At 47.2% G+C, this 70,215-nt stretch overlaps 4 protein-coding genes across 5 annotated transcripts in view; 2 read left to right on the top strand and 2 right to left on the bottom strand.

The window, feature by feature from the left end:
- Positions 1–23,802: 23,802 nt before the first annotated feature.
- On the top strand, positions 23,803–34,096 carry NELFCD (negative elongation factor complex member C/D). The gene is made up of 15 exons (XM_068987714.1): positions 23,803–23,889; positions 26,578–26,690; positions 26,912–27,021; positions 28,332–28,441; positions 28,820–28,927; positions 29,420–29,572; positions 29,776–29,906; positions 30,536–30,701; positions 30,986–31,120; positions 31,530–31,669; positions 32,373–32,487; positions 32,816–32,911; positions 32,985–33,125; positions 33,382–33,511; positions 33,600–34,096. The coding sequence occupies exons 1-15, from the start codon at positions 23,803–23,805 to the stop codon at positions 33,632–33,634; spliced, it is 1,770 nt and encodes a 589-aa protein (XP_068843815.1). The 3' UTR covers positions 33,635–34,096.
- Positions 34,097–34,115: 19 nt separating this feature from the next.
- Positions 34,116–43,526, bottom strand: CTSZ (cathepsin Z). The gene is made up of 6 exons (XM_068987715.1): positions 43,361–43,526; positions 42,745–42,908; positions 38,511–38,690; positions 36,619–36,769; positions 35,862–36,024; positions 34,116–34,667 (listed from the first exon to the last, which is right to left on the bottom strand). The coding sequence occupies exons 1-6, from the start codon at positions 43,504–43,506 to the stop codon at positions 34,557–34,559; spliced, it is 915 nt and encodes a 304-aa protein (XP_068843816.1). The 5' UTR covers positions 43,507–43,526; the 3' UTR covers positions 34,116–34,556.
- A 10,619-nt stretch (positions 43,527–54,145) lies between these two features.
- Positions 54,146–59,116, top strand: TUBB1 (tubulin beta 1 class VI). Its single transcript, XM_068987216.1, has 4 exons — positions 54,146–54,202; positions 57,000–57,108; positions 57,784–57,894; positions 58,038–59,116. The coding sequence occupies exons 1-4, from the start codon at positions 54,146–54,148 to the stop codon at positions 59,114–59,116; spliced, it is 1,356 nt and encodes a 451-aa protein (XP_068843317.1).
- An 8,601-nt stretch (positions 59,117–67,717) lies between these two features.
- Positions 67,718–70,215, bottom strand: part of PRELID3B (PRELI domain containing 3B) — a 9,350-nt gene continuing 6,852 nt past the window's right edge. For both annotated transcript variants that reach the window (XM_068987195.1, XM_068987196.1), the window contains one exon: positions 67,718–69,641. In XM_068987195.1, coding sequence (XP_068843296.1) covers positions 69,522–69,641 — 120 coding nt within the window. In that variant the 3' untranslated portion in view covers positions 67,718–69,521. The remainder of the gene's footprint in view (positions 69,642–70,215) is intronic.

Genomic DNA, 70,215 nt, shown 5'->3' with positions numbered 1-70,215 from the left:
AATGTTCTTACCAGCATTACTGATATTAGCCCCAAAGTGGAAACAAATAACCATCACCTAGTGAATAAACAAAATGTGGTCTATTCATATGATGAAATATCTTTTAATCATGAAAAAGGAAATGAAGTACTGATATACAATTCAACATGGTTGAACCTTGAAAATATCACGGCAACTGAAACAAGCCAGTCATGAGGCCACATACTACATGATTCCGTCTACAGGAAAAGTTCATAAAAGGAAAATCCATAGAGAAAGTAAGTTAGTGGTTGTTGGAGGCTGGGAAGTGGGAAGACAAGGAAGTGGCTGCTAATGGTAACAGGGTTTCTTCTTGGGGTCTGAGAATGTTCTGGAACTAAACAGCGGTGATGGTGGTACAACATTGTGAATATACCAAAAACCACTGAATCATACACTTTGAAAAGGTGAATCATATGGTGTGAGCATTATTTCCCCATAAAATAAGGCAGCATCCTATACACACACCCTTTTCCCTTAACAGTATCCAGTGCGACCCCGTGGACTACACAGTCCGTGGGATTCTCCAGGCCAGAATGCTGGAGTGGGTAGCCGTTCCCTTCTCCAGGGGATCTTCCCAAACCAGGGATCGAACCCTGGTCTCCCGCAGTGCAGGCAGATTCTTCGCCAGTTGAGCCACCAGGGAAGCCCAACAGTGTCCAGAGGCCAATTTAAAGGGGGTGAGAAATGCAGAAGCTGGGAAATAGAGTGGCTGCCTCTCTTGGCATCAGCAAACTTTAAATTACCAGTAGCCCGAATCTTGAGGAAGGGAATAGAATCCCAGAGCCTCTCTACTATGTTCAAAGACCTTTGAACTGACTATAAGAAGGCCCAACACCACTGAAAACCAAACCATCACAGATGGATCCTGTGGCTTGCAGAGTATACTCTGTCGACTTCACTGTCTACAGTACATTTAACTGAAAGTTCTAGCAGTAGTTGAGGAAGGCCAACAAACTGAAAATGAAATTAAAACATGCAGGAATAGTCTGTGATTCCCTGAGACCCCATAACCCTGAAACACCCCTCACTATTTAGGGTCTTCTCCCTAAGACCTTCCCCTTCCCAGGAAAGACACCATCCCCCATCCTCCTCTCTCCAAGGTTTGCTTGGCTGGGAAACAGCATCCAAATCCAGTGTGGCATGGGAGTGAAATGCAGAACAAGAAAAATGCATTACACTGTGGAAGAGGGGCAGGAACTGGCTAGCACATAGAGGTACACACCTTGGAGGTGCCGGTGAGAATGGACTTGGGGTGCATGGAGAAGGAAGGTGGGGTTCTCTTTTCCATTGGAATGAGGTTAGGGGTTTGAGTGCATTCTTTAGGAAGGCGTGACAGCTGCTTCTGCAGTGTGCTGTTTTAGCTAATGTTCTGAACACTCCTCCGTGCAAAGTGACACGGGGAGGCCAGTAACACTTTGGCATCAGATAGAGAAAAGGATTCAAAGACTTCAGGAGAGAGGAATGCTGAAACTTGAATGAACTCCCCCAGTGCCCCCATCTCCCACCCCCTCTCCGTCCCCCATTAGACCTGGAAAGACCATGTGTTCCTTCACCTTGAGGAATGGTCTGGGGAGAAAGATGTTAGTCTTTTAAAATGGGCTTTAATTGACTGTTTTCCTAACTAGGGAAGGCTGCTGGTGGTGGGGACTGCAATGGGCCTTCCTGATCAATTGCAGCAGGGATGGGTGGAACCAAGGGTGGCTGATCCAGGTGTTACCTGCCAGAAGTAAAGAGGACCTAGTTATCGTAACTGGCAACAGAACAGGTATGTTTATTTAACTTTACGAACCTGTGTGGTGCCCAGCAATCTTAGCTGTGATTAATTCATTATAAAGCTCTCAGGAATTAAAGTGACAGATGACTCATTTTTTCCCCCATAAAATAAGTCCAGCTCTAATGGGACTATGCCCAACTTAAGAAAACCAACAAATTATACGTAATTCTTAATGCTGCGTCCTTTCACTCATTCAATCTCCATCTATACTCAAGTAGATGTCAGGTAGCCTTGAGACCTACCGAAGCATCATAGCAAATTATAAGTCTGCTTCCTCGTGTTCCCTGAAGAGAAATGTGCCCCAGAGGAATGAACATACTCAAATCTTTGGTCTGCTGGATACTTTTTCCAAGTTAATGCTAATTATTGGGATCCTATAAACCTTGAGCAGCACTATTGTCTGCCTTCCGGAGTGAGGGCTATGTGGATCTAGAGATAAATGGACCAGGTGTGCCTATGGCAAGTTCGTTGCTGTTTAGTCGCTAAGTCATGTCCGACTCTTTGCAACTCCATGGACTGTAGCCCACCAGGCCCCTCTGCCCATGGGATTTCCCAGGCAAGATTACTGGAGTGGGTTGCCATTTCCTTCTCCAGGAGATTTTCCTAACCGAGGGATCAAACCCAGTCTCCTGCATTATGGCAAGCTCATCCAAAGGCTATTTTCTGTTCAAACAGAAACAGCTGAGATGGATTGTCAGCTTCAGGGAGAAAGCCTGGACTGGCTTCCTAAGGCATGGAGTGTCTCCATGGTATACAGGGTCAAGAAGAAAACACCGGAACTCCTTCCTTTCAAAATAGCAGTCAAAAAGCAGTATCACCTCTTGAATAAAAAATGTGGATTGTTATAACCATCAAATATTTAAAAGGGGTATGTTTAGTATTTAAAAGGGGCATGTTTGGTGGTTCTCATTGACAACCCCACTGAATCCACACAGCCCATCGCATAAGATGTCAGTGAATTAACACAAACTTCAAGTGGATTCTCCTTACCCGACAAAAACAACAATGTTGTCTGGAAACTGGTGCTGTACTTTGATTTAGCAAATGTTTTCTTAATTCCTCTACAGTCCTTCCTCAAAGCCCTCTCTCACTCTAGGGCTTAAATTGGTCCCATTAAATAAACACCTTACACTAGCTGGTCAGTTACACTGAAAGCATCATTTTTTGGTTTGTTTTGACTGTGCCATGTGACTTGCAGGTCTCATTTCCCTGCCCAGGGATTGAACCCTCACCCTCAGCAGTGAAAATTCCCCTGGACTGCCAAGGAATTCCCAAAAGCCTCGTGTCTGATAAACAATGAAGGTAAGAAGTAACAGCTGCCATGAAAATTTCTTTAGAGTTTTTCTGCACCAAGAGATCCTTGCAGGGGCAGGAGTATCTTCATTCGTCACGTAGTACCTTGGTTTCTTCAGCAGGATGATTATTATTCAGACAGGATCAAATCAGTCAGTCCTAAAGGAACCAATCCTGAATATTCATTGGAAGGACTGATGCTGAAGCTGAAGCTCCAATACTTTGGCCATCTGATTCGAACAGCCGACTCACTGGGGAAAAAAAAACTCTGATGTTGGGAAAGATTGAGGGTAGGAGGAGAAGGGGGCAACAGAGGATGAAATGGTTGGATGGCATTGCCGACTCAATGGACATGAATTTGAGCAAACTCCAGGAGACAGCGAAGGACAGAGAAGCCTGGTGTGCTGCAGTCCATGGAGTTGCAAAGAGTCAGACATGACTCAGTAACTGAACAACAACAACAAAAAGCCATGTGTGTATCTCACCCAGAGAACCCAGGCTTGCAGCTGTGTTTTAATTGGCTATGACTTTGCGTTATCTTCATTTGGAAAGTAAGCAAGATTCTGGAATTATCTAGGAGATGGACATGGAGGAATTTTAAACCTTATACGGGATTATGAGCAAGTGTCTATGCAAACACACATGTGTACATGCACACATGAAAACTAAGAGGTGGAAGCAGTCAGCAATGACTGGTTTGGCCAGGTACCCTGATGCCTTTAGGGAAGTTATCTTCAGCTCCATCCAGTGGTATGAAACAGGTGCCAATCAGAGGACCTCATTCTGTGTTCTAACCAGGCCTGGAAAGTGATTCAGGCCAACCATAATTCTGTATTGGTAGGAACACTGTAAGTGTCAATACACAGAAAACCCAACTAACATGCTTTTGAAAGGAGAAAAACTAAGGGGTGTTGATAGAACACTCTACACAGCAAGAGCAGAACACGTTTATTTCAAGGACACGTGGAACACTCACCAAGCTAGACCATATCGTGGGAAATAAAGCAAATCTCAACAAATTTGGAAGAGCTGGAATCATACAAAGTATATTCTCTGGCCACAAAGGAATTAAACTAGAAACCAAGAGCAAAAAGTATTAATACCCTCAAATATTTGGAAATTAAATAATACACTTCTAAATAACCCACAAGTCAAGGAAAAGTCTCAAGGCAATGGAAAATATTTTTTTAATTCAATGAGAATGAACGCACAACTAATCAAAAGTAAAATGAAGCTAGATAGTGCCTCGAGAAAAAAATGATAGCATTAAATACTTATATCAGGAAAAAGGAGTCAGTGATCTATCACCTTAAGAAGCAATAAAAAGAGTAACTTTAAACACACAGTAAGCAGAAAGAAGCAAATAAGACAGATAAAAGTAGAAACCAATGAAATTGAAAACAGAAAAATTATAAAGTCAATTAAACCAGAAAGTAGTTCTTTAGATCAGTATAATTTATAAACCTCTAGCCTAACTAAGGAAAATAAAAAGGCAGAGAGAAGATATAAATTACCAACATAATAAAGAACGAAAAAATTAAAAGAATGAAAGATCTTACACTATAGAGCTTAGGCATTAAAAGGATAAGGAAGTATTTTAAACATCATGCCTACAAATTTGATAATTAGATAAAATGGACAGATTCTCTGAAAGATATAAACTTCCTCAGCTCACTAAAGAGGAAACGGGTGATCTAGATGGTCCCCTATATAATCTATAAATTGCATTGTAGTTTAAAACCTTCCCCTCAAAACCCTACATCAAACCAAACCAGAAGTCCAGGCCTAAATGTGTTCAGAGGTGAATTCTACCAAACATTTAAGAGAGAAGTAATATACGTTCTCACAAAATCTCTCAGAAAATGGAAGAGAAGCAATTGCTTTCTAACTCATTTCTGAGGGCCCTACTTACTGTCAAAACCTGAGATAAATATTACAAGAAAAAATAACCTTCAGACCATATCGCTCATGAACACGGATACAAAAATTGTAAACAAAACATCACCAAATTGAATCCATCAATAGATAAAAGGAATAATGTATCCTGAAAAAGAAAAGGAGATTAGATTACCCAGGGAATGCAAAATTGGTTCCATACTCAAAGATGGATTAATTTAATATGGAATTCAATAAAGCAAGGAAGAAAATCCATATGAACATCTCAATGCAAGTGAAAAACAAGTTTTTTAAGCATTTAACAGAATTCAACATTAATTTGTCATAAAAAAAATCTTTCCACAAACTAGGAATACAATGAATTTCCTTAAACCACTGAAAGCAATTACAGAAAACCAACAGGTAATGTTACATTTAACTGTGAAAGACTTACGCTTTTCTCCTAAAAACAAGAACAATGCAAAAATGTTCACTCTCATCACTTCTATTCAACATCATTTTGGAGGCTACAGCCAGCAGAAATAAAGGTCATGTAGGTTGGTGATAAAAAATAAAACTGAGTTACAGATTACATGATTGTCTATGTGGAAAATATAAAGATTCTGTTTTTAAAAACCTTCTAGAATAAATGCATTTAGCAAGGTCACAATATTACAAGGTCAATTTAATCAATTAAATTTCTAGACACTAGCGATGAGCAATTACAAAATGGATATTTTTAAAGTACCATTTACAAGGACACACAAAAAATCATGAAATATACAGGCTAAAATCTAACAAAATATGTGTTAGACCTGCATGCTGAAAAGTACCAAACCCTGATGAAAGAAATAAGACCTAAGTAAACAAAGAGATACTTTTTGCCTTCATGGGTTGGAAGACTCAATATTATTAAGATGTAATTCCACCAAAATTGATCTATAAATTCTTTAAAACACCAAGCAAAATCCTAGAATGATTTTTGTAGGAATATACATGCTGACTCTAAAATTTTATTGGTAAAGGCAAAGGAACTATAAGTGCCAAAATAATTTTTTGAAGAAAAAATATGGGACTCCTGGTTTCCTGTCTGGCACGTAAGAAGCTTAGAAGTCACCACTCCATCCTGAACAAGTAAAAAACTGAACAAACTGAAAAATCAACCAGTCTTGGTTCCCAGATTAGAAAGACACACAGGCTGACAGAATCAGAACTTACTTGAGCAGAAACCTCCACAGAAACCAGCCCCTAGGCAAGTAAAGTCGAGTTCGGAAAATCTCATCTTTTTTGGACAAATTGCTGGAGTCTCAGTATAGACAGTTCTGAGTTAAAGACTTCAGGGGGACCCAGTGATATGAGAACACCCAAGCTTTCGTGGTTCTGCCTCCAGGAGCTTCACACTGCGGTCCTCACAGTGACCACCAGAGAAAAGCTCCCTCCGCCTTCTACTCGGAGGCGAGGAGCCAGGTTTGAATATTCCAGAGCATCCGGTATTTAACAAGGCATGCCCTCAGGAGAAACTACTTTCAGTTCAGTTCAGTCGCTCAGTCGTGTCCGACTCTTTGCAACCCCATGAATCGCAGCACGCCAGGCCTCCCTGTCCATCACCAACTCCCAGAGTTCACTCAGACTCACGTCCATCGAGTCAGTGATGCCATCCAGCCATCTCATCCTCTGTCGTCCCCTTCTTCTCCTGCCCCCAATCCCTCCCAGCATCAGAGCCTTTTCCAATGAGTCAACTCTTCGCATCAGGTGGCCTAAGTACTGGAGTTTCAGCTCTAGCATCATTCTTTCCAAAGAACACCCAGGACTGATCTTCAGAATGGACTGGTTGGATCTCCTTGCAGTCCAAGGGACTCTCAAGAGTCTTCTCCAACACCGCAGTTCAAAAGCATCAGTTCTTCGGCACTCAGCCTTCTTCACAGTCCAACTCTCACATCCATACATGACCACTGGGAAAAGCATAGCCTTAACTAGACGGACCTTAGTCGGCAAAGTAACTTCTCTGCTTTTGAATATGCTAGCTAGGTTGTTCATAACTTTGCTTCCAAGGAGTAAGCGTCTTTTAATTTCATGGCTGCAGTTACCATCTGCAGTGATTTTGGAGCCCCAAAAAATAAAGTCTGACACTGTTTCCACTGTTTCTCCATCTATTTCCCATGAAGTGATGGGACCGGATGCCAAGAAGCTACTTTAGCAGAGCCCAACTTACTAGGCTTTTACCAGGCGTAGGCTGCAGGGGGCGTGAGGTGGAAATACACAACTCCAGCCCTCTCCAGCCCTCCCAGCCCACCTAAGAGCCGGCGGAGGTGGGGAGCGGTGCTGGAGGCAGTGGTAGAGCTCTTAAGCCAGGGACAGAGGCTCACCAAAGACCAAGACCAGACCTAGGACTGGAGAACCCTTCCTTTACCCCCACGTCATACCTCAGCATTACTGAAGGACGTGCAAGTCCCTTACCCAGGACAGCAAATTGAAAGTTGACTTGCTTTTTTTTAGCCACACCAGGCAGCATGGGATCTTAGCTCAAGAACCAGGGATCAAACCCACAGACCAGGCATCAAACACCCACACACACCCCCAACGCATTGAAAGTGTAGAGTCTTAACCATTGAACCATAGGGAAGTTCCCGGAGAGCTGGCTTTCAACAAAGAATGAAAAGGTAAAAAATGCAATTTTAAGGAAACAGCGTAGACATCAGAACCAGAGAGATGGCAGGGAGGTTGGAATTATCATATCAGGAGGTTTTTTTTCTTTCTTTTTTTTTTTTTAATCTGCTAAAGGCTTTCATAAAAAAAGAACGAAATAATGTTATTTGCAGCAACATGGATGCACCTAGAGATTATTGTACTAAGCCAGAAGGACGAATACAAATACCATATGATATTACTTACATGTGGAATCTAAAATATGACAGAGATGAACCTATCTATGGATTAGAATCATGGACCTAGAGAACAGATTTGTGGTTGCCAAGGGGGAGGGGGTTGGGGGAGGATTGGGATTAGCAGATATAAACTATTATATGTGGACTAGATAAACAACAGGGCAGTACTATATAGCATAGTAGGGTCCTACTATATAGTATCTATATCTGTAGTACCTATAGTAGTATATATACCTACATGGGTATATATATGTATAGTACCTATAGTAGGGTGCTACTATATAGGTATTCTTGGAGAACCCTACTATATAGGTATACCTGGAGAAACCCATAGACAGAGGACCCTGGGGGGCTACAGTCCATGGGGTTGCAAAGAGTCAGAGACGACTGAGGGACTAACACACACTATATAGCATAGAGATCTATATCCAATATCCTATGAGAAACCATAAAGAAAAAGGATATTTAAAAACATGTATATATGTACAACGGAATCATTTTGCTGTACCGTAGAAATGAACAACATTGTAAATGAACTATATTTCAATTTTTAAAAATATTAAAAATTTAAAAATAGGCTAAAGGCTTTAATGAAAAAAGTAGACAGCATGCAAGAATATAAGAATAGCATAAGCAGAGAGATGGACACTCAAAGAGTAAAAGAGAAATGATGGAAATTATTAAAAAAAAAAAACCCACAACAGAAAGGAAGAATGCTTTTGATGGAATCATTAGTACACTGGACTAGCTGAGGAGAGACTCTCTGAACCTGGGGTTATGACAATAGAAACTTCCAAAACTGAAAAGCAAAGAAAAAACACTGAAAAAAAAAAAAAAAGAACAGAGTATCTATGAACTGTGAGACACCTATGAAAGGTATAACATAGTCATTAATGGGAAAGCCAGGAGAGGAAAGAAACAGAAGAGATACTTTAAAGAATGACGACAATTTCCCCAAGTTAGACAAAAAAGCACAGATCCAGGAAGCTCTGTTGCTGCTGCTGCTAAGTCGCTTCATTCGTGTCCGACTCTGTGTGACCCCATAGACGGCAGCCCACCAGGCTCCCCCATCCCTGGGATTCTCCAGGCAAGAACACTGGAGTGGGTTACCATTTCCTTCTCCAATGCACGAAAGTGAAAAGTGAAAGTGAAGTCCCTCAGTCGTGTCCGACTCTTAGCGACCCCATGGACTGCAGCCTTCCAGGCTCCTCCATCCATGGGATTCTCCAGGCAAGAGTACTGGAGTGGGGTGCCATTGCCTTCTCTGTCCAGGAAGCTCAGAGACCACCACACACAATAAAAACAACATGACTACCCTAGGTATATCATACTGAAACTTAAGAAAATAAAAATAAAGAAAGAGGGAATTCCCTGTGGTCCAGCGGTTAGGACTTGGCGCTTTCACTCCTGGGACCAGGCTTCAGTCTCTGGTTGGGGAAATAAGACCCCACAAGCTGAGGGCAAAAAAAATTTTCTTAAAAAAAGTTGGAAAGAAGCCAAAGGAATGAAACCACATTATCTGTAGAAGATCAAAGATTTCCATTCACCTTCTTCTCAGAAACCATGCAAGCAAGAAGAGAGTAGAATAAAATATGTGTGTTTAGAGAAAAAGAAACACAAACCTAGAATTCTGTACCCTCAGAAATGATCCTTCAGAAGTGAAGGAAAAATGAAGACTTTCTCAGAAAAACAAAAATTGAAGATATTTGTAGAACCAGTAGACCTGCCTCATAAGAAATGTTAAAAGTTCTTTAGAGAGAAGAAAAGTAATATAGAAACTTGGACACACATACAGAAAGGAACAGCACTGGAGAATAAATAAGTAAAGGTGAAAAATCCAAACTTTTATTTTTCATATTTTTTATTGATCTAATGAATCCAAATGATTAACCCAATTGACCTTAATTAATCCAACAATATCAATAGTCACATTAAATAGCAATGGTCTAAATATGCCAATTAAAAGAACTAGTCACAGTGGATTAAAAACATTACTTATCTTTATGTTGTCTGCAAGAAACCCATTTTAAACATAAAGACATATAGATTAAAAGTAAGTAGTTAGAGGGACTTCTCTGATGGTTCAGTGGTTAAGACTCCATGTTCCTAATGCAGGGGGCCTGGGTTTGATCCCTAATCAGGGAACTAGATCCTGCATGCTCTAAGATCTAACATGGCCAAGTAAATATTTTTTAAAAAGTAGATCGATAGAGAAAGCTATAGCCTGCTAATGCTAATTTACAAAATGAGGGCAGCTATATTAATTTCAGACAAGGCAGACTTCAGAGTAAGGAAGGTTACCACAGATAAAGAGAACGTTAGTGCTAGTGCTAAGTCGCTTCAGTCATGTTCAACTATTTGGCATCCTATGGACCATAGCCCACCAGGCTCCTCTGTCCCTGGGATTTCCCAGGCAAGAATACTAGAATGGATTGCCATTGCCTCCTCCAGGTGATCTTCCCAACCCTGGTAGTTCAGATGGTAAATAACACTAGGACCTAAGAAAAAAATCTTAAAAGAAAAAATTTTAATTTTGGCCTAAATGAAATACAACTTTTCAAAATTTGTGGGATGAAATGAATGCAGAGCTTAGAGAAAAACTTACAGCATTGACTAGATATATTTGAAGAGAAGAAAGATCTAAAATCAATCATCTAGGGACTTCCCTGGTGGCCCAATGATTAAGACTCTATGCTTCCACTTCAGGGAACATGAGTTCCATCCCTGTTCAGGAACAAAGACCCCACATGCCACATGGCCAAAAGAATAAAAAGAGAACTACAGATCTATATCTCCCATAAATATAGATGCAAAATCACCAACAGAACATGAAGACATCAAACCTAACAATGTATAAAAAGAATTCTGAATCATGACCATGTGAGATTATGCCAAGTCTGAAAATTTTGGTTCAACATTCAAAAATGAATGTACTCAATTGTATCAGTGGTGAAGGACAGGGAAGCCTAGTGTGCTGCAGCCCATGGGGGTCAAAAAGGGTCGGACTGAAAAAACAACATCATCAACAAGCTAAAAAAGAAAAATCATGTGACTATATCAACAGACGCAGAGAGAGCAGGTGATAAAATCCAAAACCAATTCATGATAAAAACTTTCAATAAATTAAGAATAGAAACTGAGCTTACTCAATTTGGCAAAGAATATCTACCAAAAAAAAACACCAAAACCCTCTACAGCTAATATCATACTTAACGGTGAGAAATTTGAAACTTTCTCGCTAAGATCAGGGCTAACCAGGTGGCACAGTGGTAAAGAAAGAATCTGCCAGCAAATGCAGGAGACACAAGAGATGTGGGTTTGATCTCTGTGGGGAAGATCCCCAGGAGTAGGAAATGACAACCTACTCCAGTATTCTTGCCTGGAAAACTCCATGGACAGAGGAGCCTGGTGGGCTGTAGTCCAGTCACAAAGAGTTGGACATGACTGAGAAATTGAGCACAGCACAGCACTAAGATCAGATTCTAGGCAAAGATAACTCCTCTGATTTTCAACATCCGCAACTCCTAGCTAAGGTTATCACACACAAATATAAAATATAAAGGTATACAGATTGTGAAGGAAAAAATAAAACTGTCACTATTTGCAGATGGCATGATTGTCTATAAAAGAATCGACAAAACTCCCGAAACTATTAATAAAAGTGATTATAGCAATATTGCAGAATTCAATGTTCAAAAAGCAATTGCATTCCTATATACCAGCAATGAATGAGTGGATTTCGAAATTAAAAACACAATACCATTTGCAGTAAGACCAAAAAAGGAGATGAGCTTTGGTATAAAACAAACCAAAAAAAAAAATATGTACAAGGTCTATATAAGGAAAACTAACGACTATGATGATCCAAATCAAAGAATTAAATATGGAGAGATATTCCATGTTTATGGATTGGAAGATTGAATAAGGTCAAGATATCAATTCTCTCCAACTTGTTTGAAAGATTCAGTGCGATTTTGACCAAAATCCCAATAATTCAATTTGTAGATATTGACAAACTGACTCCAGAGTTCATGTAAAGAAAGAAAAGACCCAGAAGAGGCAGCTCAATATTGAGGGAGATAAATAAGTCAGAAGACTGACATTAGCCAACTTTAAGACTTACAATAACGCTATGACAATCATGCAGTGTGATATTGGCAAAAGAATAGACAAGCAAGGTGATGGAAATGAATAGACAGAGCAGAAATATACCCACATAAATGTGTCACTTGATTTTTAACAAAGGACGAAGAGCAATATAATGGAGAAAAGAGAATGCTTGTAACAAGTGGTTGGTACATGCAAAAAAAAAACCCAACAACAATCTAGACACAGCCTTTATACCCTTCACAAAAATTAACCCAAAATGGGTCATAGAGTTTGATGTAAAACACAAAACTATAAAATTCCTAGAAGATAACATAAGAGAAAGTCCAGAGATTTCCTCGTGCGTCCAGTGGTTAGGATTTCATGCTCTCAATGCAGGGTATACAAATTCAGTCCTTTGTCTGGGAACTAAGATCCCACATACTGCACGGTGTGGCAAAGAAAAAAAAAATCCAAATGATATTGAGTTCAGTGATGTGAAAGAAATAATTGATAAGCTGGACTTTATTAAAATGAAGATTTCTGCTCTGCAATAGAAGGTGTCAAGAGAATAAAAAGACATGCCACAGACCAGTAGAAAATCTTTGTAAAAGACATATCTGATAAGGACTTCCAAAATATGGAAGAAACTCTTAAAACTCAACAATAAGAAAACAAACAAACAAAAAGCCCAGTTATAAGTTGGGACAATGACTTTAACAAACTTCCCACTAAAGGAAATGTAGAGATGGCAAATCAGCATATGAAAGATGGTCCAGGTCGTTATGCCATTAGAGAAATGTAAACTAAGACAACAAGGCGGTACCACTACACGCCTGTTAGAAAGGGCACAGTTCCACACACTGGCAATGACAACTATCGGTGAGGATGTGGAGCAACAGAAACTGTCATTAACTGCTGCATGCGGAGTTGCTAAGTCCTGTCTGATTCTTTGTGACCCCACAGACTGTAGCCCGTCAAGCTCCTCTGTCCGTGGGATTTCCCAGGCAGGAATACTGGAGCGGGTTGCCATTTCCTTCTCCAGAGGATCTTCCCGACCCAGAGATTGAACCCTCATCTCCTGCATTAGCAGGCAGATTCTTTACCACTGAGCCACATGGGAAGCCCCATTAACTGCTGAGGGGGATATTAAATGATACCGCTTCTTTGGAAGACAGTTTGGTGGTTTCTTACAAAACTAAACATACACTTACCATACATTTCGGCAATCAAGTGTTATTGTTACTGAGTTGTGTCCAACTCTTTTCGACCCCATGGACTGAAATATGCCAGGCTCCTCCGTCCATGGGTTTTTCCAGGAAAGAATACTGGAATGGGTTGCCATTTCCAGGGTCAGCAATCAAACTACTTATTATTTACTCAAAGAAGTTGAAAACTTATGTATACACAAAAACCTGCATACAGTTGTTTAAGCAGCCTTATCAATAATTGCCAAAACTTGGAAGCAAACAAGATGTCCTTCAGTAGACACATGGATAAATAATCTGGAGTACATTTCAACAACAGAATGTATTCAGTACTAAAAAGAAATGAGCTATCTAGCCATGAAAAAACATGGAGGAGATTTAAATGCATATGACTAAGTATAAGATGCCAGTCTGAAAAGGCTACCTATTGTATGATTCCAAATACATGACATTCTGGAAAAGGATAAGACTGTGGAAACACTAAGAGGAGGGCATGGCAACCCACTCCAGTATTCTTGCCTGGAGAATCCCATGGACAGAGAAGCCTGGTGGGCTACAGTCCATAGGGTCACAAAGAGTTGGTCACGACTGAAGTGACTTAGCACGCACAAACCCGTGGAGACAGTATAAAGGTCAGAAGCTATCAGGGCTAAAGGGAGATGAAGAGAAAAGTAAGTAAAGCACAAATGACTTTTAGGGCAGTGAAACTACCGTGCATGATACTGAAAAGGTGGATATGTAATTATAAATTTGTTCAAACCAATAGAGTATACAACAGCAAGTGTCAACCTATAATGTGTCAGCAAGTGTCAACCTTTGGATGATGAGGATGTGTCAGGGTGAATCATCAATTTTAATAAAGTGCCACTTTAATGGAGGATATTGATATTGGGGGAGTCTACACACAGGTGAAGGCAGGAGAAATGGGAAATCTCTGTACCTCCCATTCAATTTTTTAAAAATGAATGAATGAATGAATGAATCTTTGGCTGCTCATGGGCTTTCTCTAGTTGCAGCGAGAGGGGCTCCTCTTTAGTTGTGGTGCGTGGGCTTCTCTTGTTGCAGAGCATGGGCTCTAGGCCACTCAGGCCTCAGTAGTTGCAGCTCCCAGGCTTTACACTACAGACTCAATAGTTGCGGTACACAAGCTTAGTTGTTCCACACCGCAGATCTTATCCTCAGAACATTAAAAAATGGCTGGTGGATGTTGTATTAGTTTCCTATGACTTCTGTAACAAACAACCACAACCTGGGGACTTAAGAGAAATCTGTCCTCTCATAGTTCTAAAGGGCAAAAGTGCAAAATCAAGGTAGGGGCAGTCCTATGCCTCCTTTGAAGACTCTAGGGGATTTTTTTTGGCCCCTTCCATCTTTGCCTGGTTCCAGTATTCCTCGGCTGTGTCTACCAACAAATCTCTCCATCTCTGTTTCTGTCTTCACCCAGCCTTCTTCTCTGTGGATAAGGAAACTTGTCATTGGATTTACGGCCCATCCAGCTAATCCAGGATGATCTCCTGGATTAAGTTAAGATCCTTAACTTAGTTGTGTCTTCAAGACCTCTTTTGCAAATAAGGTCACATTCACAGATTCTGGGGATTACAACATGGACCTAGGGTTTTGGGGGCCACCACTCAACCTACAGCGATGTTAAGCTATATAACACACATCTGTAGAGTTGCTGTGTTAGTTAAGGCTCCTTAAGTGGCATATGAAATCTACTCTGGCTGAACAAAGCCAAGAAAGGGAGTAGGAAAAAGAGGGTTATTGGAATACTGCTGAAGTCACAAAGTTGACAAGAAGTAGACAAGCTGGCTTTAGAGAGGTCCATCCAGAGCAGCTCTAAAGACCTCATCAGTGAGAATTCATGAATTATGCTTTAGATCAGGATTGTCAAGTATTCTCTATCAATGACCATTGTATATATTTTCAGCTTTGTGGGCTACGCAGTGTCTGTTGCAATTATTCAACTTTGCGGTTGTTTGTGAAAGCAGCCATAGACAAGATGTAAATTAATAAGTATGGCTGTTTTCCAATATTTATTGCATGTTTATTAATAAAACTTTCCAACTTTATTTTCTAAAACAGGAAAGGATTTGATTCAGTTCAGTTCAGTCACTCAGTCGTGTCTGACTCTGAAACCCCATGGACTGCAGCACACCAGGCTTCCCTGTCCATCACCAACTCCTGGAGTTTGCTCAAACTCATGCCCTTTGAGTCGGTGATGCCATCCAACCATCTCATCCTCTGTTATCCCCTTCTCCTCCTGCCCCCAATCTTTCCCAGCATCAGGGTCTTTTCCAATGAGTCAGTTCTTTGCATCATGTGGGCAACGTATTGGAGCCTCAGCTTCAGCATCAGTCTTTCCAATGAATGTTCAGGACTGATTTCCTTTAGGATGGACTGGTTGGATCTCCTTGCAGTCCAAGGGACACTCAGAAGTCTTCTCCAACACCACAGTTCAAAAGCTTAAATTCTTTGGCATTCAGGTTTCTTTAGGGTCCAATTCTCATATCCATACATGACTACTGAAAAAAACCATAGCTTTGACTAGACAGACCTTTGTCATCTATTTGTCAATTACTTTAGCTATCTCCTATAAGTGGAATTATTGTTTGTCTTTTTGTGACTGGCTTAGTTCATGTAAGTGCTTCGCTGGTAGCTCAGATGGTAAAGAATCTGCCATAATGTCCTCAAGTTTCATCTATGTTATAGCAGGTGATCAGACCTCCTTCCTTGTAAAGGCTGAGTAATATCCCGTTGTTGTGTAGACCACATTTTGCTTATTCAGTCATCCATCAGTGGACACTTGGGCTGCATCCACTTCTATTCTTCACTATTGTGAATCATGTTGCTACAAACATGAGTGTACAAATATATCTTTCAGTTCTTTGTGATATATACTCAGAAGTGGAATTTCTGGATCATATGGTGAAAGTGAAAGTGAAGTTGCTCAGTTGTGTCCGACTCTTTGTGACCCCATGGACTGTAGCCTATCAGACTTCTCAGTCCATGGGATTTTCCAGGCAAGATTACTGGAGTGGGTTGTCATTTCCTTCTCCAGGGGATCTTCCCGACCCAGGGATCAAACCCGGGTCTCCCACATTGTAGGCAGACCCTTTACCCTCTGAGCCACCAGGTTAGATCATATGGTAATTCTATTTTTAATTCTTTGAGGAACTGCCATACTGTTTTCCATAGATGTTGCTGCACTTTACAATGCTACACTTGCTGACTTTTTTTTTTTTTTTTGGTCCACTTGTCCACCAATTGTCAAGAGTGAGGTACTGAATTTTCCAGTGATTGTTGTTGAATTTTCTATTTTTCCTTTCAATTCAGTCAGTCTTTCCTTCATTTACTTTGGGTTAACCAATAGAAGTTGACACATACATATATATTTATAATGGTTACAGCTAACTCTTGTATTGGCTCATTTATCATTATGATTTATCTGTAAGACTTAAAGTCTCTTCATCTGATACTGATAAAGAAACTCCAGCTTTCTTTGGTTACTGTTTGCATGGTATCCTTTTTCTATCCTTTTACTTTCAACCTATTTGTGTCTTTGAATCAGAGTGTTTCTGTTAAAAACAGCACATGGTACAGTCTTGCTTTTTCATTCAGTCTGACAGTCTCTATCTTTAGAGGTTTTCAGTCCTTGCATATTTAATGGCATTCCTGATATGACTGGATTTATGCCTATTATTTTGCTATTTGTTTTCTATTTGTCTTATGTCTCTTTTCGTCTCCTTTACTGCCTTATTTTACATTAAATGTGTTTTCATGAACTACTTTAATTTATCACTTCATTCTTTTCTACTTTTTAAAAGTTATTTTTTTAGTGATTGCTCTGAGGGATTATAACCTGCATCTTAATTTAGCACAATCTGCTTCAAAATAATATTAACTTCATTTCAGCAAAATCTGGAAACTTTGCTTCAATATGTCTCAACCTCCCTCTTTTGTGCTATTGTAAACCCAGCCATACAGTGTTATAAATATTGCTTTGTCCAATCATATATTTTTTAAAAGGCAAGAGAAGAAATGGAATCTATTTAAAGAACCCTTTATATTTGCCATTCCTGGTTTTCTTCCATTCTTCTTGTGCATTCAAGTTATGGTCTAGCATCAATTTCAGCTTGAAGAACTTCCTATAGTATTTCTTATAAGGTAGGTCTGCTAGAAACAAATTCTCTCAGTCTTTATCTGAGAATGTATTCATTTTACCTTCATGCTTTATATTTGCTAAAGAGAGAATTCTTGTTTGATAATGTGTTTTATTTCAGCATTTCGAGTATGTCATTCTGGTGCCTTTCGTCTCCATTGTTTCTGATGAGAAGTTAATCATGAACCGTATTCCCCTTGTTGCTTTCGGGCATAGAAGTCTTCTCAGGCAGAAAATATATATATATCTGATTTTCATACTGTTCTTACCTGAACTTTGGTGTGTGTGTGTGTTAGTTGCTTAGTTGTGTCTGATTCTTTGCGACCCCATGGACAGGCTCCTTTGTTCATAGGATTCTCCAGGCAAGAAAGAATACTGGAGAGGTTTGCCATTTCCTCCTCCAGAGGATCTTCCTGACCCAAGGATTGAACCCAGGTCTCCTGCATTGCAGGTGGATTCTTTATTGTCTGAGTCATCATGGAAGCCTTAAATCAACTATATTCCAATACAAAATGAAAAAAAATTTTAATAAAAAAAAAGAAATATGAGCATAGAAAAAAATAAATAAAATCTTCCTGTTTTGAATTTCAAGAGAACTTTATCAGCACTTCTGTCACAGAAAATGTCAGTTTCATCTTCATATTTAAATAATCTCTCTCCTTAGTGGATTTTCAGCTTCTTGATGGCGTGCGTCATAGTCACCTTGGTCACCTTGCTTCCTCTGTGGTGTGTAACCTTGCATCCAGAAGTTCAGTAAGTATTTGTTCATTTTGGTTGCATCATAGGGTACAAGTTATAAGAAAAAATGAACATCTTGCAATCTTTGGATTCTTTTCTTTATGGTAAAGTGATTCAGCAAAGTTAAAAAGAAGAAACATTGTGGATGTTTGGAGAATAGACTAAGTGAGGCTCCTGTAGTATCTAGGTGAAAGTGGAAACCTGGACAGTGGGTGGCAGCGGAGGTGGACAGAAGTGAGAGATGTGAAGTGTATTTTTCAAGTGGGAATGAGGGACTTTCCCTGGCAGTGCAGTGGTTAAGCATCCTCCTGCCAATGCAGGGGAGACGGGTTTGATCCCTGGTCTGCCAAGATCCCACGAGCCGCGGAGCAACTAAGCCCTTGCTCCATAACTACTGGGCCTGCCTATGTGCTACCACTACTGAAGCCCACTTGTCTAGAGCCCATGCTCTGCAACAAGAGAACCCACCTCAAGGAGAAGCCCACACACTGCAATGAAAAGTAGCCCCTGCTTGCTGAAACCAAAGAAAGCCCTTACAGCAACAAAGACCCAGCACAGCCAAACATAAATAAACGAGCAAATAAAAAGTAATAAAGTGGGACTGATAGAGGATTTGCCTTTGGATTGGATGGGGGAGGGGAAAGAAGTTAAGGATGACTTGTAGGTGTTTGGGGTTGGTAACTGGAGCCAATGGCCCCATTTCTCGAGAGGGGATGGAGGCAAAAGCACCAGGTTTGGGGTGCTCATGGAGATGCTGAGGGACCCATGGGGAAGCCTAATGGTGAAGTCAGGGGGCAGTTGGGTGGGTAGATACATGAGTCTGGAGATGAGAGAAGACACAAGGGCTGCAGGTACAAATTTGAGAGCACAGATGGCTTCAAAGATTGAGGGTGGAAAAGATCCCCTTGGGGAAAGTGGGGAAGGAAAGAGTCCAGGCCTGGGTCCTGAGGCTCCATGGTGCCTAGAGAACTAGTAGAGGGACCACAGGGGAGGAAGTCTGAGACAGAGCAGCTGAGGAGGAGGAGGAAAACCAGGAAAGCAAGGGGCCGCCGGAGCCGAGGAAGCACAGCATTTCAAGGTCAGAGCTGCCCCTGCCAATTACTGTCAACAGATCAAACAAATAAAGTCGCAGAAGTGTGCTTTGGGTGGGAAAGGAGGGTTGCCATTGGCAGGTGTAGTTCAGCGGCATGAAGAAGATGGGAAGACAGAGAGGGGACTTCCCTGGTGGTCCAGTGGTTAAGAACCTGCCTCACAACGCAGGGGATGAGAGTTTGATCCCTAGTTGGACAACTAAGATCCCACAGGCCCAACTAGGCCTGGGCACCACCATTAGAGACTGTGGACCACAGCAAAAGGTCCTGCGTGTCCCAAGGAACATCTAGCATACCACACCTAAGAACTGACACGGCCAAATTAATGGACTTAAACCTCACATTAAAAAAAGAAGACAGAGGAGAGGGCTGAAGCATGGCTAGAAGATAAAAAATTTAAATCTTGGGGTGTTTAATATACACTCACTGGATAAGACCGTTCACTCTCTACCTGTCCAGCTTCCTAAGCCTTTCCCAAGTGTACTTACTTCATCCCCATGCCCGCCTCACTCTCAGTTACCATCAAGCCTCACCTGGACATTTAATCCACAACATCCTAACTGATACCCAGCCTCTACTTTGCTTCCTTTAAGCCCTTTCTCTATGGGGCTAGAAGAACCTTCTGAAGACCCTACCTTTGATCATGCCACTCTTGTGTTTAACACTTTTGATGGCTACCCATGACCCGGGGATAAAGTCCAAACCACTTGTAAGTTTTTAGGTCATCTGGCTCCTGCCTAGATCTCAGTATCTCTCAGTATTTCTCTGGCTGTCTCTCTTCGCACTTCATCTCTGCTCTTCGATCATTTTCTTTTACTGTCATCTTGTATTTTCTCTACTGTGCCCTACTCTCTTTGTCCTCCAGGTTCAAGTCTGAAGTCTCAGATTAGACGTCATTGCCCTAGAAGGGCTTCCCTTGACCTCTACGAGGTTAGACCCTCTCCTCTCCACACTTCTTCTATTGTCACAAATGACATTTCTTTTCTCTTTTCCACCATTAGCGTTAGATAAACTGTTTCCACAATTTATAGCTACATCACAGTCCATGAAACTGAGTAGGCACTCAGTAAATATTTCTTTAATAGATTAAGTGAAACCACATTCTCATTTCTAAGGAAATTCTCCACCAGGATTTTTCTGAAATAGGAAAATCTCTTAAAAGACTTTAGAGCCCTTATTTTCAGTAATGTAAGCTAATTTGAACATTTTAGATGAGGCTTTTCAAAAACAACGGGTCAACAATATCTTAGGAGGTAAGACCTACAGACTCAATTTTTCTAACTCATCACTACTTATACACTGAATGTAATGCTTTCATTACGGGTTGTTTGTTAATCTGCTTAATAGTAAGTAGCCTTTTGGTTGAGAGAGAGGTAAGTTAAATAATCCCTGATTCTATAGAAGTAATTAGTTATACATACATTAATTTGCCTGCTTTCAACTCAGGTACTATTGAAAAAAAATACAACAGGAGAAGTAGTGGGAGTTTAACAGCCATCTATTCTTTGTGACATTTTCAGAAAGCAAATGAAAATAATCCCTGAAACAAGCCAACCGCAGGGACACTTGTTAACTTGATATGCTTTAATCTTGTGAACAGAAGCTGGATCCGAGTCACTGAATCAAGAACTGCACACTCCCAGATCTGGATGCCTGCAAGACACCCGGGCATGAGTTATTTTCTGACTGCATTTCCAATCAGCACGACACAATCTGAACTCAGTACTGGATTCGTGAAGGTTCCCTGCAAAACCTGGCCAAACCCTGGACTCCCTACCTCTGTGGTGCTCCATGCCTGGCACAAGGCTGCAGGTCTCAGCAGCATCTTCCTGGGCAGGCTCCTTGGCCATTCCCAAAGCTGCCGCATCCTCAGGACTTAACCCTGTGCTATATAGTAGGTCCTTGTCGTTTATCTATTTTATATATTGTTGTTGTTTGGCCACTAAGTCACGTCCGACTCTTTGTGACCTCGTAGACTGCAGCATTCCAGGCTTCCCTGTCCATCACCAACTCCTGGAGCTTGCTCAAACTCATGTCCATCGAGTTGGTGATGCCATCCAACATCTCATCCTCTGCCACCCCCTTCTCCTTTTTGCCTCAATCTTTCCCAGCATCAGGGTCTTTTCTAATGAGTCAGTTCTTTGCATCAGGTGGCCAAAGTATTGGACTTCATATTGGAGCTATATATTTTATATATAGTAATATGTAATGTGTAATTTGAATACAGAATTCCAAAGAATAGCAAGGAGAGATAAGAAAGCCTTCCTCAGTGATCAGTGCAAAGAAATAGAAGAAAACAATAGAATGGAAAAGACTAGAGATCTCTTCAAGAAAATTAGAGATACCAAGGGAACACTTCATGCAAAGATGGGCTCAATAAAGGACAGAAATGGTATGGACTTAACAGAAGCAGAAGATATTAAGAAGAAGTGGCAAGAATACACAGAAGAACTGTGCAAAAAAGGTCTTCATGACCCAGATAATCACAATGGTGTGATCATTCACCTAGAGCCAGACATCATGCAATGTGAAGTCAAGTGGGCCTTAGAAAGCATCACTACAAACAAAGCTAGTGGAGGTGATGGAATTCCAGTTGAGCTATTTCAAATCCTAAAAGATGATGCTGTGAAAGTCCTGCACTTAATACGCTAGCAAATTTGGAAGACTCAGCAGTGGCCACAGGACTGGAAAAGGTCAGTTTTCATTCCAATCCCTAAGAAAGGCAATGCCAAAGAATGTTCAAACTACCACACAATTTCACTCATCTCACATGCTAGTAAAGTAATGCTCAAAATTCTCCAAGCCAGGCTTCAACAATATGTGAACTGTGAACTTCCTGATGTTCAAGCTGGTTTTAGAAAAGGCAGAGGAACCAGAGATCAAATTGCCAACATCTGCTGGATCATCAAAAAAGCAAGAGAGTTCCAGAAAAACATCTATTTCTGCTTTGTTGACTATGCCAAAGCCTTTGACTGTGTGGATCACAATAAACTGTGGAAAATTCTGAAAGAGATGGCAATATCAGACCATCTGACCTGCCTCTTGAGAAATCTGTATGCAGGTCAGGAAGTAACAGAACTGGACATGGAACAACAGACTGGTTTCAAATAGGAGAAGGAGTACGTCAAGGCTGTATATTGTCACTCTGCTTATTTAACTTATATGCAGAGTACATCATGAGAAACGCTGGGCTGGAGGAAGCACAAGCTGAAATCAAGATTACTGGAAGAAACATCAATAACCTCAGATATGCAGATGACACCAGCCTTATGGCAGAAAGCGAAGAACTAATGAGCCTCTTGATGAAAGTGAAAGAGGAGAGTGAAAAACTTGGCTTAAAGCTCAACATTCAGAAAATGAAGATCATGGCATCCGGTCCCATCACTTCATGGCAAATAGATGGGGAAACAATGGAAACAGTGTCAGACTTTATTTTGGGGGGCTCCAAAATCACTGCAGATGGTGATTGCAGCCATGAAATTAAAAGACGCTTTCTCCTTGAAAGAAAAGCTATGACCAACCTAGACGGTATATTAAAAAGCAGAGACATTACTTTGGTGACAAAGGTCCATCTAGTCAAGGCTATGGTTTTTCCAGTGGTCATGTATGGATGTGAGAGTCGGACTATAAAGAAAGCTGAGCGCCAAAGAAGTGATGCCTTTGAACTGTGGTGTTGGAGAAGACTCTTGAGAGTTCCTTGGACTACAAGGAGATCCAGCCAGTCCATCCTAAAGATCAGTCCTGGGTGTTCATTGGAAGGACTGATGTTGAAGCTGAACCTCCAATTCTTTGGCCATCTCATGTGAAGAGGTGACTCATTGGAAAAGACCCTGACACCCATCACTCTGCTGTGGGCATGTGACTTGCAGCAGACTAATCAGATCATTTTCCAAAGGTGCTTCCGCTTCACTCATTGGAAAAGACCCTGATGCTGGGAAAGATTGAAAGCGGGAGGAGAAGGGGATGACGGAGGATGAGATGGTTGGATGGCATCACTGACTTGATGGACATGAGTTTGAGCAAGCTCCGGGAGTTGGTGATGGACAGGGAAGCCTGATGTACTGCAGTCCATGGGGTTGCAGAGTCGGACATGACTGAGCGACTGAACTGAACTGAATTGAACCGAATTTGTATGTTAATCCCAAACTCCTAATTTGTTCCCTCCCTTTCCCCATGTTTGTTTTTTATGTCTGTGAGTCTATTTCTGCCTTGTAAGTAAGTCCATTTGTATCATTATTTTAGATTCCACATATAAGTGATATCATAAACCATTGTTGCCCTTCTCTTGAGCCCAGGGGTCACGTGAGGAAAGTGATGCTCAGAGGACCAAAAGTCCTGGTGAGAAAGACATGGGACCAGAAACGAGGCCCTGTATGAGTCTAGTTTGAAACTTTTACCTATCTGGAGCCAACATCCCTGGAGCCCAGCCAGGTTGCCTTGGGGGATCAACTCCAGCGGTTCCCTCTGCAGCGTATAGGCCGCCCTCTGCGCCCCGCCCCTTCGCTCCGACCACGCCCCTCCACCTGGCCCCGCCTCTCCTCCGGGACCCTGCGCTTCCCGCCTGGGGATGAGGCGCGCGTCCGTAGGGGGCGGGGCCTCGGGGCCGCGCGTGCGCTCGCCGGTCCACTGTGCGCATGCTCAGTGTTTTCGCGCGCGCTCGCGAGAGAGGATGGCGGGGGCCACGCCGGGCGCCATCATGGACGAGGACTACTTCGGGAACGCGGCCGAGTGGGGCGACGAGGCGGAAGGCGGCCAGGTGAGGGGGGCACCGGGCGCCCCCGACGAGGAATGTTGGTCACCGACGCCGGCTGGCCGCCCCTGCCCCCGCCGCGTGATCCAAGCACAGCCCGCCCCGCCCCCTCCCGCCGCGCGCTTCGCCCCTGCCTCGAGCCCGCCCCTCTTGTTGCCGCCGCCGGGACCCACCGCGCGGCCTCTGGGGGGCGGGGGCGCGGGGCGATGACCTGGTCCCCGCAGGGACAGGCACGGGCGCCGCCCCCCAGTCGTCACCCGAGCTGACCCTCGGACCACCGTGGGGTGGCCTCGGAGGCGGGTCCTGGGAATTCTTAGCCCCCGGGGCGGGGCGGACACAAGCTCCAAAGTGAAGGATGGGGCTCAGACAGTTTAAAAAGTAGTCATACTTGAAAAAAAAAAAAACCCAACTCAGCGTCAGAAGTGGGGAAAAGTGCAACTTTGGACTTTCTCACACGTGCTTTACTGTTTGAAAACCACACTCGGCGGTTCTGGCTGATTCAGACAGTCCTTGGCCTAAGGAACGACAAAAGGATTGTCTATCCTTGACCTTCAAAAGTTTGCTGTGGATGGTGAGGGGGTGGTCACAAGCTTCTCTTCTGAAGTCAGGGTTGCAGGTCCCAAACTGGGCGCTCTCGCTCGGCCAGGGGACCCTGACCTGATTCTGATCCGAAGACCCTCCCGAAGTGATGTTTGAATCCCAGCTTCTCAGGCTCCTCCCTTGGGCACTGGAAAGCGGTTTAGAGGGCAGGAAGCGAGGAACCTGCCTTTTATCTATCTGTTTATTTAATCTTTATTGGAGTATAGTTGCTTCCATGGTGGGTCAACGGTAAAGAATCTGCCTGCAATGCAGGAGATGCAGATTGGATCCCTGGGTCTAGAGTGAAGTGACTTTTAATGCGGCGGGAGGGGTGTCTAGTTTTTTTTTTACAGTGTTGTGCTAGTTTCTAGGGTGGAACCTACCTTTGAACAGGAGTCAAGGTTAGGTGTGTGGGGGACAATCGAAGTTATGTTTTGAAGGAAAAAAGCCTGCAGCGGCATGTTCTCCCTTGAAAGAGGCAGGTGGGGCATGGGAAGACATCGAAGGCAGGGTGCAGGGGTGCAAAGGTGGGCACTGTTTTCCGGGACCTGAAAGGAGGCCTGTGTGCTTAGTTGTCTGGTGGAAGCAGTGGGTTCTAAAGGGCCTTTGAGAGCTGCTGAAAAGCATGACTTGTTCAAGAGTTGGAGCAGGGAGTGACACTCCAGGATTCGAGTGTTGGCTCACTCCATGGTGTTGGAGGCTTAGAGTGGAAGGATAGAGTCAGATTTAGCTAACCGAAAATCTGGGCTGGTCAGATGCTTTCATGCATTATCTCATTCCGCAGACAAGATACTGAGTTGGGTATTACTCTGCTCATTTTGTAAATGAAGTGAGACAGGAGGACCTGGTCCTGCCCATAGTCAGGAAAGTAATACATGAAGGAAGGGGATCCCACCTACATCCTTTGTCTCCATCACCACTGTAGCGGATGCTGGACCACCAAGGAGATCCAGAAGAGAGACACGTAGGGTATCAGTCAGTTCAGTGGTGGGTGGTTCAAGCATTCGTTCAAAATGCCCTAGTATTTGTCACATTAAGCCTTCCAGTCATAGTGATACACCTGGGACATGTCTGGGGGCTGTCCCATCAGTGCCCTCATTTTGTAAATTGAGGGTTTATGCTGTTTTGAATAGCAGAGCCAAGCCTAGACCCCACAGACAGGGGAGGCGACTCTTTGGAAACTTGAAGCACAATCCTGATCTGGCCCCGCTAGGCTCCCACGATGGAGGGGTGGACTAGATGTTCATTTCACGTTCACTCTAACCATGACTTTGTGGAGTAGGGAGAGAAAGTCAGCCAGTTTGCTGATCCCTGGCCCATCTCTTACCGCAGTGCGTAAGGGTCAGTTGCACTGAGGTTGGTCTCTCCTACTAGTTTGTAAACTCCTTCAGCAGAAAAAAACTGTCCGTTGTCTTTCATTTTCTTAATTTTCCTAGTGACAAGTACAGTGCTCAGTACAGAGTGAATGTTCAAAGAGCATCTGCTTGTTGGTATGACAGTGTTAAAGCTGGACAGACCTTGGAGTCATTGAGTCCATCGCCTCCACATCCTCATCCTGCTTTGCCCTTAGATTCAGTGACTGGCCTAAGGTAACTTCTGTGCAGAACGGGGACTAGAGTCCAAACAGCAAATGGATGGCTTGTGTCTTCAAGAACCGCTTCATCAGTCTTTGTTGTGAAGCTTTCCGTGGCACATAAGAGAGAGTAATAGTGAAGACAGTAATCGTAGCTGAAATATGCTGAACTCTTACTAAATGTCAGGTACTAGGCATGGCTTTTCCAGAAATCAGGTCGTGGGATCTCACAGCAGCCCATTGGTAAGGGCACTGCTCTTACCTTTGTTCAGGAAAAGAGAAACAGGTGCTGGATGAGGTGTCCTCTATGAGATGCAGTAACTTCTGTGACCACCATACACGTTACGCAAGCGTGGAGTCATGCTGCAGGCCCACTTGGTTATGATTCTCAATTCCGTTCTCTTGGTCACTTGTTACTCAAAAGTCAAATGAAATGATAAAAGTGGAATGCTTGACGTGGACAGCGTTACATGGTCTTAAGGTGAAATTTCAGGGTGTCTGTGGTAATGAAAAAATAACCTGGCTGTTTCTGCCAACCACAGGAGGATGACTATGGAGAGGGAGAAGACGACGCTGAGGTCCAGCAGGAGTGCCTACATAAATTTTCTACCCGGGATTATATAATGGAGCCCTCCATCTTTAACACTTTGAAGAGGTACGTGAGAAAGTCTGGCTGCGTTGGGAAGAGAAAGCTGCATAACAGACCCAAAGATGACATGTAAAGTCAGAGGGACATGATGCATGAGTGGAAGGCTTCCAGGGGCCCCCACTTTAAAAGCATGAACAACCCGTCTTCCTCCTCCCTCTGCGGTCGCTGTCTGTCCGCATGCCCTCTGCGTCCATTCAAGTGCCACAGCTTGTCTGTCACTTTTCTAGGTATTTTCAGGCAGGAGGATCTCCAGAAAACGTTATCCAGCTCTTGTCAGAGAACTACACGGCTGTGGCGCAGACTGTCAACCTCCTGGCTGAGTGGCTCATCCAGACAGGTGCTTTGTGGGGGGCCTAGGGCCTGCCTGTTCCCTGCCCCCATCTTTCCAACTGGATGTTCTGTTGTTTTCAGGTGTACAGCAGATTCAGTTATACCTATACATGTATCTTTTTCAAAATTTTTCCCATTTAGGTTGTTACATAGTATTGAACAGAGTTCCCTGTGCTGTACAGTAGGTCCTTGTTGGTTATCCATTTTAAATATAACAGTGTGTACATGTTGATCCCAAACTCCCTAACTGTCCCTTCTCCCACCCTTCCCATTCTCTCAAGTCTGTGAGTCTGCTTTGTAAATAAGTTCATTTGTATCATTTATTTTTCATATGATACTTGTCTTTCTCTGACTTAGTTCCCTCAGTAGACAAGTCTCTGGGTCCATCCATGTTGCTGCAAATATGGATCATTTTAATGCTGATAAATTGGAAAGCTTTTGTTTATTTTTCTGGTTTTAAGACTTCTATAAGTAAGACGGACTTCCCTCGTGGTCCAGTGGGTAAGATTCCATGCTCCCAGTGCAGAGGACCTGGGTTCAATTCTTGGTCCAGGAACTAGATCCACATGCCTCAACAAAACATGTCATGTGTTATAACTAAGACTCAGTGCAACAAATAAATAAATTTAAATAAATAAAGACTTCTCTAAGTAAGAATTGAACTTCTTACCCATTTTCATCTGCTTGATTCAATAATTGAGGTTTACAGAGAGCTTGCGAATGTAATTCTCATTGAACTGTTTCCTGCCATGTTGTAGAATTAAAGGGTGTATGTTCAATGTGTCATTTTTAAGAAGTCTATTATAGCGAGCAGTGGATGATGGGTAATTGAGGACCAGGTATGATTATGGCTTTTAGCTAATACGATCAAAGTAGGGCCTTACTGGAAATCGGATCCTTTGAGTAGGGATGACATGGTGGGGTAAGTGCTGCCCAGAAGCAAGTCGACTTGCTCCTGTCATGGTGACCACACAGGAGTGCCTCTTGGCCGGCATCTGTTCTGCTGTGGGGGCTGTTCTGTCATCCTCCCTGTCTATTTTGGCAGTCTGTCCTTGTTCCCTGCAAGCCTCAGAAGACGTCACCGTGCTTTACACATAAACAAGCATCCATGTCTGTTTCGCCCTGGTCTCCTTTTGGGGTCTTACCAATATGTTAAATATGTGTAATATTAATTTTAATAAGAAATTCCAAATCCTAAGTGGTTAGAAGCAGTTTTGTAATACATAATTTGCACATGGACTTTTGATCTACTTTCTCTGAAGTAACACGAACTGAGAAGTAGCCATTTTCTATCTCGTTGCTTTCATTCTCTTCCAGGTGTTGAGCCAGTGCAGGTTCAGGAAACTGTGGAAAATCACCTGAAGAGTTTACTGATCAAACATTTCGACCCCCGCAAAGCAGACTCTATCTTTACTGAAGAAGGAGAGGTGAGGAACGTCCCCCCCTCTACCCCAGCTCCTGGCGCACGTTGCTGGCTCCACATGCCCACCGGCACCTGGCGTGCCAGTCATGAGAGAGCTGGGGGCTGAAGTCAGGCTGGGAGGCCCAGCTTTTGAATTGCCTGCTAAATGCCCCTGCTTGGGGTGCAAGAGGCTGGAGCGTCTAAAAATTGGGGTGGGGGAGGGGAGGGCATCCCCTGGCTCTGCCACTCGGCCCCATATGACCTCACCAGCCCTGGGCCTGCTTCCTCCTGCACAGGACACCGCAGCGGAAGCCAGGAGCCCAGGGACTCCTCTGTGATTGTTGGCACAATGTAATCTTAAGCTAGAGCCAGGCCTCTTACCTTGCTGTTTGTTTGTTGTCAGACCCCTGCTTGGCTTGAACAAATGATTGCACACACCACCTGGAGAGACCTTTTTTACAAGCTGGCTGAAGCCCACCCAGACTGTTTGATGCTTAACTTCACTGTTAAGGTAGGAAGGATCCTGGAGTCAGAGAAAAGATAAAACTACTTATGAATGAGGGTTACTTTGAGTTGGTTGGTTGGTGGTCTGTTCCCTCTGAAAAGGTCCTATGTGCTTTTTTGGTAAAGGTCTTCATTGCTTCACTTTAGTAAGTCTTGTTAAATGTTGAGAAAGAAAAGCACAGAATATGTGTTTTGGGGTTGACGTGGACTGTGTTTTAGAGTTTGGCAGGAACGTGTTAGAGAACCCAATGTGTTCTGAGAGGAGCCTTTACGAATGTCTGGTCAGTCTCCTCTGTCTCACGGATTAAGTGTCACGGGTTAGGGGTGGGGAGTTGGCTGGGGCCACCAGCCTAGTTAGTGGTGAAATGGGCACCCGAGTAAAAGTTTGAGACCCAAAACCAGTGCATGTCCCTTCTCACCCCAGACCCCGCCGTCAGCCACCTTCCTGTGGACCTGTGAGCATGGCTCGTGTGTTTGGCTTCTTATTTCCGTGTTGTAGCTTATTTCTGACGCAGGATACCAAGGGGAGATCACCAGTGTGTCCACAGCCTGCCAGCAGCTGGAGGTGTTTTCTAGAGTGCTCCGTACTTCTCTAGCTACAATTTTGGATGGAGGAGAAGAAAACCTTGAAAAAAATCTCCCTGAGTTTGCAGTAAGTTCTTTATGTGGCTCAGATTAGAAGTGGGCCATTTGAGGTCATGTGTTTTCAAAAGCAAAATGCTCTTTACTCTGGAGAATGTCTGGATCAGAGGTCACCTCCCCAGAAGGTGCTGAACTTTTGGCATCTGACTGCCATCTGCCTTTGCTGTTGATGTGGTCACAAAGCCCAAACACGCTCTTCTCTCCATTCTGTAGAAGATGGTGTGCCACGGGGAGCACACGTACCTGTTCGCACAGGCCCTGATGTCTGTGCTGGCCCAGGAGGAGCAGGGGGGCTCGGCTGTGCGCAGGATTGCACAAGAGGTTCAGCGCTTTGCCCAGGAGAGGTGAGAGGCACTGTCTCTGCTCTCTCACCCCACACCATTGCCCAGTGTCCACAACTGAAGACCCTAGGTCCTCCTGTTTTGATATAACTTCCTCTTATCCGTAGAGCTGGGAAAGAGAGCTTGCGTTCTGAAGTTTTGCTTTGATGAATGTTTTGTAAAGGATTTGCTTACAGTTTAATTCACTGTATTTATGAGTTTATTTATTCCCAATATATTGGGATTCATCAGTAGCAAATGACAGTAGTCTTGAAACAATTCTTCAGTAGTCCGATTGTTAGATTGTGGTCCGTCTTTTACGGAACAGAATTATTAGCTTTATTAACTAATAAAAGCTTATTTTTACTAATTAGCTTTATTTTCTACTCATGGAGTCTTAAGATACTGAAAAGTGCATGGTTCCTTTTAGGAAGCTCGTAAGCTGCACTGGATCCTTCTTTCCCAGTTAGCTCCAAATGTTTTCATGGGTCAGTAGGTAAAAAAATACCAGTGGATGAGAGAAATATGAAAAAACAAAGAGACTCCAACAATTCAAAGCATAAATGTGAAAGGCGGGAGGGAGAGAAGGCAGGAGAGGGCTGGGCAGGAAGCCACCTTATCGATGATGGGATATGTGATATTGTTTCATCAAGAGGCCACGACGCCAGTCAAATCACACTGGCACTGGGCACAGCTGCCTCCTACCCCCGGGCGTGCCAGGCCCTTGGGGCCATGCTGTCCAAGGGAGCCCTGAACCCGGCCGACATCACAGTCCTGTTCAAGATGTTTACAAGCATGGACCCGCCCCCTGTTGAACTCGTGAGTGGCCTTTCATTTTAACCATAAGGTGAGACACCCTCAATGCCAACTGGAAGTATATTCTTTTGGAACGTGGGTGCTTCTCTAAGTTCTTTCAAGTTAGGGAGCGCACATGCCTGTTGAAATGTTACTGTCCTCTACCTGGTCCTTCCTTATCACGTCCTCGGTCCTCAAGCCCCCTGGAGCACTCTCAGCGAAGGACCTGAGCTGGCACTCCTGCGTGGGCGTGTGTGGACTCACCCCCTTCTCGTTCCTGCTCTCATTTCACTGAGTTGTGTTTTCAGATCCGGGTACCCGCCTTCCTGGACCTGTTTATGCAGTCACTCTTTAAACCCGGGGCCAGGATCAACCAGGACCACAAGCACAAGTATATCCACATTTTGGCCTATGCAGCAAGCGTGGTGGAGACCTGGAAGAAGGTAGTGTCTATGCTGAGAGCACACGGGCTTTAGGGAGACATAAACCACCTCTGTTTGGTGTTATGTGTGAATTTTGGCTGTAGAGAGTCACAGGCCCAACTAGTGTCTGAAATGTCTTTTCTGGTGTTTCTGCATAAAACAGCCAAAGTGCTCAATGTCTTAAGGAAATGTGTATCGCATCTATGATACTAATTCAAACTGTAATCTGAAGTGTGACTAAAGAAATGAAACTGATTCCCTAAGACACTGACAGACACAGGTGCCCCTGGTCTGCAGTGTGTGTTCGCTGTGTGACAGGGACCCTTGACTTCAGAGACAGGGGTTTGCAGAGGGAAGGGTGGAGTCTTGGGTTACCCCAACTTCAAGGACACGGATGCCATCAGGATTTACCAACTTGCTGTGTTTTCAGAACAAGCGTGTCAGCATCAATAAAGACGAGCTGAAGTCCACGTCAAAAGCTGTTGAGACTGTTCACAACCTGTGTTGCAATGAGAACAAGGGGGCGTCGGAGCTCGTGGCTGAGCTGAGCACCCTCTATCAGTGTATCCGGTGAGCAGATGAAGGTTCTAGATGTAATTATTTGGGGAGGAGCTGGTTTGAATTTTCATATTAACAGCTCAGAATATATCACAAAAGATTCAGAGGTACTTAACTCATTTAATTTGTTTTCTTTTCTGTAAATATATAGAGAGAACTTTGTTTTAGCAGCATGAGTAATTTTCAGATATTTACCTGCCAGAAATCTGTTCACAAATTAGACTAAGAAGAAGGAAGACCAACCAGAATTACAAAAATTGATTTGAAGAAGAGGGTCTATTGAAAGTAAAAGTTAATTAAAAAAAAAAATTAATAAATAGGAAAGTAAAAGTTAGACCAACAGAGTTTTGCCTGGACAGATGTGTGTTATGCCAGTTCTATGAGCACTCACTAGGAAAGCTTACACACAGCTCTCCTTTTAGGCATGTGAATTTTCGTCTGTTAATTTGTACTAGAGACTGAGAGCTTGCTTCATCCCAGTCCACAAAGCTCTCAGAGTGCTGCAATAATGGCTTTCTTCTAAACCAGCGAAGTTAGTCTAAAGTCAGTAGAGCATGGGTTTCGGGTTCTGGCACCTGAGTCTGAGAGGGTGCCGCTCGCATCAGACTCTTTGCACTTATGGCGTCTCCCTGGCAGAGCATGTCGAAGAGTGAAGTGATAGGCTGGACTGAGGTGTTTGGTTTTGGTGTTTGCATTCTGCCTTGTTTCCCGGTAGGTTTCCAGTGGTGGCCATGGGGGTGCTGAAGTGGGTGGACTGGACTGTGTCGGAGCCGAGGTACTTCCAGCTGCAGACCGACCACACCCCGGTGCACCTGGCACTGCTGGATGAGGTAGGGGCTGCGAGGTGCTCGGAACAGCTCTGCGTCCTCACCTCCCACGTGTCTGTTCCGTGCCTTCAGAAGACAGTCTTTTCAAAGCTAGTTATTTCTACTCCAAATGAGGAGTTTCCTTTTAAGAAACTAGTTTCGTTGACTCTGTAGACTTTGCAGTTTCTATCAAGTGTTCTTGAGAGGATGAGGAATGGGACAGAAGTTGACTGGCCCCGGGAACCACTGTCTTCCGCCACGAGCCGTGTTTGGAGGCGCTCCCCTGAGGCCTATGGGGAGCCCAGAGCCGCGGCCATGTGGCTCAGGGTGGCTCCCTCTGGCCTCTCTGTAGATTAGCACCTGCCATCAGCTCCTGCATCCCCAGGTCCTGCAGCTGCTGGTGAAGCTCTTCGAGACAGAGCACTCGCAGCTGGACGTGATGGAGCAGGTGAGTGGTGGCCTGGGGTGAGCTGGGCAGCAGGGAGATGGCCCTTCTCAAACTTGTCACCCCACACCCGCAGCTTGAGTTGAAGAAGACACTCCTGGACAGGATGGTGCACCTGCTGAGCCGGGGCTATGTGCTTCCCGTGGTCAGTTACATCCGCAAGTGTCTGGAGAAGCTGGACACTGACATTTCCCTCATTCGCCACTTTGTGACCGAGGTCAGTGTCCTGGCAGCGCTCTCTGGGCTTGATGTTGTCACCTTGCACCCAGTAGTCATGGTGACGACAGTGATTTGGATACTGGTCTATCAGGCACCTCCTATCTGCAGGAGCTGTTATACCTTTATGACCCCTGACCATCTTCATGTTGGAGTTTGGGATGGTCTCCAGAAGAAGAGGGTGGGAGTGGGGACAGGGGTGAGGGTCCCTCCACACTGCTGCCATCTGACCAGCTCACAGGGTGTGCTCCTTACAGGTGCTGGATGTCATTGCGCCCCCCTACACCTCTGACTTTGTGCAGCTTTTCCTCCCCATCCTGGAGAACGATAGCATTGCTGGCACCATTAAAACCGAAGGTGAACATGACCCCGTGACAGAGTTCATAGGTAAGGCTGGCGTGAGCATCTCTGGGCTGCAGTTTTGATGTCATCGTTTCCCTCTTGTTTCTAACCCAGGTCCCTTCTGTTGTTACAGCTCACTGCAAGTCTAACTTCATCCTGGTGAACTGATTCAGAGCATCCCCAGAGTGGAGCCGGGCCCTCCGGGAGACCTCTGTGGAATAACCCTTTGCAGAAGCCGTTGTTGAAGAGGCCCCGTCAGCGCCTTGGAAATGGGCTCTGATGGGAGGAGGTGAAGGACTTCTGTGTAAAGGAAAATGTTAGCAGTATAAGGGGAAAGCTTGGGAATGGGCCCTCTCCGTGTAAGTCCAGGACTGCCCCCTGGATCCCATCTAGCGTCACTTCCCCTGGTAGTGGACTGGGCTCCCAAGACCCCTTAGGATGTAGCCAGCCGTCAGCCCTGGGGTGGTAGAATTCAGAGACCGAGACACTCAGATGAACTGTTTTCAAAGTTGATTTTTGTTTTTGCACAAGATCTGATTGGTTCATATTATTGTGATTACTTTTATTTTCCAAGAAATATAAAAGCTTTTCTGTGGTGGGAAGGTGTGGATTCTGATGTCATGTCGTTCTTATGTGTAAATAAAGCATTCAGATTTAGTTCTGGTGTGAAGTGTGCATTTTATTCATCACTTGGGCAACTCGAAATTGCCATCTCCCCCGTGCGCCCCATTGGTTTCAAGGTGACAAAGGAACTGGTGGTGAGTGTGAGCTGTTTCTCCTCCCAGACCACAGCTGCCAAGTCATCTGTTATGGAGGTCACATTGTTCACTGCCCCTCGGATCCTGCTTCTCCAGGCTCTGGCGGCAGGAAGCCATCCAGTGCAGGCGCGGAGCAGGCCGCTCCCCAGCTTGCCCCTCTGTCATTTCCGCTGTGCCTGTCCTCGGTGCTCAGGGCCATCACTGGCTGTCACATCATGTGAACGTCAACCCCCAGTTCCTTCAAACCACGGCAGCGCCACCCCGGTGCCTGTGACAATGGGATCCCCTCTGGTTCCGGCTCCCGCGATCCTTTCTGTAAGAGCTGCTCTGCCTTAAACGATGGGGTCCCCAAATGTGCAGCTCTCCTCGATGGCCAGGTTGTAATGGGCGCCCTCCCCACCTTTGTAGGTGCTGGTCACAATCCGCATCCAGCCGTGCTCGCCCTGTGAGGAGTGGGACTGTGCGTGAGGACGGGACCCCGCCACACCTTGCATCTCCTACCTAGTAGACAGACCCTTTCCTCCCTCTTCAATCCACCTTGCGCTCAGGGAACCTGCAGTGTCCAAGGCACTCGCTTAGCTGCCCCTCCCCTTTCCTAGGACCCGCATTCAGGTAGCACTTTCGTGAAATATTTAAACTTGGTTAATCCTTAACACAAAGGGTACGTGGGTCTGTATACCAACAGCTAATTAATGTAGCTAAAATGTTGACTCTTGTGAGCCAGATGTCTGGACTACCTATTAACAGCCCCCTTTATAGTCACTGAATAAAAAGTACTGACGTTTCATCACTGACATAAATCATCTTCCCTGGATTTCATCAAAATGAATTAGTGTCTGAAGCTGTAATCAACATGAGATCTCAGAAATGAAAATTCTGGCAGTTGCTGTAACTCCCTGAGTTTTTTAACCCAACTCAAATAAGTGTTTTGAACTTCCCTGGTGGTAGAGCAGATCCCCTGCCAATGAAGGGGATGCAGGTTCGATTCCTGGTCTGGGAAGATTGCATACGCTGAAAAGCAACTAGGCCTGTGTGCCAGAACTACTGAGTCAGCTCTAGAGCCTGGGAGCTACAACTACGGAGCCCACGCGCCACAACTACGGTGAAGCCCGAGTGCCTAGAACCCGGGTTCCAAAAGAAAAGTCACTGCAATGAAGAGTACCCCCTGCTCACTGCAACTAGAGAAAGCCCGTGCAGTAACAGAGACCCAGCACAGCCAAAATTAATTAAAAAAAAAAGTATTTTTGAGGAAACCGTGGTTATTACTTAGGAGACCAGAAAATATAACAAAAGAAAGCATGAGATGGTTGTAAAGGAATAAAGCAAGCTAAATGGAAACGTTTAAAGTAGGGCTCCTCAGCCAGGGTCTTCCCCACCCCCATGAGATGTGTGGGGATGCTGTGGTGGTCACAGCTGGGAAAAGGAGAAGGAGCATCTGGCATCAAATGAGTAAGGGCCAAAGAGGCTGCTGAACACACTGAGATGCCCAGGACAAGCCCCCTGCCCCCACCATGCAGTACAGAATCCCCCCAGCCCCACATCTGGAGCCTGAAGCCCCACTGCTCAGGGCTGCAGTTCTCAGCTACAAACCCCCCAAAACCATCCAGGTGAGAGCAGTCCCAGTAGATTTGTCTTACCCATGGTTCTCCCCACGAGTTCCGGACAATCCAGTACTCCATGCCATCGCTGACACCCCACCCGGCCACAGAGACGATGTGGTTTATGTAGGCCTGGTCGTTGTATTCGGAGTAGATGCCGCCAGTGTAGCTAGACATCTTTTCAGTTGCCATTATGCCACAGCTGAGAGCAAGCAGGGAGAGAATGTGTACTTTTGGCAGCCACTGTTCACCACGGTTAGGAACAAATCACAATTCACACCTGATGGTTCTGTCCAAACTTCTGTTGTTACTCACCTGGCGTCCCCCCTATGGTTGCTCTACTGGCAGCCCCACAGCATGGGCCGTGCCCTGGGACCTTCCCACACACGTGTGCCTCCTTCCCAATAATCCTACCAGGGGCACACAGATTGCTGAGCTTTACTTTTGATTAGCTGCTAAGTTGTGTCAGGCTCTTTTGTGACCCCATGGACTGTAGCCCGCCAGGCTCCTCTGTCCATGGGATTTTCCAGGTAAGAACACTGGAATGGGTTGCCATTTCCTTCTCCAGGGGATCCCCCCAGCCCAAGGATCAAACCCGTGTCTCCTGCATTGGCAGGCAGGTTCGTTACCACTGAGCCACTGGGAGAGCCCTGAGCTTAATTTTGAGAAAACTCCCATGGCAGCTGTTTCTAGCCTTGTGGGTCAAGTTGGCCAGAAGAAAAGGGGTGAAAATGACTTGGGTCCCCTCAACCTGAAGCCTGCACGCCCAACTAGGGCAGGGGTCTCAGCTCCATACCTGATGGGGCCATTAGCGTAGATTTCCGCCATCATCTTCTCCCTCCCCGAAAGGGAGCCATAGTCACCGACCTTCCAGAGGGTGTAGTTCTGGATGACGTGGCACTCTTTGAATTCAGTGCACGTCCCACACTGGTTAAACTTGTCACACTCTGGGGACCGCATGGAGAGGCAGCGTGAGACCTTTTCCTCGTTAACACGCAAACAAAGCAGTGCGCCCAGACCCCAGTCTTCACTTTTCTAGCTGAGTGCTCCATCCACTAGCTAATAACATAAATCACCTTATGCTCAGGTGTTTAATTACCCTCTTCCTTCAGCTACAGGAGTAAGGATAACCATTCCTTCCCCAGCTCTCAGCAAAAAGACAACACTAATTAGCACAAAGTAGGCGCTCAAAAGCTCGACTTTTCCTGAAAGCGAGGAGAAAGGCCTTTGCATAATACCCTATAGCTGAGAACAGAGGGTAATTAAATTCTTAATTTTTAATAATTTTTAGTAATTTCCTTTGATTTCCAAGGGGAGCAGCCTTTTAATGAGATTATATTGTTGGCTAGTGAATAGGTCAACACATCTAGGGGGAAAGTAAGCATTTTCTTCATTTGAGGAGGCATCAAGAATTAGGGTTCAAAACAAAGTGCAGCTGTTAGATCTGGAAGTTTCCACACCATCTCGAGCCCACAGCCCCCTCTTTACTGCTTTCATGTTACCTATTTCTGCCATAATTTTCATGTCTGTCCAGATTCCTCCCCCCAAGACAGTAAACTCTTTTGAGGATTAAACTGTTGGTTTAATTCACCCCTTGGACACCAAATGCCCAGGACACCCTGAAACATGGTGGATCTGTGGCCACATTTGCTAACACAAAGGCAACACACTGCAAACAACCAGGGGCCGGTGAATTCCATCTGGCCCTATTGTTCTAGGTGGGCTCGAGGGCCTGGTTGAGGACGGACATGACCAGCTCTGGGCAGAGCGAGGCCCCAAGACCACCTGGGTCCCCAATTCTGAGCCCTCAGGGGCCCCCCTTCTCCTTTTCACCCTGGGCACCTCTCCCTGATCCTCTGACCCCTGTGGCATCTACCACTTCAACAAGACTCACTCAACCAGTCTGGGGGGATGCTTTCTGGCTGGGAGTATGGCTGGGAGGCAAGGCGGGGGTACCCGTGGGCGTGGGATGGCGCCTTCAGAAGGCTCAGGGGTGGGAGCACTCGTTTTATAGATGGGGTTTGGGGCGGCAGGAAAGTACTCTCCCTGGGCCCCTGTTCATCCCCATCCTCCCCTTTCCTGTCTCAGAAGGCCTTTTGAGTTGGCCCCAGCTCTGTGCTCTGGTTACAAGGGAGCTCAGACAGGACACTTAAAACTACCCACTGTGGGCCTGGGGTTTGGACTCTCTCTCCTTTGGTTTCCAAGGGGAGCAGGTTGAAAGGAACGTGCCAGCTCCAGGGACTGGAGGCACAAGCGGGCCAGCTTGTGTCCTCTGGTCCATGCAGTGCCATCGGCCCAGGGTTGTGATTCAGGCCAGGCCCTCTTGCTGCCTGCTGGCTCTCCCCACCCACCTCCTGGAAACACTCTTCCCTAGACCCACGTTCCCCTTACAAAGGCTGTGAAACCACTAAAATGCCAGATCCAAACACCAGGGCCTGGCCTGGCCACAGTAGGTGCTGGCTGGAGAACCCCGCCCCAAGTCCTTTCTCAACAAGGACACCAGGCCCCCATTTCCTGATCCCCCAGCCCCACCCAGGGGGCTCCATCCCATCCTCCCCCGGGGCCGGCCACAGGACCTGAGAAGTGCGTGGGCCTGGGCTCTGGACCATCCCTGCCCTGGGAAGAGGGAGGCGTGCGTGCACCCATGTGCGTGTGTCTGGGGGGCAGCGTGGGGTGGGCGGCACCTACCTTGGTCCTTGGCCTGGTAGTTGTTGCAGGTCTCGTCGGGGATGCCGTGCCGGTGGGCATACTCCCACACCGGCAGGTCATTGCCCCCCTCACAAGAGCCCGCGTCGCCGCAGTCGATTACGTGCTGCACCGACAGCAGTGTGGACGGCCACGCCCCCTTCCTCTTGATGTTGATCCGGTCTGCAGGGGCAACAGCCGCAGGGGTCGGCGCCCACCCCCTTTCCTGCTGTTCTGGGGGGGCCCCCTGCATCCCGCTCTGCAGCACGCTCCCCTCCTCCCGCGGGGCCTCTGCTCTCTCTCCTCATGCCCCTCTCAGCACTGATGCCGACCCCCACTGCCAACTACCAGGACAGCTCCAGGGGTGTCCTGTCTGAAGGCTGCTAGTGACCAGCCCCCTCTAGGGCACTGGAGAGTTCAGACCAGGGGCCGGTGGGGTGACCCCTCTCATTCCCCACGCGCCTAGGCCCATACACCCCACAGGCAGCTGAGGGTGGCCACGCCCCTTTCCTTGCACACGCAGAGTCCTGGGGTCCCCCAGCCAGTCCTACCCTAGCCGGCCACCTCACTTGCCACCTCCTGAGGTGATGATCCCACAACCATCCACGCCGGCCCACATCTTGAGATCCCACCTCCAAGTCGGAACTCACCAAGCCTGTTGTTTCCCTGATTACAGTGAGCAAGCAGCCAGGTCCTCCACCCCCCAGCAGCCCCCTCCAGGTGCTTCCTTCCTTCCCTCCCACAGTCCCATGCCCCCCTACATCGCTGGGGTCACCTCCCAGGCTCTGGGCCCACAGGCCTCTACATCCGCCCCTGTGACCTGCCCTCGGCCTCCTGGAACCCACAGCCAGTTACCAGCAGTGCCCCAGCTCTTTCCCCAGTGCCTGGGCCACACTCCCCCAGGGCCCTACTGCAGACACCTCTACAGAGCCCTGTGTGGCCAACCCCTCCCCACCACAGGTCTCCCCAAGCCCCTTCTCAGCAGCCTCCCACAGCCATCTGCTCTCAACCCTCACAATCCCTCCCCAGCCTTGATGGCCCTCCAGCTGACATCATTTCAGCCATTAGCCCTACCCCTTAGCCCCCTTGTTAATGGACCATCTCCATCCCGCAGTGCTGGCATAGCGTAGTTCCTAAGCTGCCTGGCACATTGTTGGTGCTCAGTAAATAAATGCGTTTAGTCGTGTCCGACTCTTTGCGACCCCATGGACTGTAGCCCGCCAGGCTCCTCTGTCCACAGAATTCTCCAGGCAAGAATACTGGAGTGGGTTGCCATTTCCTACTCCAGGTGATCTTCCTGACTCAGGGATCGAACCTACGTCCCTGGTGTCTGCTGCACTGGCAGGTGGGTTCTTTACCACTGCATCACCTGGGAAGCCTGCTCAGTAAATAGCAGCTGCCTAAATGAACTCACTGAGGTTTTACTGATTGCAGCCTCACCCTGGAAGCCCCCATGCCATGAACGTGGAGGTTCTCCACTCTGGCCGCACGCTGGGCAAGGCCTGTAGGTGGGATGAGGGCCCCCTTCACCCCCACTGCTGTTTCCCAACCAGTCTGCACCTGACCCACCCCTGGAGGGTTGCACTCGGCACTTCCCCTTTCCATCTCTCGTCTTCCCCACTCATCCAAGGCCGCCTCATCACCTGCTGTGCGCCAGGCCCTGTTCAGTGAGCAAAACAAAGCTCCCACCCTGTGAGCTTCATGTGGCTGGGGAGATGGGCCACGGCAGCAGTAGATGCAGTGCTGCCAGGAAAAGAGGGGAGAGGATGGGGGGTACAGACAGACAGTGGGGGGCACCCATGGGAGGGGGCAAGGGCCGGGCCTGAGGGCACCCTCCCGTTCTCCAGCTCTTGACATCCAAATTGGGTCCCAACACCAAATAAGGAGTCAGCTAACATAGGGTCTGCAGGCAAGTCAGGGTTTTGACTCAACTGCCTGAAGTCTTAAAATAGTTTCAAGCAGGACAGAAAGGGGCCTAGGACAGCCTGGGTCGGAGCTGTTTCTGAGGGGGGCGGCAGGGGAGCAGCAGGTGGACCAGTCAGGCAGCTCCAGCAGCGAGGCCAGGGCCCAGTTCCAGCAGAATCCTCGATATACCTTGAAGGGAGAGCCCAGCCCTATGGCCTGATTGTCTGAAGGTAAAAAGCAGGTGGCTGGCATGCTTCTGGGCTTCAGCCAGAGTGAGGGAAGGAAGGCGTTCTCCTGGAGTGATCAGGAGGCTGGGGAAGAACAGGTTTGGGGGTGAGAGTGGTGGTGAAAAGCAGAAGCAGGTGAAGTTTGAGGTGTCAGGCGTCCAAGTGACAGGGAGAGCATCAGGTGGACGTGAAGGCCAAGTCCAGATCTAGGGTCCTGGGGACCCAACGTTCAGAAGTTAAGTTGGGAGGATAAGGAGCCGGTAAGAGGGTCTGAAGGGGCCAGGGAGGCAGAGATCAGGGGTCCACTGTGACTGAAAGCCAGGAAAGCATTGGGGTTGGGGGTCACGGATCAAGCACAATGAGGCAGGGCGAGGCCAGGCGGCGACCACCTGGCCTGCCCATGGCGGCCCCATGCTTGAGACCTTGGCAAGGAGCTGGAGGTGCGGCTGGAGGTGTTTGAGGAGGTAAGAAAGGAAGTGGGGGCTGTAGGCACCTCTGAGAGCCCAGAAGTGGGGTGGCAGCTGGAGGCAGAGTGGGGTTCAGCGATGGGCAGGGGCGGGCATTGGCAGGGGTGGCCTCGGCCAGGGGCTCAGATGCTAGACACCCAGGGATGGGAGGGCAGGCGAACTATGACCGGCTGTGGTAGGTGGCAGCTGGGCCAGCACCCTGGAAGTCCCCTTTTGGGGGCTTCTCTTTTCTTAGCGAAAGAGGAAGAGGATGTCTGCTGCTAGGGAGTATGTTTGAGGGTCAGGAGGGGGAAGCCATTGTTTGTCTGCCCAGGAGGGTCCACTCCGGTCAGTGGAGGGTTGACCTCTGATCGGGGAAAGGTCAATGGATCAGACAGCTCTTCCAGGCACTGTGTTCCTTTACAGATACAAACTTTGGCTTGTAAATCCCTCCTGAGATCCCTCAGGCTTCTGCCAGGCCCCTCCCCTGGGCGCAGGGCCCCTGGTGACCTTTTCAGCTTCCCCTACCGCACCCTCAGGCCCCCGCCACAAAGGCCCTCTCAGTTCCTCTAGGCCAGTGAGCGCCATTCTTGCCAGGCCTTTGCCATGAGCTTTGAGCTCAAGGCCACCCACACCCTGCCTGCTTGCCCAGCCCAGACGTCTCCCAGTAGCTCCTTGATTAAGCCTCTGGCTCCACATTCTCCAGGGGGCCCTGTCCATCTCCATTCCAGTCAGTGGGGGCCTCCCCAGCTAAAAATGGGGCTCAGCCTACCAACCCCTTCCCTCCTCCTTCCTGAAGGGTCAGAAGTACCATCCAGCCCCCAGGAGAGATGGGGCAGGGCCACCTCGGAGACCCACCAGGTGCCCCTGCTACAGTGGTGGACCCTGGGGTCCAGATCCCACCCCTCCACCCAACTCTTCACCCTCAAGGCAGCCCAGCTTCTGGGCTCAGGTCCCGGCTGTCACTCACGCTCACACAAAGGCCTAGTCTCCTGACCGCTCAGCCAGGAGCCTTGGTTTCCTCATCTACAAAGTGGGAGCAATCACAGGGCAGTCAGAAACTTCAGTGATACATGGAACGTTGGCCAGAGGCAGCAGCCACACTGTGGTCAGTCTGCCTAGCACAGTGCCTCAGGGCAGGAGTTTCATAGATTCTACTGTGGAACACCTGGGTTGCCAGAAGACCCAGGCTGGTGTGAAGTCTGCAACCCACCCTCCCAGGCAGGCCCAGCAGCCTGCTCAAGTGATGTGAACCTCTGATGTCCCCTCCTTCCAGGCCTCAAGCCTTCCGGCCCTCACTGTGGCCAGGTGGCTAAGGTCCAGATGAGAAGAAAGCTGGCCTTTCTCAATAGCCCCAGCCTAGGTCAAGCATTCATTTCAAATATTAACTACCCTGAAAAGCAGCGTTACATTCACATGCCCAACTCCAGCAGGGGGTTGGGTGAGTCTGTGGTTTGGGCCCCAGTGGCCCAGGTCACAAGCTTTGAGACGGATAAGGGTCCTGGAGCTTCAGTTCTGTGAACGCTGGGCATGCACAAGGCCCCAGATCCGCTCCCCGAGGCCTGACACAGACACCCCCCCTCCCCATCCCAGGCTGAATCCCCGGGACCCATGCTGACAGGAAGGCAGCTGGATGGGCCTCGCTGGCCCTTGACCTACCTGCCATGGCACTGGTGCTGCCATGCGCCCAGCAGGAGCCGCAGTACTGGGGGATGTGCTGGTTTCTGGTGACACTGGCGTAGTTGACCCCATTCACGTTGCGCCAGTCCCAGCTCTTGGGGAGATCCGACGGGGACAGGTACTCATGAGGCCGGGGGTACGTCCTGGGAACAGACACCACCAAAAGAATCAGCGCTGGGCACCTCTCCCCTCTCCCGGGGTGGGGGTGGGGGGTCCCGACATCTTCTCCAGTGGAAGGGTGAGAGGGAATGGGGGCGACCCATCTCACACCGGGAGATCCCCGCCCTCTCAGACTCAAGCTGGCGGGGCAGCCCCCTACCCCCACCCCCAATGCAGGAACAAGACTGCTCTGGCCAGCAACGCCCCAAATGCAGGTCGGTGAGTTTGGCCTGCTTCCAGCACGGGTGAGGCCCGTCCAACCCCGCACAAGTGAAAGAAAGCGCTCCCAAAGCCTAGGGGCTGGCCCTGACCCGCAGAGGTCAAGGGAAGCAGGGCGCCCTGGTTGCCGGCACCCCAAGGAGGCGGCAGGGTTCCCCAGGAGGCAGAGCGCGCGCAGCCCCGGGAGATGGGCAGCCCCCCCACCAGCCGCCCCGACCTGCGCCCCAGTTGGGTGAGCCGGTCCCCCCGCAGAGGCCGGTAGCAGCCGCGGCCCGGGCGGAAGTGGAGGCCGGCCCGCGCCGCGCCCGCCAGCAGCACGAGCAGCAGCAGCAGCGGCGGCACCAGCGGCCCGGACGACGCCATGGCTCCCTCGCCGGTGCTATCGGACCCCGACTCGAATCCTAACTCAGATCTCGCGCCGGTCACCCCTCCGCAGGCTTCCTCCCCGGCCCGCAGGCCCTTAAGGTGTCTGCGCCCGGCGGGACACTCCCCCGGGGCGGGGCGCGCTGCTGCCCCCGGTGACCCGGCCCCGCCCCGCCCGGCCGCCCGGCCCGTCCGGGCTCGGGTCACGCGCCAGGCCTCGGCGGACCCCGCCGCGACCCCGCCACTTGCCTCTTGCCTCTGATCTATCAGATCTCATTCATTCTTGGGGCCCCCGCCCCCAGCCTTGGCGTCTTGGGACCCTTCGGTCCGGAGAGATGCCCCGGATCCCCGCATCCCGCCTGGGTCCAGCCTCCAGGGATGATGGGCAGGGGTCTCCTGGCAGAACCGCGCCCTATTCTAGCTTCCTGATGGAGGAGGGCATGGCAACCCACTCCAGTATTCTTCCCTGGAGAATCCCATGGACAGAGGAGTTTAGCAGGCTACAGTCCCAGGGTTTGCAAAAGAGTCAGACATGACCAGGCACCTGAGCACCCTAGCTTTCCATGAGGCTAAGACCCATTCTGGAGAGACATTGCTGCTACATAGAGAAGGAAGACTGAATCCTTCTAGAAAAGGCCCCTCAAGGAAAGTCTCACTTGGAGCCTGAATCTTCTTCCTGCCAGCTCCCAAAGCTGCCTGGGGAGGTTTCTGCTAAGAAAGCATTTCATCTTCAAACAACCGAAAGCAGAAGTTCGACCCCAGGGCCCTGGGTTTCATAACTCAGGAGTTCCCTTGTCTTCCGGCTCCTCGTGACTCCTCGTGACCTGAGCTGGCCACAGAAGAGCCTCCCTGATCTTGGGAGAAAAGGGTCCAGGCTTTTTGTCCTAGAGTCCAGTGTTGGCGTAGGGTCCTCCGATGTGGGCACCCTGCTCTTACCACATGGACACCTCCCCCTGGTCCCTGTCTTTTGCTCTGCTGGCACCAAGCCTGCACACAGAAATCACAGTAGCTGCCTTGCGGACCTCCAGCCATTTCTGTGGCCACCCTTGGAAGCCCTGAGGTGCCCATGGAATCCCAGTAGGGCTTGGTCCCCGCTCCCGAGAGGCAGTCTCTGAGGCGACATGTAGACATGGCCTCTATCCACTGAGGTGTCCTTTATCTTCTTGGAAAGCTGGCTCCTTGGTGCTTGCCCTAGCATGTGTCCTGGGCCTGGTCCCAAAGCCTTTCCCTTTCCCTGGGTGCAGCAGGTGTGGGAAGGGAGTTTCCAGTCGGTGTTTCCCCATCTCTCACCCCTCTCCTCCACAGCCAAGGTAAACCAGCCAATGGGTCCTCCATCCATAGGAGGAAACAAGCCAGTGGGGTTGTCCCTGAGTGACCCCGGTGACACTACCATCCAGGTGGGGTCTTCCTAAGAGGTGGGTTTTGGGTCTCCTTTAAATAAAAATATGAGCTTCTCAGGTAATGCAGTGTTAAAGAATCTGCCTGACAATGCGGAATACATGGGTTTGATCCCTGACCTAGGAAGATCCCGCATGCCTTGGGGCAACTAGGCCCATGAGGGGCAACTACTGAGCCTGTGCTCCAGAGCCCGTGCTCCTCAACAAGAGAAGAAGTGAGAAGAAGAAGTGAGAAGCTCATGTGCTGGAGAGTAGGCCCCACTCGCCACAACTAGAGAAAAGCCTGAGCCGACACAAAGACCCAGCACAGTCAAAAATAAATAAATAAATAAACATGGAAAAAAATCATAAAAGCTCATAGTTGTTGAAGAATGACCACAGTGGTCATTGTAGGGTGATGAATATTGTGGGGACCTCCTGAGTGCCAATAGATTGTCAGGGCCCAAGAAGTGCAACACGGGACACAGATGGCCCCTCGGCCCCACCTCAGGGGAGTGCTATGAGGTCTGGGGCTGCATCCCTGACGCTGGGTGGAAATGTGCCAGGTTATAAGCTCTTCTGTTCCTGCAGTGTTGGGGGACCTGGATGCTCTGAAGGTGTTCTGGGCTTCTCATAGGAGGCCCACGTGCATCCGTATTATGATGGTCAGGGCTGGTGTTGTGGGCGTGTGACACCTGACTTCAACAGGGCCCTGAGCACTTGGTGAGATGCTGGTCTGCCAAGGCCCCCATTTTCATTTTGAGCTGCACATTCTGGAGCTGGGCCTGCCTGAGAAGGGTCAGAGTGGGGCAGTGGTCACGCCCTGGGCCCTGGAGAAGGCAAGTTAAAGGGAGGGACAGTGACATTCTCAGGCTGACAGGTAGTGTACCAGGGTTTCCTTGCCCTGGAAGCTATGCAGACTCAGAGGATGATGGGAAAATCTAGCAGGTGGAGCGGGGAGGGAGGCCAGACATTTGAAACCACAACTTGCAAGGCAAGAAGAAGCGAGTGAGTTCTCCTGTGACCCGCTCTGCCTCTTCAGCACCTGTGATGTGTGCACCACGTGGAGTCAAGCCTCTGGGCCGTTTCTTCCCCATGAAGTTGGCTCTGGTCCACAGATATACGTCTGCCTGGCTCCCAGCTCTGAGGGATGAGCTGGCCGCGTCACTTTGGGAGTCCCTCAGTGCTGTGGTCTGTTGAGGGAGGGGCCCTAGCTCTGGCCACTGCTGTGAGGGGAGGGCATTTGACTCCAGGAGCTCTCTGAAGGTGCACGGATGAAACTCAAAACCTGCTGGGACTGCAGAGAGGAAGGAGTTGCTGGACTGGCCGCCCCACCCACCTGCTTGTCTCTCCCCAGAGCAGGTGCACCTGAGTTGCAGGTTTGGGGACCCTGCGGGTATGAAAGCTCTGTCTCTTCCTGATGCCACCACTGCTCTGCGTGTCTGGGAGGGTGTTTTGTGGATAATGACTCGTCTTATCTGCCTGGGACAGAGGCTCAGGGAGCCGGCCTGTAACTGAGTAACTGATTCGTCCCTGCCGCTCAGACGTGCTTGAAGGCAGATACAAAGTCAGTCTAGACAACTCCTGTCTGGGAAAGTCTTCTCTCCTTTGATCCTTGGCACAAGCCTGTGAGGTGGGAATCAGATGCTATCACCCATTTTACAGGTGGGGAGACTGAGGCTCCAAAGAGGACGAGAGACCTATACTCAGACTGAGGGTTCATGGGTGGCAAGTTTGAATCTAGGCTGTTCTTTTTTATTGCCCCATAAAGTCTCCTGGCAAACACGTGATGCAACACCATGACACAAAAGCCTATTCATTTCTAAAAATAAGGTTGATTTGTCCCCTTGTCCTGATAAAGAAATCTTGCACTTTACAGCCAGGCTGGGCCCGAGCCAACCTGCCCACTTGCACAAGAAGAACACAGGTGAGTTTTCATTCACTGTGGACCTGCCTCTGAGCCCTCTCCTCCTTCTTGGCTCATGCCATGCTGCCTGCCCTCCACGGCAGATGGCAGACACTTCCTATTCTCTCACCTTCCCAGGCTGAGCCAGGTCTTGGATACTGCCTTTATTGTGATGGGTGCCGGTGTGCTGGGAGGCATGTCTGGCTTGTGGGCAGCATGGGCCCCTCACCAGCTGTTCCTCTGTCCACACAGTCACTCAGTTAGATGACCCTGTACTGTGAATGTGGCCCCCAAATGCCATTGACACCACATCCTCTGCTGGTCACACAGGCTAGCTTGGGAGGGGACTCGCCTCCTGGGGGTCACGTTTGTGAGACTGGCCTGTCAGTCTCACCTTCAGAGCATGCCTCCCACTGTCCACCCGGCAGGTCCCATCAGGCCCACCCAGGAGCCTGCCCAGGAGCCCTTGGAGCGTGGCCCGCCTCTTGCACCAGATCCAGTCTCCTGGGACCCAGAAGGGAAGTTGGCAAGCACACTGAGAACCTAGGATGCACCACGTCATTGTCCCAGCCCTGGGGACACAGGAGTGTCAGTCCCTGCCTGCCAGGAGTGGACATTCTGGTAAGGCGCCACATGGAAACAGGAAGGGTCTCCAAGTAGAAAGAGCTGGATTCAGACACGGGGCCTCTGGGAGTTTGCTCTGGGGTGGTTCTCTTAGCCATCCTGTGAGTTGGGATTGACTGACGAGGACGCAGCTATGAAAAGTGCTGGACTTTTCAAGCATGCGCAAGGACCTTGAAAGGCGGACACTCTGGGTAGGTGTGACCAGGTGGCCTCAGAGATGGCTGGAGAAGAAGGAGGCTGGGCGAGGTCCCTGGGTTGTAAACGCACCTCTCAGCTGCCGCGCTCTGGGATCTAAGGCCAGCTTCCTGCTTCCCAAAGGCCACTGTCTTCAAGTGCAGGGCTCCTCCTCCGCCACCAGGTCCCACCTAGCCCTCTCTTGTCCCTCCCTCCCTGGGTCAGGCCTGTGCCTCCGCCTCCTTTGGCTCCCTCCCTGCTTCCCACTCACCCCAGGGGTTTCTCCATCAATCGGAACAATATATCAGCTGCGGTGAGAGGGGTGGTTTTAACCCGGTGGCCGCTAGTTTCCTGGGGAGCAGTGGTGAGGTCTTTATGTTCTATGAGCTCCCTCTGGGAGGAAGGATGGAAGGATGGAAGGCTGGGGGGTGGTGGTCAGTTAGAGGCTATTGTGGTTGTGGGCGGGAGGGCTGCTGCTGGTGATGGGTCACTGATTCTGCTGGAGAGATGCTGAGATGGGTGGCAGCGCTGGCAGGACCCAGTTATGGACCAGAGGTGAGGAGGAGGCCTGGCTAAAGGCTGTCTGGCCAACCTGCCTCTTCACACCTGGAATCATCTTTTTAGAACCATCTCTGGTTCTGCCGTGTCATCCTAGGACATGTGTCAACCTGTCAGGTCCCTCTCTGAGCTTCAGTCTCTTCCACTAAATGAAAGAACCATCCCCTGACTTGTTGTTCAGTCGCTAAGTTGTGTCCGACTCTGTGACCCCATGGACTGCAGCACGCCAGGCTCCTCTGTCCTTCACTATCTATCTCCAGGAACTTGCTCAGATTCACGTCCATTGAGTCGGTGATGCCTTCTGACCATCTCATCCTCTGTCCCCCCGCTTCCCCTCCTGCCCTCAGTCTTTTCCAGCATCAGGGGTTTTTCCAGTGAGTTGGCCCTTCGCACCAGGTAGCCAAAGTATTGGAGCTTCAGCATCAGTCCTTCCAATGAATATTCAGGGTTGATTTCCTTTAGGGCTGATTGGTTTGATCTCCTTGCTGTCCAAGGGACTCTGAAGAGTCTTCTCCAACACCACAACTTGAAAGCATCAACTCTTTGGCACTCAGCCTTCTTTATGGTTCAACTGTGATATCCATACATGACAACTGGAAAAACCACAGCTTTGACTCTACAGACCTTTGACTGGAGGTGGGTGCAGCAGGAGAGATGGTGGCAGAGCACTTGGTAAAGGACAGAGAAGGGAGGTTTGGCACATGAGTCTCTCCTGCCTGGAGGCCAGGAACCACATTTCCTGCATTTCTGAGGTCCTTCAAGCTCTTCTGAGTTCCTCAAAGAGTACTCAGCCAACATTTGGTGGTTAAACAAATAGATTTCTGAGGCTTGTACAACGGAGGTTGCTTGGACAAACACTGGGCTTGAGGAAATATATATTTGTTTGATTTCATCCGTGTTGTGCTTATCTTTCTTTCTGCCACTGAACATGGCTTATCAGGAGCTGCACACCTTGGGAGATGGGAGAGATATGAACGAGAAGGTTAATGTTTCCGTACACCTCAGAATCATGGCGGCTCACGGGAAGTGTGTGTGTATGTGTGTTTCCTCCTGCAAATAAGAGGTGCCACAGCCCAGGACGCTGATTCTCAATGTACCCAAGAGATGGCATATCATCCCCACTCTGGACGTGAGGCTGGAGAGGGATGGGGAGCCGTCGGCATGGGGCACCCAAGGGAGAGAAGGTCTCAAACTCCTCCGTGGAGCTGGGCAGCCTGGCTTAAAGAAAAACAGTAACTAGTTTCTTGGTTACTTTTTCTCTCCTTGCAGTTACTTAATCATTCTCCCAGAACTTTCTTTTACAGTAGGAGAATGCACGAGAAGGAGAGTACAAGCAAGTGGAACTCAGTTCATCTGATGATCTGCCCACATCCGCTGAGTCACTCCTAATGGCCCCTCAGATGTCATTTTCTTACTAAGACATTTGGAAAAATTTCTGCCTCTGAATCACAAGCAAACATTGTAATTCACCAGTCTTCTCTAAGTTATGCAAGGAACTTTGATGTGCTCAGAAGTAGAAGCTCGGGGCGGATGAAACCGATGAATTCTCTGAGAACTTTGTTTTTCTCCTACTTGAAGTTCATTTTCCAAGAGGAGGATGCGGAGAGCTCCGTCTGACCATGGGAGTCACCTCTGCAGGAAGTCTGGGAGCAGCTGATGTGGGGTTTCTTGATGACACTGGTTTTCCTTATCATCTTGGTCCTGTTCCCACAATAGACCCGAGTGTCATCCAGGAAGGGGCTTTCTGCCACAGCATCTTGCCAAGGGCTGCTCCTCACAACGAAGGGCTGGCCTGAGGGTACTTAATCAGCTCCAGGGTCCTCAGGTGCATGGGGTCGCCCCCGGCATGCAGGGGACTCCTGCCCTCTGCCCCCCTGGAGCTCAGTTCAGGCCCTATCACTGTCACCTGCCTTTGTCACAGCCCTTCTCGGGGGAGAAGATGGCTTTGTCACTCATCACGGATGGCCGCTTTAAACCCCTTGCTGTGCTTCAGGGCAAGGGGTCACCTTCTGCCTGGCAGGAGCGCAGACCTTTGGTCTCCCAAGGGGGCCTGTTCACCTGTGTGTCAGGAAGGGGGCACTCCTAGGGGCCTGAGAAAGCCATTGTGTCTTCACCGCCTCACTGGCTCTTGATAACCTGGCAGCCAGAGGGCTGCGTGTTCCCCAGGGGAGCGGGTACCTTCATAAATAAGGACAAAGGGGCAGAGACAGGCTGGTGTCAGCCCCGCCGCATGTCCTGGTGCTACCCGACATGCTAACTCCTGTGCCAGCAGCAGCTCAGGCCAGACACACAGTAGGCGCACAGGACCCAGGCCCGGGAGACAGTGGCATCTACACAGTCAGTTGCATCGCTGCCTTCCATCATGTGAAGCTGACTTGAAAAACACTGCTGGTGCAGTGGTTGAGCGCTGCTCAGTCCTTACCTCAGACTTGGGCCTTGGGACCACTATTGGGCTTTCCAGGTTTGAGGGAGGTAGGCCCCCAATCCCAGCCTCCCTGCCTGGCATCCGCACCCCCCCCATCATTAGCCCCCACCCCTGACAGCGCATGCCGCCCAGGCAGAGTAAACACCACTGGCCCCACTGGAATCAGAGCAAACAGGGTTCCTCTTCTTCCCCCTTTTTGCCACCATTAACAGAAAAAATTTTTAAGCGCTCATCTGAAATGCTGGCAAACTCAGGTGACCCAAGAGGGTGGCTCCAGGGTGGAGGCTGGGGGCGCCCAGCTTGCTGGACTGCATTCCTCCGGCATGGAGTGAAAACACAGGTGGAGGACACCCGCCAGACCCTCCCAGCAGCTCTGCCCCCCAGTGCCCCCTGTAACTTTCCAAAGTAGGTCTGTGCTGACTCGACGTACCATCCCTGTTCCCTGGAACCGTTCAAACAGTCAGCCTGGACCACTTCCTAGGGAAGGAGGAGAGTCCCGCCCCGCCCGTTAGGACACACTCCTGAGTAAACACATTATTGGCTCTGGGGAAGCTTGCCTTTCTGAGTGGGGCTGCTCACCCTCGCCCAGCTGTTGGTCTGCACTCAGCAAACATTGACTGAGGCACTTTGGGGACTCGAAGGTGAAGCGATGCAGCAAGTCTCAGGCTGTTGGGGAGATAAGGCAGGAATATAAGTGATGAGCAAACAAGGCTGAGCATTGGAAAGTGCCACCAAAGCTCTGGGGCCACCGGAGGAGGGGGGTGTCCCTGACCCCCCAGGGTCTGTCTCCTGCCAGGCCGGGGGAGAGCGGGGAGGGCAGGTGGGGGCACCAAGGGAAGAGAAAGGAGTAAAAGCAAGTGGGGTGACATCCGTGGGTGCTGAAAGTCTCATTCTGTGTGTGTGTGTGTGTGTATTTCATAATATATATTTAACTATATTGTGTTAGTTTCAGGTGTTTAGCACAGTGATTCTTTTTTTTTTTTAATAAATATCTATTCTTTTTCAGATTATTTTCCTGTAAAGTTTTTTACAAACTATTGAGTAGAGTTCCCTGTGCTGTGCAGTAGGTCCTTGTTGGTTATTTATTTTATATATGGTAGTGTTTATCTGTTAATCCCAACCCCCTGGGACTTTCCTGGTGGTCCAGTGGCTAAGACTCCACTCTCCCAATGCAGGGGACCTGAGTTCACTCTCTGCTCAGGGAAATAGATCTCACATGCTGCAACTAAGACAAAGCACAGCCAAAAAAAACAGGAAAAGTCAACTTCTTAATTTATCCCTACCTGCTGTATATTTTTTGCTTTGTGAAAAATACTGCTAAGCACATGCATATTTCTTCTCATAGATTTACACTGTCTCCTCTTTACCTTGGGGGCAGCCGAGTTTGGAGCAGACACAGGTGTGAATGATGTGGTTATTCAACTTGGAGCAGAAAGAACTTTACAAACTAAGAGACATGTCGCAAGAGTCCTCATTTCTAAGTTTGGAAAGATTCACCAACTCTTAACACGTCCCAATTTGTTTAACCTCCCTCTCCATGTGTCACTCAGTCATCGTTGCCCTGCTGTTTCAGAGAAAGTTGCGTGGTGATCTTGAATACCTCAAAGTGTCTCCTGAAAATAAGGGCTTACGTAAACGTAGTCCCCAGGCCAAGATCAAGTTCAGGAAATAGAAGGTGGCTGCAATGTTATTATCCTGTCCACACAGTCTGTGCTCAATCGTCCACAGTTGTCTCCTTAGTGTCCTTACAGCAACGCTTCCCTAGTCCAGGACCTGACCGAGGGTCACGGAGCTCTTAGTCTGCACGTGACGGGTGAGATCACCGGACAACAGACAGGAGTGGGCCTGCGGCCAGCACCATGCGATGAAGTCCTTCTTCCCCACCTGTGGGTTTCCCTCCCAGTGTTCACCTCAGCTCTTGGCTCTGTGGTTGAACTCCTGGGAGGACTGGAGACTATTTTCCCCAGAAAGTCCATTGGGGATAACTTCCCTGCTCATGTCACTGACCTCACATCGGGGTCTCCCCAGGCCTGTAGGAAGGCACGCAGTTTAGGAGCTGATGGTCAGGCTGGGGCTTGCAGGGTGAGAGGTGATGGGCAGGGGGCTGGTGCTGAGCCTGGTTTGCTGGGAGCGCGGGGCTGAGCATCTCCTGTGTGGCTGGCCCTCACTGGGTGTCAGGGAAATGTGGCTGGGATTCTGGGTCTGAGGGACTTCATCGTTTGGTAAAGGAACCAAAGTCAGTGAGACCCCCATGCCAAGAGCAAAGGGGGAACAGAGCAGAGTTGGGGGAGGGGTGCCGGTGCAAAGGGGCGCCAGGCTGTGTCCGGGGCAGAAAGGTGGGTGGGGCAGTCACACGCTTTTACGTTAAAAGGGGCCTTGTCATGTCAGGGAGGGCGAGTGACCGCCAGTATGAACAATGTACTGGGAGAGAGCAGTCGTGGGCTGAAAACCCCACGGCCCAGTGTGGAGGAGGGAATATTCCAGAACCCTGACCATGCAGGACCAAAGTCTGGAGGGGGTGCTGAGATGGAAGCCTGGAGCCAGGTTAGCAAAGGCCTTGATGGCAAGCCGGAGAGTTTAGATCTTACGTCTCCACTCTGATTTCCCAAACTCCCAAGAACATGTCACCCATACAAATTTGGCCAAGTTGAAAAAGCAGACTTTCTCTTATTATCGTTTTACTATTGGGCTTCCCACGTGGCGCTAGTGGCAAAGAACCTCCGGGGACATAAGAGACTAGGTTCGATCCCTGGGTCGGGAAAATCCCCTGGAGAAGGGCATGGCAACCCACTCCAGTATTCTTGCCTGGAGAATCCTCATGGACAGAGGATCCTGGTGGGCTACAGTCCATAGGGTTGCAAAGAATTGGACACGACTGAAGGACTTAGCAAGTTTTTTTTTTTTCTATTAACATTAGAATATGCAACATAAAAATAAGAACTGTCCATCCATGTTCCACCTCAGTGCCATCAGTGGCTTTTAGACAAAGCACAGCTGAAGATGAGGGAGCCATGGCAAGTTCTAGAGGGAGGGTGGGGCGATGTCTAATTGGTTGTATGCATGGCTGTAGTGAAGTCACTTCATACTCTGGAATTTGTGGATTCATCTGTCATGCGATGCATTTAGACAAAAGGATTTCTAATAATACAACTGGCTTGGGTGGGAAAGGTCTCTGGAGGTGGTCCTGGTCGCTCCAGTGAGCTAGGAGTCTGACCAACTGGTGGCCCAGAGCCAGTGCTGGTGCCGAGAGTCTACCATGCAATGCCGAGGCCTATTGCCAGTCTTATAGGCCCCACACACAACAGCAGCCTTTGGTCTTGAACTCTAGGAAATGATCGGGCAATATTCTGTGTTGGGAGAGGAAAAACTCCCCCTTTACAAGGATGACAGAGCAGAGAGGGGCAGGGGCTGGGCCTCCAGGCTGGACACACCCGTGGGTCACTGCGGGAGGCAGCCTGGTCAGTGGGTCTTGTCACTGCGACGACCAGAGTTGTGTAAGGCTTGTGGCAGTTACCAGCAGCTCTCCCAGACTGGGGACTCGTTCCAGCAGGTCTGATCCTTGGGCACCGAGCAAGGATGCGTGAGATCGTACACATCCAGATTGGCCAGTGTGGCAACCAGATTGGAGCCAAGGTAAGGAATGTCCAGTTGCTAGTGTTGGCCTGTCCATGATCCACAGCATAGCCAGCTCAGAAAAGCCCCTAAGGTAGCAGGGAGGACCTGGGCCCAGCAGATCCATGCACTTGCCCAGTGTCTGACTTACTGATGTCAAATGACACCTGTAGTAGTTAAAGAGACCGAGGGCATAGGAAAAGGCTTAAAGGGTAAATCTAACTCCTGTTAATTCTGTGGACAGTTCTGTGTGTATAAAACACCTGTCAATCATTTTTACTTTGATCACCTCCGCATTCATATCTAAAACCAGTAATTTTGTCTCAAAATAGTTTTCCAAAATTTCTTGGGAAAATTTTTCCACTGTATCACTAAGATAGCTTTCCCTCCCCTCCTGTATTTATGTTCCAGTTAAAAAAGATCAACAACTATTTTATTTTGAATGCAACCAAAAATCAAAGTGGTAAACCTAAAATTTTGGGAGTTCAGCAGCAGAAATAATTAAAATATATCCTTTGTGATATAAGTGTTTTTCTCCTCCTCCATCACATTTTTCTAAAAAGTACTTGGTTCTATTGACCAATGCTAAAAAACAGATACCAGAGCCCAATACCTCCAAGTCTAAGTTTTTTTTAATTTATTTTTTTAAAGATTTATTTATTTTTGGCTGTGGTGGGTCTTTGCTGCTGCACATGGTTTTCTCTAGTTGTGTCCAGTGGTGGCTATTCTTCATTGCAGTCGGGCTGGACGGGGGGAAGCTTCTCATTGCAGTGGCTTCTCTTGTTTCAGAGGATGGGCTCTTGGGAGCCTGGGCTTCAGTAGTTGTGGCTCACAGGCTTAGTTGCTTCATGGTATGTGGGATCCTCCCAGACTAGGGATCAAGTCAGTGTTCCTTGCATTGCAAGGTGGATTCTTAACCACTGGACCACCAGGGCAGCCCTCTTAACTCTAATTTTAAAGTGATCAGTTCTACTATGAAACAGCTGTCTGATTATTCTCTTTACTATTTTGAAATTACTTCTACTAGGATGAATTGCATTAAAAACTTTATTGCATTACAACTTGAAAGTTTATATGTGATAAGATGATGTAAAATTTACCATCTGTAACCATGTTTAAGTATCTACTTCAGTAGTGTTAAGTACATTCACACTGTCATGCCTCCAATCTCCAAAATGCTTTTCTTGAAAAACTGAATTTAAAATGCTTTTTTCTTGCAACTGAAACGTGGTGCACACCATTAAACAAGGCCTCTCCATTCCTCTCCCTTGCTCCTGGCACGCTATTCTACTTTCTGTCTCTATGAATTTCATGAACATATAACACTATTTGGCCTTTTGTGAGTGGCCTGTTTCACTTAGCATAGTGTCCTTGGGGTCCCTCCCTGTTGTAGCACATGTCAGAATTTCCTTCCTTTTTAAGGCTGAATAACAATCCATTTGTATAGATAGATCACGTTTGTTTATTCAGTCATCTGTCTATGGGCATCTGGATTGTTTCCAAATTTTGGCTACTGTAACTAATGCAGCTATGGGAAAAATGAAAGTCTTTTAATACAGGTGTTTAAAACCCGGGGCAAAGAAAATGACCGCTTACAAGGAAGATGTCATCCTTCCTTGCTGGAGTGATAAGACGTTCAAAATTAAAACACAGAGAGAAGGGAGGCATGGGCCCCTACTGCTCTGAAGTTGTAAGATAAGATGAAGATAGGATCCAGGCAGAGAGAGCAGGGTCTAGGCGGGGTCTCAGCTCTGGGTCCAGAAATGTGCTGCCTAATGGTTAAAGACCCAGCAAAACCTTATTATCTGGGGCCATGAGAACTTTTAGGACATATTTTTTTGTTAGTCTCACTCCTGATTTTATTTTATTTTTTGGTATTTAAAAAACTTTTAATTGGAGGGTAATTGCTTTACAGTGTTGTGTTGGTTTCTGCCATACAGCAATGTGAGTCATCCATAAGTATACTCGAGACATTTAATTTGTGGTTTCAGACAACTCTTTTTTCTCTGCTGATAATTTACTATAAAACAGAGTCTTATATTAATAAGATCAAGGCCGAAGCAGAGCTATCATTCACAAATGTGGTTGGAAAAACAGCCTTGGGGATTGAACATAAATGAATACATTTTCATGTATATTCATGCTTCTCCAGGGTAATGAAAAGGGGCCATTTCAGTAACTGTATCCATAAAAGCCTGGCACATATCTATATGAATAATATGTGTATGTGACTGAAGGTATAATATGTTTCAAATAGTTACCAGAAAATGGCTATGCATAATTTTGAATTGAGCTCATATCTGATCATCCAAAATGCGCACTGTTTAAAATCATGCATAGGTGTCCTCTTGATGGGCTTTTGGGAAAAACTGCATGAAAATAAATCTGCAAAGTGAAATGAGATGTTATCGTGTAGTCAGATAAGAATTCAGTTTATTTTCACTTAATGGGATCTATACTCTGCTAGCTGGATGCATTGTAAGGCCGAACTAGAGATACACTGTCTGATGTGAAATTCTAAAAGAACAACATTAATGTACATGAGGGCCTGAATTTCATAATAACAAAATCCAATTTGACATTTTATGATGTGTTGACATTGTATTGAAGCAGTTCGGTGGATATAAAACGCAGTCTTCATCTTCATGGCCAGCAGCAGGGACAAAGCATAAATTTAGGAAGGGGTGGGCAAGTGAATCTCAGGGAGGAAAGCAGACCCAGAGCCCTTGCTTCCTGTCTTTCTGCTCAATCTGCCGGCTCCAACCTGGCCTTCAGTGGGATCCCTCTGGACACTGACCTTCTCTCCTTCTGCTTTCAGTTCTGGGAGGTGATTGGAGAGGAGCATGGGATAGACTGGGCCGGGAGCTACTGCGGGGACAGCGCTCTGCAGCTGGAGAGGATCAGCGTGTACTACAATGAGGCCCATGGTAAGACACCGCGCTGTTGGCCTCGGTCACCAGCCCCGGGGACACAGCAGAGACAGGAGGGCCTGTGAGACCAGAGGGACAGGCAGGTGATGTTCTGAGAGCTACAGAGGATAGCCCTGGCAAGGCTGTCTCTGGTCACTGGAGGGCCATGCTGCCAACACAGACTGTTTAGACCCTGACCTTCCTTTCTGGTTTTTATTATTTTATTTTTTCCCTTATCTTCCTCTTCTGGTTTTTATTTTTTAATTAATTATTTTATTATTATTATTATTATTTTTTTTTTGGCCATGCTATGTGGCTTGTGGGATCTCAGTTCCTGGTCCAGGGATTGAACCTGGGCCCTGGGCAGTGAGACTGCAGAGTCCTAACCACTGCACAGCCAGGGAATCTTCCCTTTCTGATTTTTAAATAAAAAGTAGAGTCAGTTCCAATAGGAACAAAATCCTCATCACTGGCAAGAGAACAAACAAAGTGGACAATGGCGGAAGAAGTGATTTCTGAAGCTTTTTACAGATTTCTATGATTGTTGTCGGGGTCCAAGCTATCACTGCCAGTCTTTCTACCCAAGACACTTTCTAGAAGGACTTTCCCCCTCACCCAGGTTGTACTTTGATGAAACATGAACCTTCAGAAAAACAAGTTAGAAGTTTGCTAACTTCATATCTTTCTATGCAGGTAAGAAATACGTGCCCCGAGCAGTCTTGGTGGATCTGGAACCCGGGACCATGGACAGCATCCGATCCAGCCGAGTGGGGGCCCTCTTCCAACCGGACAGCTTTGTCCACGGTAGGTTTTTCTGGAAGGTTCCACTGGGGAGAGAGCAAGAGCGCCTCCTGGAGGTGAGCATCCTCCCCAGCCCCCACGCCCGATCCTGGGGGGTGGCGGGGGGGGGGGGGGAAGGGCTGTGACCCAGTCCCCTGTGTCCACAGGTAACTCTGGGGCCGGTAACAACTGGGCGAAGGGCTACTACACGGAGGGCGCCGAGCTGGTGGACAGCGTGCTGGACGTGGTGCGTGCCGAGGCCGAGGGCTGCGACTGCCTGCAGGGCTTCCAGCTAGTGCATTCGCTGGGCGGGGGGACGGGGTCGGGGATGGGCACTCTGCTGCTGGGCAAGATCCGCGAGGAGTACCCTGACCGCATCCTGAACTCGTTCAGCGTGATGCCCTCACCAAAGGTGTCAGACACTGTGGTGGAGCCCTACAATGCCGTGCTGGCGCTGCACCAGCTTGTGCTCAACTCCGACGCCTGCTTCTGCATCGACAATGAGGCGCTCTATGACATCTGCTTCCGCACGCTGCGGCTCAGCACTCCCACCTACGGGGACCTCAACCACCTGGTGTCCCTCACCATGAGCGGCATCACTACCTCTCTGCGCTTCCCGGGCCAGCTCAACGCTGACCTGCGCAAGCTGGCCGTGAACATGGTGCCCTTCCCGCGCCTGCACTTTTTCATGCCCGGCTTTGCGCCGCTCACGGCCCAGGGCAGCCAGCAGTATCGAGCGCTGACTGTGGCCGAGCTCACCCAGCAGATGTTTGACGCCCGCAACACCATGGCCGCCTGCGACCCCCGCCGCGGCCGCTACCTCACCGTGGCCTGCATCTTCCGGGGCCGGATGTCCACGAAGGAGGTGGATGAGCAGCTGCTCAACGTGCAGACCAGGAACAGCAGCTGCTTCGTGGAGTGGATCCCCAACAACGTCAAGGTGGCCGTGTGCGACATCCCACCCCGGGGGCTGAGCATGGCGGCCACCTTCATCGGCAACAACACAGCCATCCAGGAGCTGTTCGGCAGGATTTCCGAGCATTTCTCGGCCATGTTCAAGAGGAAGGCCTTCGTGCACTGGTACACCGGTGAGGGGATGGACATCAACGAGTTTGCTGAAGCTGAGAGTGACATCCAGGATTTGGTGTCTGAATACCAACAGTTTCAAGATGCCAGAGCGGATGTGGAAGAGAAGGAGGAGGTGGGGGCAGAAACAGAAGTGGAACCGGCAGATAAGGAACATTAACTGCCAGAGGCCCTGCCTGAGGCTGGCTCGGCCCGAGCGCTATTAGGATGAGCAAGTCACCCTCCCCGGGATGGCAGGCCGGTTCTGTACTGCAACACAGAGACCCACCTGCAGCCACTCAGCCTTAGCTTTGATGGGGGACTTCAGGGGGCGGGGGGTGGGGAAGTACTGACGGGCACTAGGGTCTTGAGTGTGGTATTCTGTGCACAAGCTTGGTTTATTCTTTTTAATAGGCAGGTGAATTAACTGTAAAGTGCTCCCTTTGTTTAAAGATCTGATTTGGCTACTTGCTGTGTGTGGAGATGGACTGCGTGGATGGGGTGGGGGAACCCCTGCAGGTGAGGTTAAGTTGTATAGGCATTAGCTACCCTGGTAAGTGCCTGGGGATCTGTACTTGTTGGCATCTCAGGACTGTTAAGGCTCTCACTGTAGGTTCTCTCTTAATGCATGACCTGCTGCCCACTTGTTCACACCTGCTGACCTCCAGGAAAGTCAGGTGACTGCTTGGTGTTTGGGAGCCACACAGAGGAAAACGGGAGTCAGTGACCACTAGTAAATTGTGGAGGTTGTGTGTACACTTCAGCGTACCAACTACAAAAGGGACAAGGGAGGAGAGGAAAGTGGCAGTCCTTCCCCAAAAAATACCCAGGCAAAAAGCCCCACAAAATGACAACTCCAGTCTTCTGATCTTTATGTCTGAATAGCCACCTTTTAAAAATGTTTTTAAATTGGCTGTGCTGTGCAGCATGTGGGCTCTTTAGTTCCCAGTCCAGGAACTGAAGCTGCATGCCTTGCACTGAGAGCTCAGAGTCTTAACCACTGGTCCACCAGGGAAGTGCCCTGTATAACTAGCTCTTAACATATATGTAGATACTTTAAAGTTTCTTATTAATGTTTGATTCTGGGAATTCATTCATCATCTTTAGTTCTTCTCGTAAAGGCTATTTTGAAATGCCCTTTTCATTTGAATGCAGAAACCCTCCTGAAAGGGCTCTGCAGGCACTCTGCTCTTTAGAAAGGGCACATGCACGCCCAGGGACCACTGGAATGGAGGAATTAAGCAGCGGTGGCTGTAGTGTCCTTAGAGGTTATGGAGGACACTGTCTCATTAGGGAACTTTTACAGTTCAGATTAATTTGCAGAAGTTGCCATAAATGTTTGCATGATGACACAGCTTTAGCCATTACACGATTTTAATCTGTTCACATTACAACAGGACCAAATACACAAGAGCGTGATCAAATCATCCATAACTTCTTAATTACAGTTTACCTATTTCTGACATATTGCACTGCCATCCCATCCAGCGCCCAAAGGGTTTTAATGGCTTTCTAGAATTACCACGGAGTTATCCAATTGGATCCATGGGCAGCCAGTGATGGGAGGAACTATTTACTTGCAGGCAACTGGGTTTTCATCTCCTATTTGCTTTGTAACCTGCAGTAATAGGGAAGCCAGTGGATGGGTGATAGTAGCTCATTTTGAGAAACTTCACTCTCTTCACATGCATATCACGAGGAAATAACCAAAATATGCACCAAGAGAAAAATTCTCTCGATGTTTGTATCGTGACATGCCTTTTATCTACAGAATTAAAAAAAAATAAACTTTTAAACACTTTCTACTTGTGGTTTAAAAAGCACCAAAACCAAAAGCAGATTTAGTAAGAAACTGCCCCTGAATTACTTAGTTTGAGTTCATAACTTCTTTAGATGCTAAGAAGACTTATAACCTGTGATTACATAAGAATTTATACACATGCTTCCTCTGGCACTTTTTTCACTTTCTCAAATCTAAAAAGGCAATTCAATAGATGCAGGAAAGGATACAGATCTAAAGTAAAAAAAAACACACAAAAAAAACAAAAAACAAAAACCCTGCTGATTTATATTACTATAAAGATTTTTGTTTGCTCAATAGTAATCATTAAAGTACAAAGAAATTCAATTTTAGATGGCTAAATTGCTTTATTTCAGACTAAATAAATTCCTTTTCTTGGAGCCTAACTGCCCAGACTTAATGTTGAGTAAAAATATTTCAAAATGCATCCCACTATCCTAATCTTTTGTATGGTGAAAATTGCTCACTTTCACTTCTGACTCTTTGTGACCCCATGTCTATGGAATTCTCCAGGCCAGAATACTGGAGTGGGTAGCTGTTCCTCTCCAGGGGATCTTCCCAGCCCAGGGATCAAGCCCAGGTCTCTCCTATTGCAGGCAGATTCTTTACCAGCTGAGCCACCAGGGAAGTCTAAGAATACTGCAGTGCAGTAGCCTATCTGTTCTCCAGGGGATCTTCTCATCCCAGGTATTGAACCGGGGTCTCCTGCATTGGCTTCCCTGGTGGCTCAGAGGTTAAAGCATCTGCCTGCAAAGCCAGAGACCTGGGTTCAATCCCTGGGTCGGGAAGATCCCCTGAAGGAAATGGCAACCCACTCCAGTATTCTTGCCTGGAGAATCCCATGGATGGAGAAGCCTGGTGGGCTACAGTCCACAGGGTTGCAGAGTTGGACATGACTGAGCGACTTTTCACTTTCACTCCTGCATTGCAGGCAGATTCTTTATCAGCTGAGCTAAGTAGATATAGATTTAAAAAAAAAAGCAACACACACTAAAACCAAAAGAAATCTGTCCCAATTTTGAAGGGCCTCTTCCTTTAGCTGTACAGTGGTTATAGCAACATTGGTCTGTCTTGAGACTGAGATGGTAGACTCAGGATTTTAGAGCGTGTTTGATTCCTTCACTTCACACACAAGAACCTTGTTTGAATGAGGAGACTGAATCCCTCACAAGTCATGCAGGTGGTTAGTGAAATACCCACAACTTGATCTGACCAGGCCCCCTGGTATTCTGGACACAGTGGTCCTGCCAGCTACCCAGTGGGGCGTGACGCAAGGCCTCATGGTAACAGTTCAGGATTTTTTTAATCATGGAGAAAGAACTGCACAGAATCTCTACTGAGCAGTGAATCTGTCCTTTACTCAGTTAACTTTAATCCTTTCCTTATCACAGGGCCTGTCCCTAAGTCTCGACTCTAATTATTCCATCTGCCTCTTGAATAAAATGACTTATCTCTAATTAACTTGGCTGGAAATGATTCAGCCCTTTGCCTATCAGTTACTTTATTCATCTGGTATCAGAGGCCCCATGGCCTTGTGAGTCATTTCTGTCCCAGTAATGAAAGATGCCTCCTGGTACCTTAATTGTGGGGACTGAAGCATGACAACTGAGGGGCCCTGACTTCAAAAGCTCAGGACAAAAGCCTCAGGCACAGGGCTCAAGGGGCTCCTAAGCTGCTTCTGTCCAGCACCCCCGCTCCTCTTTGTGTGCCCTGTGCCGAGAACGAGATAAAACTTACATACAGGTCAAGAGTCTGGGGCAGGAAGTCCTCTCCAGAAGCCAAGAACAAAAGCATTCTCTTGGGCTCGTCCTCAGCGTGGCTGAGTGGCCCTGATAAATTATATAGTGAGCTTAAGTATCAAGGTGAGAGCTGTTCCTGGGGCAAAAGCTGAAGTGTTTCAAAATTTCCTGTCCAGCTGTATTTCTCCATCCTCCAGAAGTGGTTAACAATCAAGCAGTTCTCACTTAGCAGTGGGATCTTACTTAGCCAAGTGCTTTCAAGTTTCAAAGAGAAACACTGCACTTGCCACAATTCTTATCTTTAAGTATTTAAAGGGTAAATGAAATACCCCCAAAAGTACAGTGGGCGGCTGTCATGATCACGCCCGAGACCTGCAGTCCAGAGCCTTAGATTTTCATGTCAGCTCGGCCATCAACTCCATAAGCAAGTTAATGAGTGGTTCTCTAGTTTCCTATGAGAAACACTCCCAGGATATAAAAGTTCATTTATAAGACAAAGTGAAAGGTATTTTGTGCTTAATAATTTCAACATTAAAAGTACTTCTCTATAGGTTTGAAGTGCATGATAAGAAATGAATACTATGATTTAGTATTTTGTCTTCCAATCTATGCTTTTAATAATCATAGGCTAAGTGGCATCACGTGGATACAACGGGTGCCTGCAAAGGGGGATGAGGCCAGCAGACAACCCACCTCCCCTCCCCCACCCCTGGCCACTAGCTCTGACATGATGTCTGCAATTTGAAGATAAGGAGTAAGACAGCTTTGATGACAGAGCCCAATTCTGTCAATTAATGTCATGAAAAAGAGCACTATTTTGAGACATTTTCAAAATGTCTCCTGGATCCCTTTGGTCACTAGATATGACATCTCTTCTTCCTTTAACTTTTTGGGTTTTTTTTTTTGGCGGCTGTGGGATCTTTGTTCCCCAACCAGGGATCGAACCCATGCCCCCTGCAGCTCGGAGTGCTAACCACTGGATGGACAAGAAGTCCCTGTTCTCCCTTTATCATATTCCTCAGCCGTGCAGATGGCTCCCATAAAGAAGTCTGACAGAAATCAAAAGCCAACAGCTAGAGGGAACTGTACTTTAATTTACTGGCATTGCCAATCTATGAACAAGACAGGTATTGTTTTTTTTCCATGAAGGGAGATGGTTTCCAATCTGCTATAATATGTGCCCACAGCTTCACCTTGAACATGCAGCATTCAGGCTGTACTCAGGGTCTAGAAGGAAAAGAGAAAATCCAAGTTGTTGGTCCTTTTATGTTTTCTTAAAAATCCAACACAAATAGGGGAAATAACTTCCTTACAATGAGCTGTACAATACGATTGCAGCTTCAGTTCACTCGGCTGGTGATAAACCTTGGCTCTCAGATGTAAAAAGTGTGGGTTCACGTGAGAGGCCTAGTCAAAGAGGCACTTCCCTGCTAAGTAAAGGCAAACACTCTCCCCACAGTTAAGAAACACTCTGCCTTTAGAAGACGTTGAGGCAGTGGGGGCTCATTCCCTGTATGAGGTATAGACAATGGTCACTGTGCTGTTTACTGGAGCCAAACCCTACTTCCTAGCCCCAAGGACATCGCAAGGTTGAGGGCATTCGATGCAGGGTCGGCCATGCTGCAGGCAGAGGTGGGGTGATTTTTCTCAGTTAGCTCACTGTTAAAACAAAAACAACCCAACCTAAAGCTCTCATTCCTCAGAATGATGAGATTAGACAGAGTCCCAACAGAAACAGGGCTCAATTCAAAACACCGCATCTCCAGACTTGTAATAAAATATTTACTAATTTAAAATGAAAACAAAGAATGCTTGGGGGAGACAGTTCCAATAAGTAAAATTGCTCATAACCACAAGCTGCCAAAGGATTAATATTTATTACATTTCCTGGCTACTGCGGATCTGAAGCTTTTTTTTTTAAAGCAAAACAAGAAAATTAAATCTGAAAAACATCCCTCTGGTAATTTGCCTCACTTTATCTTTGAAATAATAATGTCAAGAAAGTGGTTTAGAGATCAAATCACTTCAGTAGTTTGAACTTATCAACTGTACGAAACTGTCTTACTTTGTAATGCCAACATCAGAGGTGAAATGAACCAAACTCTGAAAACATAATAAATTTAGCAAAACAGTATTCACTGCAGGGTCTTGATGATTTTAATGCTTGATAAGAAATCAGGACCCTTGCCTGTACTGGCAGCCCTTATGCTTGAGAACACTAGCAGATGTGGGGAAAATAAACTCTCAAAGAAGTGTAATTTTTCAAGCTTCTGAAGTAGTTACATAACTCCAAAAACAATTATAAAAGTTGGGAGTTTATCCTCCGAATTATTTGATTTTGTGTAGACAAATGAGACAGGTTTAATTAAAATAAGATGGCCGATGGCTCTTTACCTAAGCTTCGCTAAATGAACTGAAAATCAACGTGGCAATTACTTCTGCTTGTCAGGGCCTCCCAATGACATTCTTTGATTAAGCCATGGGACTTCTACAACCTGTATGCCTCAAATTATCATCCCACTAACTCTAAATGTACCAACTGACCAAACATGGACAGTTATTTCAGAAAGCTGAAATTTGCTTTTTAAAAGCTTTCTAAAAACTTATCGTGCAACTTTTTCTAAATGTTATCAGTAACTTACATGTTATTCCTTTTTCACTTTCACAATTTTTATGCTGCTGCCAGAAGTCTTCATGGCGTTTGCTTTGAATTCGGTCTTCAGTGCATCTCTGACTGCTTTTGCACAGATCTGGGAGTATCGGATGTAGCTGGGAGGAAATGAGAGAGCAAGAAAGCTAATAATCAATGATCCAGCTAGACTGGTTGTGTGACTGTGCTTTTGTTTTCCTGCCTATACTTTGTTTTGTTGTACATTATTGTAGAACTGAACTTTAAAATAAATGACTGATGCAAAAGGAATATACACAAAGAGAAATAAGACCAGAAAGAAATGTATCAAAGCCTTCACTGGTATTAGAATGGAAGATTTTTTATTTTTCTTTGCACTGTTTTCTCTTCACTGCATATTAATTTGAACGAAAGATGCATAGATTTATTAGAGGGAAAAACCCACAGCACAGCCCTAAATTGTTAACAGAGGGTATAACATGACTGTACTTTTTCCCATTTGATTCAACATTTTGTCTTTTGTTATTCTTATAAGATAAAGCATACATAATTAAAAGAGGAAAAAAACACACCTACTTTGAATGAAAAGAGCTCTACTTCTGATTATTTAAAGTTTTCCTCAGAATACTGGATTCTGATTCACAGGTCTGCCATTGAAAATAACTTTCCAATCAAAGTTTCTAAGTTAAACTGAGAGGCCCTTGGAGAACATCATCAATTCAAGCAAAGTATCTCACAGCCTGCTTCCTGTTTGCTACATGGGACTTCCATCAACACCTTATTTTCCAGGAGATGTAAGCTCACTTTTAACACTCTTTGAAAACAGGAAGGGGAGTTTGCTGCTGACTATTTTCTCATGTTTTCAGGTTTGTTTTTGGGGGGACCAGAGATAGGAGTTCAGATTCTTGCTTCCACTCCTAGGAATTGGTGATCTTTGCATCTTTTTGTCTAATTTGCTCACCTGTAAAAACAACAGGACAAAGCAGAAGGATACAGTATTTGTCCCACTGGTGGCTGGGAGGATGAAAGACCAAGTGAGATGAGCAGGTCTGCCCCACCTATTTCGTGGTAGGTGCTGCCTCTGAGGGGGACCATTATGCCTTCAATCTTACAGAACTCTGCCTCGACCTTGAAAATCAGGAAACTCTTGGGTTGCCCAGTCACATACCCACAGGTCACCATTAGGAGGTGCTACTTAGTCTAGTCAAGTAACAAACTGTGTTAACCTGAGCCAGGTGAGCAGCTCAATCGGGTGTACGGGCAAAGAAACCAGGTGTGACACCTAGATCCATGGTTTCTCCATCTCATCAGAAACCATGGCCTCCAGTGTGTTCCATATTCTGGCTTCCCAGGAGCCACCCCTCACCTGTGGCAGAGCTCTTTACACCTTATCAAGGGCTTTCACCCGTTTTACCGATAAACCTGACAATAGGAGTTAATTTTTAATGATTCTAGGAAGAAACGCCAGCTACGGTGACCGTGGTTACACCCAGAGAACCCCTCTGCTCTCTCGAGCTCTGTTACTTCCAGAACCTCAACTGAGTCCAATTCAAAGGCCAAAGGCCGCGCGGGTGAGAAGCGCCGTCCTTGAGAAGACATGGCACTTGTCGAGGGAGCTCCTGGGGGCACGCAGGTGCTCGGCGACACTCGGCAAGTGCCGGCAGGTGCTTGGGCCCCGGCGGCCGTGACCCTGGCCCAGCGTCCGCAGGCCGCCATCTTGGGACCTCACTCGCCGGGCCGACCCCCATCCGCGAAGTGCCCGGCGTGACCTCCGACCCCGGGCCGCCCCGTACCTCTCCGTGCCCCAGAGGTCCGCCCTTCCCGAGGCCTGGGCCTACCTGAGTCCAGCCTGTCGCCAGTACGCCACCATGATGTCGCGAGAGGGGCCGCGTCGGGCCGAATCGCGAAGACCTATCAAAGTCGGCTCAGCGCGCGGCCCGACTGCCGGAAGGTCAGGTCTGAGAAGCGGAAGGGGCGGGGCTCCGAGCCTGCCAGTCCCGCCCCGCCTTCCCGGACGGCCTCACCGCCTCGTCGCAGAACGCTCCCAGCGCCGTGAGCCAATAAGGGCGCGCGACCCATGCTGCGGTTGCCAGTGCAGGTGTGCCCCGCGGGTTTCCGTAGTAGCCTCGGCGGGGCTAGAGGGGAGGCGTGACCGCGTGGCTCCGGGAGCGCGGGACTCTGAACCGTGTCGAGGCCGGTGTTCTGGGCGCGCCACCCCTTTCCCACCCCTGGACCCGACAGCCGGGTCCGGACCTTGACGACGCGCCAGCACGACCGTCCCGAGTTAACAGTTAACCATGGCGAGCAGACCGTCGACAGTTCTGGGGTTTCAGGCTGGCCCAGGGTGGGTAACCAGACAGGGCAGCAGAGTCCGGCCGGGGAAGCAGACCGGACATCGGAGGAAGGGAGGGCCGACCAACCTAGAATCTAAACCTTGGGCGCTGAGCCGGCTCCAGCACGTGGCATTAGGCGAATTCTTACAAGGATAAAACACTTCTTTTACTCCTTGCAGTTATTAGAAAGAAATTATAATCAGGAAAAACATCATAGTTAAAAGGAAGTTTTTATTAACAGGACGTTTCTTAATTCATATAAGATCCACCTTTAATATTAAAAAATATGCTACATTCTGAGAGCCTTAATTCTAACCCACGAACACCAGTATTCCAGTCCTCTCAAATGCTTATTTTAACAGGTAAAAGCCATTAACTACCAGCTACTTTACTAAAAGTAACTACCCTGGAAAATGAAAATTTATACAATTATTAGAATTTAAAAAGGATAAAAAAAAGTTAGGATAACATTTTGTTTAGAAATCTTTTTATCATTAGGCTATTCTGACACTTTCCAGAACAAGTATAATTTTCAGAAATTATACAAGGTAATTTATTAAATATCAATATTTAGCAATGTTTTGTTTAGTTGAAATGTTATTCGAATTGTAAAAAATATCATAAAAATGATAAAAAACCTTATTGGCTTTAATGTGCTTTTACAAATAGCCTCAAGCTAAACAGTATTTTAAGTAGAAAAACACTAGTTTTTAAATTGGTATACGATTTTTGTGGTTTATGTACCTATATTAACTGGTTTCTTTTGTAGGAAAACTGACTATAAGTTTATAGCATTAAGTACTGTGAAATAAAAGCAAGAGCTCATCACCATTTAATAACAGTACTCTGTATGCAACAATTTGAAGGATCATAGTTATTCCTCCTTAGTGGTTGATAGTTAATTGCCTGCTACACAAGACACATATTGGACTGTTCATCCAGAGCAAGGATTTCCTATAAATAAAAGCTGCAAAGCAGTTCATAGGGTGCTTTAGGCCAATGCTTTTTTTTTTCCACCCTATTATTTTTTCTTCTCCACCACCCCCATCCCCCACAGTGACACAGTGTTATTAAAAACATTAAGTCCCTGGGATTTATGCTTCAGATCAAGACATCATTTGAGTAATTTCAAATGATGTACAGCTCTTCAGGTAACAAAGATGTTTTGTGGTCATAATTACTTCACTAAGTAATTATATGCAAATAACCTGACATATCATGCTTTAGCAATTACAGAACCATGATTTTGACACATGGAAATTTATAAGTTAGGCAAATGTGAAATGCTAAAAGATATGAACAGCTGTTCTTCTGTTTAAGTTTAGAGTGCTGCAAAATTCTGGTAATGACTTTATTTTTTCAGTTAACATAACCAGCCCACGATACAGCATACTAAATCATAAAGTACAAATCCAAGGAAGGTAATACCTTTACTAAGTTACAAAACTTTGGCAAATCAGTACAGTACTCTTTATAACACAATAAAATGTACTTTTGTTGGAGTCACTACTTTCGTGATAATTTTTACTCCAAAAAATATCATTTGAGTATGAAATTTAAGCATTGTGATTTTTAACGGTGGTTTATAGCAGAGCAAATTATTTCATACAATTAATGTCTTTTTAAAACGATAGTTTCTCCTTTAAAAGTGAGTTCCCTCATGGAAGCTCTCCAAGTTTACCGCAGCAGGGCAGTCGTGCGTATGCAGAAGGGGCTCTGCTTGGTTCTGCGGTTGGTCCAAAGCCAGGTAAAGTTCCAATGCATGAAAAGCTTTAAAATTCTACCTTAAGGAGGTTTCATCAGCCAATAGCAATTTCCAAGCATACTTTTCAAAAAACTTAAAATTCTGCATAAATACTGGAATCCTCAAAATCAGTCATTTCAGACAATACTAATTTCAGCTGATCCCTTTTATTTAGAAACCCTGAACCTCTGTTTGATCAAGTCACATAGCTTTTCTTAAGCTTATTAAAAAAAAAAAAAAATTCTACCTAAAATAGAGTTCTATTTTTTAAATAACAAATAAATATACTGCCAGCTTGTAGAGACCTGGGGAACTGGGTGCCATCTATCCACCTCCATTATCATTTCTCCACAAACGCTGCTGCTGCCATTGGTGTCCGTATGCTTCCTCTTGCTGAAGCTGTCAGCTCTTCAATTTCAGCATTTAATTTATGTATTACCCACTCCATTGCTTCTCGGCCCTTAAAAAAAAAAATCCAGTATGTTTACTGATACCAAGTGAGGGCAAAGGCATGCATAAGTAGTACATCAGGAAGTCACAATGGGCGGAACAAGCGTAACTAAACCTCACTAGGACAGTTTTTCTCTTTGTATTTTCTTCTTTAATGTTATTTACCAAATATCAAATGCTTTCAGAAACTGGCTTGATCTAAAACTGGTTATTTTGTTTTCAAAAGATGTTCTAAAAAGAATCTACAATTAATGATAGTGATGTTTTACTTTATGATTAGAACAGTCCCCCTTCTGATGGTGAGGTCAAGCTCCATTTCTCTTTTTATGTCCATATTTTACACCAAATTCCTGTCTGAGGCTCTGGTCTAACTTCCTCTCCAACCCCTCTCTCCTGGCACTCTGTGCACTTCCCTGAGGGACAGAATGAGGAGCACTGACTGCTTCTGGCCTTGGGGCCTTTGCACATGCAGCTGCTCCACCTGGACCACTCCCTAGCAGACCCCTCACGGCCTACCCACCCCTCGCTCAGACTCAGCAGCACCACCACTTACTCAGCACTCATGAAGCACTCTCATACCTTTC

Source organism: Capricornis sumatraensis, chromosome 15 (assembly GCF_032405125.1).
Source record: "Capricornis sumatraensis isolate serow.1 chromosome 15, serow.2, whole genome shotgun sequence".
Classification (NCBI taxonomy): Eukaryota; Metazoa; Chordata; class Mammalia; order Artiodactyla; family Bovidae; genus Capricornis; species Capricornis sumatraensis.
This window is presented reverse-complemented; position numbering and strand designations above follow the sequence as displayed.

What these genes read in the sequence shown, in the direction of transcription:
- NELFCD (XM_068987714.1), top strand. Translation starts at nt 23,803, where the DNA reads ATGGCGGGGGCCACGCCGGGCGCCATCATGGACGAGGACTACTTCGGG. An exon ending in TCTTTACTGAAGAAGGAGAG is followed by an intron (nt 28,442 to 28,819) that starts GTGAGGAACGTC and finishes GTTTGTTGTCAG; the next exon opens with ACCCCTGCTTGGCTTGAACA. An exon ending in ACCTGGCACTGCTGGATGAG is followed by an intron (nt 32,488 to 32,815) that starts GTAGGGGCTGCG and finishes GCCTCTCTGTAG; the next exon opens with ATTAGCACCTGCCATCAGCT.
- CTSZ (XM_068987715.1), bottom strand. Translation starts at nt 43,506, where the DNA reads ATGGCGTCGTCCGGGCCGCTGGTGCCGCCGCTGCTGCTGCTGCTCGTG. An exon ending in CAGCACCAGTGCCATGGCAG is followed by an intron (nt 38,691 to 42,744) that starts GTAGGTCAAGGG and finishes TTGCCCCTGCAG; the next exon opens with ACCGGATCAACATCAAGAGG. An exon ending in CTACCAGGCCAAGGACCAAG is followed by an intron (nt 36,770 to 38,510) that starts GTAGGTGCCGCC and finishes TGCGGTCCCCAG; the next exon opens with AGTGTGACAAGTTTAACCAG.
- TUBB1 (XM_068987216.1), top strand. Translation starts at nt 54,146, where the DNA reads ATGCGTGAGATCGTACACATCCAGATTGGCCAGTGTGGCAACCAGATT. An exon ending in GTACTACAATGAGGCCCATG is followed by an intron (nt 57,109 to 57,783) that starts GTAAGACACCGC and finishes CTTTCTATGCAG; the next exon opens with GTAAGAAATACGTGCCCCGA. An exon ending in ACCGGACAGCTTTGTCCACG is followed by an intron (nt 57,895 to 58,037) that starts GTAGGTTTTTCT and finishes CTGTGTCCACAG; the next exon opens with GTAACTCTGGGGCCGGTAAC.